The sequence below is a fragment of the Phaethon aethereus genome (genome assembly GCF_964289735.1).
Source record: "Phaethon aethereus genome assembly, chromosome: 10".
NCBI classification, from domain to species: domain Eukaryota; kingdom Metazoa; phylum Chordata; class Aves; order Phaethontiformes; family Phaethontidae; genus Phaethon; species Phaethon aethereus.
In genome coordinates this window covers 15357986-15418812 of record NC_138586.1, presented here as the reverse complement: position 1 = coordinate 15418812, position 60827 = coordinate 15357986, and the positions used below count along the sequence as shown (strand labels likewise).

General features: G+C 44.1%; 2 protein-coding genes across 4 annotated transcripts; one reads left to right on the top strand and one right to left on the bottom strand.

Annotated features, from left to right (window-relative positions):
- Positions 1–9089: 9089 nt before the first annotated feature.
- FRMD7 (FERM domain containing 7) lies at positions 9090–21093 on the top strand (the record flags this gene model as incomplete). Its single annotated transcript, XM_082003998.1, has 12 exons — positions 9090–9966; positions 14379–14483; positions 14865–14907; positions 16252–16330; positions 17070–17167; positions 17310–17424; positions 17626–17773; positions 18894–18989; positions 19235–19398; positions 19632–19700; positions 19787–19862; positions 20062–21093. Exons 1-12 carry the CDS (start codon positions 9910–9912, stop codon positions 21091–21093), a joined length of 2082 nt encoding a protein of 693 aa, XP_081860124.1. The 5' UTR covers positions 9090–9909.
- Positions 21094–27881: 6788 nt separating this feature from the next.
- On the bottom strand, positions 27882–60553 carry STK26 (serine/threonine kinase 26; the record flags this gene model as incomplete). 3 transcript variants are annotated; one of them, XM_082004103.1, is made up of 10 exons in its annotated part: positions 27882–28022; positions 28114–28176; positions 28662–28755; positions 29431–29579; positions 30188–30373; positions 32921–33078; positions 33172–33280; positions 34882–34938; positions 44583–44813; positions 60512–60553. In XM_082004103.1, the coding sequence occupies 10 exons, from the start codon at positions 60551–60553 to the stop codon at positions 27882–27884; spliced, it is 1230 nt and encodes a 409-aa protein (XP_081860229.1). The 3 variants fall into 3 exon arrangements, with proteins under 3 accessions (XP_081860229.1, XP_081860230.1, XP_081860231.1); XM_082004104.1 differs by lacking the exon at positions 30188–30373; XM_082004105.1 differs by lacking the exon at positions 44583–44813.
- Positions 60554–60827: the final 274 nt, after the last annotated feature.

Here is a 60827-nt window from a genome sequence, read left to right as displayed (position 1 = left end):
ACAAACTGAGTAGTTTCCATCTCCAGAGGAAAATGACAAAGAAGGAGGGCAGACTCCCCTTCTGCGAGATCTCAGATGAAATGTGTGCTTCCCTTAACCTCCTCACTGGAAGGCTGAGGGTGAAGCATGCAAGTGAGGGTGGTAGCTGACACATTAGGACTGGTCGGCTTTGGGATGCAACGAGTGAGTTGATCGCTGGCCGAGTCAAATTTCTCACGCGGTTTGGAAGAAGTTGTAATTGAGCAATAATAGTCCCGATTCCGTAGGGCACTCAGCGTTAATGGAGCAAGCTGCTTCCTGTTCCCCCTCGGAGCCTGGGAAGTAAATGCAAATGGATCCAGGGGCTCCCTATGACTTTACACCGCTGGTTTGTTTCAAAGTGACAGTCCAGCATAGTCTGGGTTGAGGGTTTTAGGGAAGCACTTAAGGTTTATGTTTAAGGCCGTTAACTTTCAAAAGTCTTGGTGCTGAGAGTGAGCTCAGCTGCTGCTGTACAAATGGTTGAGTAGTGTCCTTTGTAAGATAGGTGTGATGGCATCATCTTGCTTTGAACCTGGGCTAGCTGTTTTGGGGGGCTGTATAGATGGGTTTCATAGGCAGCTTTTTCTTTGGTTTAGCAGCTCCTGCTATGAAAGTACACAGGCTGTGCAGAAATCTCCCCAGTGTCCCACTTCCCCTGTGCAGGCAGAGGACAGGTATGTCCCCCAGTGTGTTTGGTGAGCAGGAGCTAACCGCAGCACGGACTAGATGACTTTTCCCCACCATGTTCCCGTGTAGCATGGGTGACACGTAAATGAATTGCTAACGAGGGCAGAGTTGAGCCACCAACTGCATGAACCCTGCAGTGGGGACAGCCCCAGGAGGAAGTAAACGAGATGATACCCTGTGTGGGTGGAGGGTGAACTGCCGGCCACACCTCGTGTCGAGCGGTATGCTGTTGTCTGCCCTAATAAGCTCGACGGTAATTACAGTTTGAAACTAGGTGGAAGTGTCTAGTCTTAATTAAAATGAGATATGGGTTCTAAAGCAGTGTATGTTGACCTGTTTATCTCTGCTGAAAAGTCAGCAGTCCTGGTAGCTTGGTTTGCTGGTAGGCGCTTCGGTTTGGTGAGTCACCACTTGCAGCTGGAGGAAGTGTGAGCACGGCTACCGTAGCTGGGGGCAAGCTCTGTCAAGAGATGAGGTGGCCCTGTGCTCTGCACTCTGTGAAAGTGAAATAATGTGGCTTTTAAGGAGCCACTTTAATCTCTGCCTGGTCGACACAGCTGCAAGGAGAAAAGATGATGGACTTTCAGCTGTAAATCAGCAACAGCATTGTTCAACTCAAAGGTCAAATCCTACCTGTAGTAGTTTGTTGGCTCTGCTGACGGCAGCATTGAGCTTATGCTAGCTTGGCTGGCAGCAATGATACAGTTTGGTTACAAGATTGTAGGGGATGAAATTTGTTGTTCTCCATGGAAACTGTATTTAGTATGGAATCAACTTACTTGCCTCTGGTGCTCTCTTTCAAAGCTGAGGTTCTCTTCAAGTCCCTCCAAAAAGTCTGGAGCAATAATTGCAATAACTGCAATTGCTGATGGGGAAGAGTCTCTCACGTTGCAGGAACCTTCAAAATATTCACTGATGGGCAGCCTTTGCTGCTTGTGTTTGGCTTGTGATGTGTCCGTGCTCCTTGGTGTTCTGCTGCTGCCGTCTGAGTGTGCTGTGACAGCTTTCTAACAGTGACTTACTTCCTCCAGATCATGTTTCCAGTGATGAGGCTTGCGTGGGATTTGAAACTCCAAGATGCTGCTGGTTACTGGGTGACCTCAGTTGTTCTTGCCTCAGGAGAAAAATGGTAATGGTCGCATTTCCTTCCCGGGGGCATAATGTGGAAGACTCTGTTAAGAATGTGGAAGACTCTGTTAAGGATGGGGAGGTGCTTGGACGTACCCATAATCAGATGCACCAGCATTGTAGAATAATTTTGACAATTGGACTTCTTGCATGTAAATAAGTAAGTGGGCTAGAACCTTAAAAAAAAAAAAAAAGTTAAAAATTGCTCAGATTTATGAAAAACATTAGTATCTTTCATACATTTGTGATACTGTAATGTAACTGGTTCAGACTTAGGCTTCTTATGCTTCTACTAAAGGTATAATTGATAAGTGACTGCAACTCAGTAAACCAGAGTCAGCTTTCTGGGAAATCTCTGGCTCTTCAAGTTAAGTTAATCTTTTTTTTCCTTCTTCCCTGCCTCTAGTATGGCTACTTCATCGACCTTTATGTCCTTAGAAGATCTGCCTTGACATTAGATTTAAATTATCTGGTCAGCCCAGAAAAGAGAAAATATATTTGCTGTTTGTGACATTCTTTAAAGGCTACTTGTCATTTTGGGAACTGGCAAGATAGGAAGGCAGCTTGGGATTCATCCTACCACTCTAATAGACCTTAGACCCTTTTTCTTAAACGCAAATTAATAATGATCGTGTAATCAGCAACAGCATGCCTGCTACGGGAAAACAAGAAGAAATAAACTGAATTTTCAGCAGAGCTGATTTGTGTTGGAAAAGAGAGAAGGCTTCTCACAGAGCACAGATGAAGTGCTGGAGCGAGCTGCAGTTATGTGAAGGTGGTGGAGAATTTTCAAAGATGACAAAGTTGGATAGCCGCTGCTGGAGGAAGGAGCAGTGTGGTGTGTATAGTTCCTGCCTCCATACGTTGGGTTGTCATGTGTGATTCCTCGAAGTCCCTTGCAGCCCCGTGTCTCTGTGACCGCAGTCACATTACTGATCCTGGCACTGGTTTCCTTTCGATGTTCCAGGAATTAGCACAGATTTGCCAAATGTCCTATATCTAATCTCACTAATGCAGATGTATTTTTTTAATAGGTTAGAAGAAAAATTTTAGCTTCAGGGCCTGTCTGGTGTCAGACTGTGGTTAGAAGGACTTTGGATGCCGGCTGTGTTCCTTTCCTTTTAGCTAAGCTGTTTCTCTATTAGTTGTCAGCACAATCTCTCAGGCCATCTGAATTGTTTCATGTTGGGGCCCAAATTAATAATTTAGAAAGGTTTCACGAATGTACCCCTGAAACCTTGGGCCAGTCATGATGTAGGAATGTTTCCTGTTCTTTGAAACATGTCTGTCTCATAGCTACCACCATCTGCCAGAAGGCCCTGGAAGAGGAACTGTGAGACAGGGGTTACCTTTGATCACTACAAAAGTACCAAGCTCCCAGCTTCAGATGGATGCTGCTCTATTGTCCTCCACTTTCTGCTACAAAGAACGGCTTTGACGCAACTTCAGCTCCGCTTTGACCTATACATCTGGAATTTCCCAGCCCTTGGTAGAACTGAAGTGTGATGATGGTCTTTTGAGGAGGAATAAAAGGAAAAGAAGGGAGTAGGGGAAGAGAGGCTACCTGGGAGGGAAACATGTTAACAAAACTCAAGGTCAAGATCCACATGGTGAGATGGGTCTGATCCATTGTCCTGGAGGCACCTGGAGAACATGTGCATTTCCTGCTTAGGTGTAATAAAGGCTTACTCAACCAGAGCTAGTTGTCTTGAGCCAAGAGGGAAACCACATCTGTCATGAAAATAAGCAATATAGTTCCTTAGTACTCCATCCTTTCCACTAGTATTCAGTCTTCTCACCCAGCATCGCAGACTCAATTTGGCAGCTTCCTTGGACTTGGCCTTTGGCCGTAGGATTCTTCCTGATGATGCAAAGGTTTTCACCATCCTGGCCTTTAATTCCCTTCTGAAGCTGCTGCTTCTAGTCTCCTCTCTCTGTTGCGGAGCTGCGTGAGCAGACAAGCCGACACTGCCCAGCTGTCAGTCAGACTTCTGCGGTGTGGTACACGGGGTCTGTGGCTTTTCCCTTGGGGCACAAGCTAGGAAAGATCTGCACGTGACTCATGGGGAGCCTTAGGGACGGGGTTGATTGGTTTGACTTCCTGACAGCGCTCACCAGGACAGAGCTGAGCATCTTGTCGCAGGACTGCTGGAGTACAGGTAAGCTCACACTACTTGGATCTTGTTGGCATGGGGATGTGCAAGTGGATCAGGAACAGTTCATGCTTGAGACAAATTAAGGACAGAGTATGCAAGTCCTTGTACTTGCATAGTATCTGCTTTGTACTACGGCAAGACGCAGTGAGATGCATCTCCCTAGCTAGAAATGACTGAATGCTAAGAGCTGCCCGAGTCTTTGGAGGCACCAGTGCTCCTTTGACTCGGTATAGTCATGAGGCTTTCTTTTTCTGTATCAATTTCTTGTGTCTTCGAAGTGATCTGTTTGAATTAAACATCACTGAGTGTTTTTTTTATAAAGCTGTGCCACAACGGAGCACAACTGGTGTATTAAAAAGGAGATAACGTGTTCTGGATAATACCAGAGGCAGGCTATTATTTAGTTTCTTGGATAGCTTGTGCTATCATTTGCATTTGCTTACAGCAAACTGCCTTCTTCAATGCCTGGTAAGAGTTTTTACATAGCATATAAAATTTGAAAAAGGAAGAAAAGTCAACGATATACATCGATGCACGGTAGAGTGTGTTATTGCTGTTGTTCATCCCTGCAAACGGAATTGTGACCTGTATTTGTCCTTGGGCACAACCACCACGAGAGGGAGCTTGGAAGCAAAGATCTGGCTCGCCCTGCAACAGCCTTCGGAGTGGGGTTGTGCTCTGTCCCGGGAAATCAAACGTGGTTCTGCACAGGTTGAAACCAGAAGAGAAATGGAAATAAATTCGTATTTATTTCAGAATTTCTGGTAGCATGGTGTGAGTGTATCTTAATAGGACTTCAAAGAAAGTTTTGCATTTACAGCTAATCTGTTGGGTGTCTAGAATTGCAATTGTATTTGGAGTCTTTTGTGCGTGATCGAGGTTATTTATGATTTCCTACTCTGTTATTACAGATAGGTAAAAAGAACCATTTACCTCAGCTGCTGAAGCTGAAGTAAAAGTATAATCACAAGAATAAGATTTGCTATGACTCTGCTTCCTTGGACATCAGAAACTTACTAAAAAAAAAAAAGGCAGGGAGAGTCGGGCGATGGACTTTTAATTTGGCTTAGTGTTTCAACTCAGCTAAACCTGCTTTTTTTTTTTTTATTATTGTAATTGGGCCCAGCAGCTGAAGGGGCACCACGCTTCTCACCAGGTCAGGGTGGCACTCTGCTCCCACACACGTGCCTCCAAGTCGTGCTGAGCTCGGGTCTGCTGGTTTTGCTGGGATGTCTGCCTGCAGGAGAGCTGCCTGCACAGCAACCGCATCCTCCCCGGACCCTCTTTATCTCATAATCCTCACCAGCTGAACTCCGACGCAAGTCATTTGCGTAGCTAGCGTGTAATTGTGTCATCATCACCTGCACTGCAACAACCCAGTGGGAGACTGGCAGCGAGTGCAATTCGTCTTTAAACTCATCTTAATTTCCAGTCTGACACTGGGGGTGTTCGCCTCCAGTCCTCCTGCCGGTGTTCGCGCACAGAAGCTGCTCCCCTCCTCTTGGTCTCATCCAGTTCTGCGGTCAAGTTACTAATGCTGGTGAACACCAGGGTGTCTGCGGAGCTGCTTTCAGTGGATAATATTTGTGATGCTGCCTTGCAATAAGTGCAGCTGCCGGTGGGAATGTTAGCGAGGTGAGGAGGCATCACGGTAGGATGTTCTTGGGTAAGACTGGGGCAAACTGGAGAGGAAAATGCTGCTGCATAACGTCACCTTCCGGTATCAAAAGAAAATGCTGGTCAGAGAAGTCTTATTCTGCAGTTGGAAGTTAATAAGCAAAACCCACCTAAACGCAAAATAAAAAAATGCAATAATTTCCATTTTCCCAGCAATTACTTATGAGTAATGAATTTCAGCACAGTGATGTCAGACTATTTAGCTGATGTTTGGCAAGCAAAGTTTGATGGAAATGCAAATGTATCATTGTTTATTATATTCAATAAATAGAATGGTTCTGGGGCAGAAGTTTTTAGCAGGGCAGGACTTGGCTAGTCAACTGTTGAGATATGCTCGAGGTGATACAATTCGCCTTGTGAAGTCAATGAAAAATTATTGTCATTGTGAAAGGTTTAAAGGCAGGACCAAGTGTGCCTGGACTGTCCCTGACAAGACTTCTCAGTCATCCCTGGCTTTTTCAGCCTGCCCCAGTATTTCTCCTGCCTCACAGGTTAAGGGTCTTTCCTAGGACCTAATTCAGACCTTCCCTGGAATTTCCAGCAATTTCTTTGTTTTTCCCATAGCTTGGGAGCACAGCCAATCCATCCTCCTGGAATGGTCCTGCATGCATCAGGAGACCATTTTTTTCCCCTCTTTCTTCTCTTTTTAAGCCAAACTCAGTTCTTTCAGGCCTTGTTTTTTGAAAATACCTTTGTAGGGGGATATTTTATAAAAAAATTTAAAGCAACGAGTACCTAAGTGGACCCCAGCTGAGAGTGAAGCAATTCCTTTTGGTGTGGCAGCGGGAACATTGTAGGTACCCTATTCTGGAAAGAAATTTCCCTGTTTTGCAGTATTGGTGCTGTGCCTTGGATTTATTAACCAGCTGGTGATACTCCCCTGGTGCTGCTCAGAGGGACTTGGGCTGTGCCGAGCCTGCTCCCAGGCCAGCAGCTGTGCTGCAGCTGGGTCGGTCATGGCTGGGTGAGAAGCGAGTGCAGATGCTCTCCCGGCAGCTCCAGCTGAGGAAGAGGAGGCATAATGTAAATGTATGAAATGCCACCACAGACCGAAGTCCACCTCGGTGAGTCCCTGTCTCCGACAGCTGCAATAGCCAGTGTTTCCAGTGTGGGAAACAGGATGAGTGCTTTTCCTTCTCAGCAGTGAGCTGGGTACGGGTTCTTGCCTTTTGGACTATGGTGTTTAAAATCTCCTGGCAGATGTCTAGTCCATAACTTTAGCTATCCGTATTTTTTTCCTGTCCTCTGAACTGAACTTGAAGATAAGCAGTGACAAAGTGCATGGTAAAGCAGCGTGCAGAGCCGTGGCTGCAGTGATGCTCCTCTCTCAGGGGTAACTCGGGGAGGGACCAGAGAGGTTTGGGGCATTTCCTCACCCACCCCCAGGGCCCAAAGTGGGCCTTTTTGGAGGAAGGCGGCTGAACTCGCTCACTGCCCAGTGCTGGTGGCTCACCGTTTTGGGAGGCTCTGCAGAGCGTAGCCGCAGTGACTCAGCTCTCCGTCAGACATCCTGCGGGCTGTCCCCGCTAACGGGGCCAACAGGGGGACAAAGAAGCAAACCCTTAACACCAGCGTTAAAATTCACCTTGGCAAAGGGGCAATGGGTTTTGGGAGGAAGGACGTCTCATTTCTCGCTCTGCTCTGTCCATCCTGGCAAACACCCGCGTGTTTGAGAGGCTGAAGAAGACCCTTATTCAAGGCAATACCATCCAGCCTAATACGTGGGCGAATGCACTCGGTAGACTGAATTTCTCCCTGGGAGATGATGGTAGTGGGGTCCAAGAGTATTAAAAACCAGGGTCCGAGCTGGCTAAGCAAGCAGTCCTGGAGCAGTACGCACTCTGACACGCCGCTGCTCAGACCCCGCTGTCCTCCGGTGCTGCTGATCGAGGTCTTCTCCCTGCCTGCTGGTATGGCTGCGCTTGCCCTTCACCTTTTCAATGCTTTCCCATGCCACTTTCACATTAACCCCTGCCCCTCTGTGTTAGGAGGACGTGTGCCCGGCTGGAGGTCAGCACTGACTCAGGCTGGGAGCCAGGATCGCTCCTCCCGGGGTGCTGGTGCTCCCCATGTGTCCTGCTCCACCTGGCCCCAAAGTCACCTCCAGAAGAAGGAAGGATGGGTGGGGGTAAAATAGGTCCCTCGTCCATTGAGGCAGTGGATCTCTTCTGCTCGCAGCAAAAATTCCCATGTCCCACGTCACATCTCTTCTGGCCATCCCTTATTCTCCTACCCCCAAAAAAGTCCTCATTTACCTTGTTTGCCTCTGCTGGCTCCACACGGGTTCCATGAATGTCTCTATAGGGTGGCTAGAAGCCCAGCTAAACCCAACACAGTCCCTTTCCTTCACGCCACAGTAGTGGAAAAAAATCCCTTTTCTTTCACCCAACAACCCAGCCGGCCAGTGCTCAGCATCTAATAGCATCCACGGATCCCAGGGTCAGTGCCTCTGGCATGCCAGGAAAGCCTATAGCAAGGTGGTTTGGCTTCTTCTGGGGTTTGGGGGCTCCTCCATTGCACCTCTGTGCACCCTTCCTGCTGGTTCAGTGCTCCTGCCATGCTCCCAGTGCTGCCGTGGTGAAGCCGTACCTGCGATGTGCGAGCCGCTCACGGGAGTGCCGCTCTTCTCCTTGATGCCCATCAATATTTGCACCAAGGGCAGCACTGGAAACCTGGTCCGCAGACGCAGTGCCGCACACTCGGTGCAGCCAGCCCCTCCCGGCCGCTGGCTGATGATGAGCTCGGCTGCTTTGGGGAGCAGATTCGCGTGGAAAAGCAGCTTTGCTTTAACTTTTAGGCTGCTTTTTTGTCCCAGTCAGTAGAAGACTAATACGTTTTTCTATAGCTAAAAAGCTCTACGCTTTTCCTCTCTGCAGCCCAGACAGCAAGCTAAGCCTGGGCCCTGACGGGCTCTGTCATAACTGAGAAGCGTAAGGGGGACCGCAGCCAATGGCCTGGAGTGACGTACAGCGGGTATTTCAATGGAAACCAGGAGGGAAGCAACAAGCAACATCTCCTCAGCACTTAACGCGGCTTGTTCAGTTTGCTGGGATCGCTCCGGGTCCCACAGGGTCGTGTGTAGTTGTGGCTTTTTCCAGCAGCAGCAGAACGATCCCCCAGGACAGCCCAGCGCCTGCCTGCCGGCACTGCTCAGTGCCTTCTCTTCTGTGAGCGGGGGCTCCTGCCCAAAGGCTGCCTCCATGCAAGTGCCCAGTGAGGGGGGCTCTGCCAGGCGAGGGCGGCCGGAGAGGTCGGGCGGCCCCTTCGTGTCCCCGCGGTAGCTGAGGCAGAGGAGCAGCGCGAGTGCAAGCCCCAGGCCCCCCCCGCCACGGGGAGGCTGCACCCGCAGCCCGGGCTGGGCCCCGCGGGGTTTCGAGGGAGGGCAGCAGGCTCTGGTGCTTGGAGGGTGAGCTAGTTCCTCGCCGGTCCTGTGTTGGCCGCCCTTCTGCGGTACGGCAGCACCGCCGTGCGCGCGCGCACGTGTGCGGGGACGTGGGCTTTTCAGGTGTGAAGCGGGAACCGGGTTGTCTCAAAGGCTTGTGAGACTTCACTAAGCTGCCAAACCAGAGTCCCGGCCGGGAGTCAGCAGCCGGGCCTCCCCTGCCTCCCCGGGAAGGACTCCCACCTGGTTTTGAGTGCAGTGGGAAACATTTCCCAGTCTCCGGCGAACTACGTCAGCCCGTCTGCCCAGCCCGCACGCACCTTCTCAGCGGGCAGGACCTTCTCTGCCCCCTCACGGGGCCAGCACCGCGGCCAGCCGGCTGGTCCCTCCGTGTGCCTTACCCGGAGCAGAGCAAAGGCACCGCTCGCCGCGCCGCGACTTTGGCAGGAGAGCTGCTCAGCCCTCCTTCCCCACGCCGCGGTACGAAGCGCGGGCTCGCTTTGCCCCCGCGTCGCTCACCGCCAGCGCGGAACGCTCTGCCTTTCTCTCAGCCCCGTTAGTGCCGCTCTGCAGAGCTGCTGCGCGGCCTTTCGCCCTATTGATATGCCCGTAATTCACAGGGGGGGTAAACCAGGGGAGGTATCAGGTTTGGTGGTTTGTTTTTTTTTTTTTTTTGACTTGTGTTTAGGCATTCAGTTCCTTTGCTCCAGTCTCCGCTCCACATCTGCGACTGCAGCCTTCTCCATCCAGCTGAGAGGGAAATGATGTGTGCACCAGCAGTCAGGGCTCCCTTCCCGGCTCACTGCTCACATCGCTAGGACTCCCGCGCCTGCCGCACGCTCAGCCACAGGCTCGAGGATGCTGCACCTGAAAGTCCAGTTTCTGGATGACTCCCAGAAGATCTTTGTAGTTGATGTAAGTGGGTGTCGTATTCTTATCGGGTTGTCTGTGCTGATGATTGAAGTCATTGTTGCTCTGAAGGATTGCATGGTCTCCGATAGCTTCTGGTTTTCAGCTTTAAATAAACCAAAATAAACCCTAAAAACAAAGCAAACAAAGCTCAAATCCAAAACAAGAGGTTATAGCGGTGATAGCTAAGTGTCTTTCAGCACCGACATACTCGCGCTATCACCTCTTATTGGCATTATTTATAAAGAAGGAGGAACAGCTTTTACTTATCTGGTGTCATCTTTTGGAAACTGGCTAATATGAAGTGATGTTCTTGACAAGTGCCGAGTTCTTTTCTTGTTTGTCTGGCAGCCAGTATAAGCATTCGACAAGGAAGAAAAATTTGGGAACAGAATAAAAATAGGATATTTAACCAAACTACCCCTGGTGAGAAACATCTGCATGCATCTCCTCCTGAGCATGCAGTTGAAAAAGAAAACTGTGTGGTTTTGAGAATAGCTGAGGAAAGAACTCACTGTATCCTATTTTCTGCATGACAGTGTCCCACAACACGCTGTCATTATTAACTCACATTTAACAAATGCTAGCTCTGAGTACTGACTGCTGAAATAAATAGGTTTTAAATGTTAAGTATCAGTATCTATGGTGTTTGTTAGATACATATATATATACACAGATAACTGAAACTAGATATATCTAGACTATGTGTTACAAACAAATCTTTTTACAAGTGTAATTGAGTGTTCACTGTTGGTTAGGATTTGATAATCACAGTGCCTAATTGAATTAGCTAATTCACATAGATCTGTTCTAGCACTCACCTGCATCTCCTACGGGAACAGAGTGCTTTATATAAAATTGTTTTTTTCCAAGTTCTATTACATTTGTTAGATAGTCATAGAATTCTGTGATTCCATAGTCCTGTCTCTGGTTTTGTAGCACAGCCTGAGAACTGCTCAGTCTTGGACGTACTGCTCGGTTTCTTTGCGATCGCAATTTTGCACAAAAGAGAATTGTAAAGCAATTCCATTACTTGGCACAGTATGGAAGTTGTTTGATTTAGTTTAATTAATGTATGCTAGACCTGAAGTCAGCTTAAAAATGAGACTAGTAATTTAAAAATTCTTTTGTTCCATATTGATTAGATCAGGGCACAGTGAGGGGCCATTTGGAAGATGTTGCTGGTGCAATATTGCTGCATTTTTTTTCCATCTCTGCTTTCTTATTTGCCCAAAACACTTCCAACACTATAGCTCTGCATGACATGTTATTGCAACAAATAGCTCCATTAGAGGAACTCCTGGTCGTTTCCTTTTTTAGCATGGAACGGTACTGGAAATCCCTTTTAGGCATTTCATGCATTTGATGCTCTGTGGGTACGACAAATGAGTAGTTGAATTAGTGACTTCTCCATTATAAAAGGACCGCTTTGGGCTAAGTTCTGAGCAGATATTTCAAGCAAGTCTTCCTAAGGCCTTCCTGACTTCGGCAAGCTCTTTTGACGGAGCGGTACTTCAGTATAATGGGAGGTAAAAGGACAAAAGAGGGGAAACACAACGGGCCTGACTCCCCCTCCGCCTCCACCCACGCCTTCACCGACAGCCGGGACCTGGCACCCTCGCCGCGGCTGCTGAGCTCCCGGGCTTTCCTTCGGCTAGGCGCTGGAGGTGGGTCCTGGGATGGCACCCGGCAAGCCAGGTCTGAGCCCCCAGGGCAGGGCAAGGCGGGGGTCTGGCACACCTCCGCATGCCCCTCCTCGCACCCTCCCCGCTGAACACCCCGGCGCTGAGCCGCGGCGCGGACGGGGCCTCTGCGCGACGCTGCCGGCCGCGCCAGCGAGCCCCGCGCCTTGCACTGGGAGGGCACCGGGATCCCCTGCCCCAGCGCGCCCGCGCAGGGACAGTCGCAGGGCAGCCGTCAACGGGTCTCTTGCACTGAGAGGAGATATGGCGGAGCTGCCTCCCTTCTTCCTTCCCCTCCTGGATACCTAGAGCTGTGACCCGGCACGTGCTTTTGCCCATGCTTTTTCCCTCTGGAAGGGGTTCAAGGAACGCAGGCCTGAGCCTGGGCAGCCTCGGGAGCAGCACAGAAAGGGTGAAGCACTCACTCTGCAGCCTGGGCAGCCGAAGCCTGGGCGTCTCTGCTAGTGCGATTCGCTACGGGGCAAGATTCCGTGGGAAGGGAAAAAAGAAAGAAAAAAAAAACCACAAGAAAGAAGAAAAAAAAAAACCAAACAAGAAAGAAAAGGCAAAGCGAACAAGCCCAGAAGAACTAACTGCTGGGGCTGAGTGAAGGACAAAGTCTCCCATGGTCTTGTGTCCCTTATGATGAGGAGGACGGGTATTTGCTGGCAGGTGTGGCGAGCTGGCTGCACGTGAGCTGGTCCAGCGAGGGCACGGGGAGTGCTGGGGCCGGTGGCTTTTGGTGCGTGGCATTGCATGCCAGCTGCGGCCATGCAGAAGACACTGACTGGGGGACATGTCCCGAGGTGGTGTCCAATGAGTGTTGCTCCCCCTTAAACCACAGACCCGGGTGCGGCAGCCTGTGCTACGGGGAACGCTGCGGAAATGTGGCTTTGCTGTTGGACCGCAGGTGCTGCCAGGGTGTCCTTGGGGGACAGGTATGTGTCCCCCCATGTGTCACACACGTTGCTGTCTGCCCCTGGATGTGCCTCTTGCTTGCTGACTCTGCCTGCAGTCCCAGCTGCTTCCAGCGTGGAGAGGAGCGGCGAGCGCAGCCTCTCCTTTGCACCGTCCTCAGCACAGGGGTTTCTGCCGGTGGGTGCTAACCTGGCCCCGCAATGTCATCAAAGGCACATTTAGGGTCAGACGTGGGGCCTCCAGCCCCACATGTCACACTCCTGCCTCTCACTGTGCTACTCGGGCACAGTCTCCTGCTCTTGCCTGATGCTGTCCCGAGCACAACCGTACCTCAGTGCTTACAGCAGCGCGGGTCGTGGCCTTGGTACCCAACAAACCCAGGATGGGGCACCTGCAAGCATCACTCTGCAAGAGGAAAGTCTCTACTTTTAAACCATCCCCTGCGTCACAGGGCTGCGTTTCCCCAGTGAGCAGGTTTTCCTGGGGACAGAGCCGCTCGTCTCCACTGCCCCGGGTGGTGCTGGGCTTGGAGGAGAGCGGGTGGCTCCCAGCAGACATGTGGTGGGTAATAACCCAGTAAGAAATGCTTGTCTTTCCTGGCTGCCTGACAAAGGCCAAGGTCTTTCATGCTAGAAAATTCTAGCTCGGAAATAAACATTTATAATTGTTTTAATTACCCTTGTGATCTAGTAATTTTGAGGAGAACCGGGAGTGCTGCAGAGCGAATGCTGTTATTACGCTATCACTTTTCAGCAGCCTTTCAGCACGGAGCCAGCAATTTCATCCCAGGAGAAGCCGTGAAAGGTGGTTATTAGTGTGCATCACCGCCAGCAGCCGGGGTCCCTCCCATCGCTGCCGGGAGCAGCCGCTGGCGTGGGGGGCTGCAGCCTGCCTTCACCTTTATCACCCGAAATCCCGTAATTTAGCAGCTGTCTAACCCGGCCTCTCTGTTCCAGCTAGCTTTTGCACCAACCCATGCTCATTTTTGGTCTTTTTTCACAAGTTGATAAAGGAGGAGCAGGACTTTAGTCAGGGTAGGTCATTGCCAGGTTCATTTCTGGTGCTTTCTGGAACATTTTCCAAAGTCAGGGGCCTCCCAGGTTGCTCCCAAGCCATGTCACACAGCACGGCAACACGTCAGGCAAAACACCCTCCAAGTGTTTCTGTTTACTGGGAATAACTACAGCCTGACCTCCCTTATCAGCACGTAGTGCCACTTAATTAATATTGCTAAAGTGCACAGATGACCCAGGGCCCAAGGCGCAGGATCTCCACAGAGTCCTGTTGCTGTTAATTACCATTAACCATAATAGCAGCTCGTCCCCAGCAGTCCGGTCGCCGGCTGCCGGGGCACACGGGCTCGCTGCGCAGGTTTGAGGTGCGCTCCCGTTCGCTCTTAATCGGGCACGTTTGCCACGGCCGTCCCTGGGTCAGGCCTGGGGATAGCTCAGTGGTTTGCCGGGGACTGGGCTGCCCGGACAGTGACGGTTGCAAAGGTGAGCCAAATGCAGCAGTTCTTTCCTTTTCTTTTCCTTTTTGGTTTATATTCCTTAATAAAGGAGAGAAGCGATGAGAAGGAATCCGATTTCCAAGAGCAGAGGTAAGGAGCACACAGTGTGCAGTCGTCCCATCCCACATGCTGAAGCCAACAGCATTTATCGAGTAAGGCTTTCCTGCAGCGTGATCAGGAAAAATCCCACAGCTCCTCTCGAGGTGAAGGCAGGGAGCTAAAACTTCTTCCCCATCTCACTGAAATCCCATCACCGCTGCTGCCGGCGTTGCCTAACCTGCTGCTTCTGTGGTGTGTTTGTTTGCTAGCAAAAATCCTGTGGAAAAGGGCTGTTCAACCTCACCTGCAGCCACCTCAACCTTGTGGAGAAGGAGTACTTCGGGCTGGAGTTTCGCAGCCAGGCTGGGAACCACGTGAGTGCGGCTCGCGGCGCGGGGCCCCGGTGCTGCACCATGCCGCATCCTCGCAGCAACCGCCCGCATGGCTGGGGGCTTGCTAGCACCTCCCTGAAACACCAGATGGAAAATTTCAACAGAAAGGTTTGCCGCGATGCCAAAACTCTTAAAAAAGGGAGTTACAAGGGGAGCCACAAGCTGGTTGGCAAAGCCCTGGTGATAGCCGTGGCCCGTGGGGTTTACCGGTAGCCATCTGAGCAGGGCTGCCCAGCGGGACCGCTTGCCCGCAGCATTCGAGCTGGCCAACATTTTTGTGTTGCATTCTAGCGTGATGCTGCTGCTTTTATTCCCCGTCTCTTGTGCTGTTTATTCACCCAGTTCTTCACTGCCTTATTTCAGGTCTGGTTGGAACCGCTAAAACCCATAACAAAGCAAGTCAAAAGTAAGTATTTCAAGAATAAAATTCTTCTCAATCACTGCCAGTGGCTGACTAGCGCAGGCACATTCGTGCAGTGTTATTGCCTGGGGACGGGGGCTCTGGTTTCCAGCATTTACCTGACCTCATTTTTATAGTGTGGGGCTGGGCAAAATTGTTTGCAAAGACACCACAGTCCTTGTAAAATCCTGGAGAAATACCACTGCCTTTGCCATCTGGTATCTGCACCATTTGAGGCTTGAGCTGTTAGTGACCCGGCACCTTGGCGGAGGAGCAGGGGTGGCTGCGTGCGTGCGCGCATTGCGCTGGCAGGGCGGCAGGCATCGCTCCCTGCACGCCCTCCTTTCCCTCGCACAGCTCTCGGCGCCCAGACGCCTGCGCGGCGCGAGCCCTGCGCCAAGCAGGGTCAGCCGTGTGCCTCGCAGGCTCTGCCGCTCCTCTCCAGCCCCCAGCCCCGCTGGGCTGCTGCAGGGTGATGCCGCGGAGCCTGACCGGAATTCAGGCTCGGCATCCCCTGCTGTGGCCACCAGCAGTGCTAACGCAGTGCCCCTTTCAGCCTATGCCTCTTTCCACCCCTGCCATGAACCAAACAAGGTTTTCCCCAAATACATGATGACTAGGAGGGTGGTCGAGAGCATGACTGCAGTATTTGCCACGGGGCGGCTGCAGTACAGTGTTTGCATTAATTTCCTTGTAAGGGGAAAGTCTGATAAAAAGCCTCCCCTTTCTTGGTGCGCCAGAAGTGGGATTATTTCATGCACCAATTTCTTTTTTCCTGTCCCTTCAGACCTGCCCTTGCAGGACACTGTCCCTCCAGGAGCTCCTGAGCTGTCCCATGGTGTCCCGAGACAATCGGTGCCTACAAACTTGCCTCCCTCCCTCCCTCCATGCTCTTTGCCTTGGGCTTGGCCGCTTGCTTTCATTCATCCCACGAAAAAGCTTTGCCCAGAAAGTCTCCTCTGAAGCTGTTGCATCCAAAGAGCTTGGAGGGCTGGGTTTCATGCACAGCCCCACTGATGGCAATTACACCTGGGCTCTGGCCATGCTGCAGACGAGCGCCCACGGCACCGCTCCACAGCAACCCCTCTCCTGGCTGGGGTCTTTGCAATTTAAAGAAATGCTGGGGCATTTTTTCCTTTAGTATCATTTAGGCGCCCAACTCCCTGTTCGCTTCCATTGGTAATGCTGTGGGTCCAGGCAGGCTGGAGTCCCTGATGCTCAGGGCTCCCAGCCCTGATTTGTAAGGGCCTTGAGTAATTTACTCTGTAAGGAGACAGTATGTGTGAAGAGAGTTGTAAATGTTCTCAATAGACACGTAAAAGAAAACTTATGAAGATGTTGTGTTTTAAGATCCTAAGGAGGTTCTTTTCAAATTTATGGTGAAATTTTTCCCAGTGGACCCTGGCCATCTGAGAGAAGAGCTGACCAGGTACAGTACTTGTTCTATTACTTTCTTACTGCACAGTCCTGTATTTCTGCAATTGCAAAACGTGTATTTAATTTCTTAGCTTCATCTACCCGAACCTGTTAGCAGTGGTTATTCTACATATTGAAAGAGGTCTGTAGTTTACAAAATAAAACCAAGAGAATATCTCTCTTTTCTTGATCCTTTGTTTTTAAACAAAATCCACTTGAAGGATCAGCTGTTTTAAGAGGCTGCAATTTGTTTAACTGCCAAACGCTTTAGCAGCTGGGCACCGAGTCTGACTTTGCTCAGCCTAGCTCCTGCCTCAAGCTGTGTTCTGAAGGAAGAACTTCAATTTTATTTTTAAAAATGACAGTGTTAAGTCTTACGTTTTAGAGAAATCATTGCAAACAGCAACTAAGAATAAAACTAAGACAGTGTTTCTGCAGAACATTAGCCCCAAAAGATGCAAGTGCCCTCCAAAGCATTAAGGAATGTTAACTCTGAAACCTACTAATGGGCATTTCAATGGCAGGGGCATACTGGTCATGGTGGTGCCCAGCTGCAGCCTTCTGCAGGGGCTGCACACTCCTCCCGTGGCTGCCCCGGACCTGCATCCCTTGGGTTGAAATGTGGGCGAACGCAGGGAGAGGCGTGGGGACGGCCAGCCCTACCGCAGCCAAGCCCTCAGGGCTCAGTCTGGCACCCGGCTCGCTGCCGAACCCAGCTCCTTGCCAGGGCATGCTCCTGTCCCCTTCCACAGGTACCTCTTCACCCTCCAGATCAAGAAGGACCTGGCACTGGGGCGGCTGCCCTGCAGCGACAAGAGCGCGGCACTGCTCGTCTCCCACCTGCTGCAGTGTAAGGGCAGGCGAGTGCCCGCAGGGACGCTGCCCCTTCCCCGGGCACGGGGTGCTCGGCAGAGCTTTGGCTGCGTAGCCGGGGGTTCCCCCTGCAGTGACCCCTCGCAGCCTAACCCACGCTCTCCCCATGTGCCCTGCAGCTGAGCTGGGCGACTTCCGCGAGGAGACGGACCAGCAGCACCTGGCAACCCACAGGTACCTGCCCAACCAGGAGTACCTGGACAACAAGATCATGCATTACCACAGGAGACACGGGTAAGGGCTGCTCCAAGCTGCGGCCGCCCACCCAAAGCACCCACCGGGTGCCTGCTGATGAGGCTGTTCCCATCAGCAGACAGGGCCAGCAGTGGGGTGGGGGTGATGCCAGCTTGTGCATGTCCAAAATGGCATTTTTTCAGCCTGTTTCAGCAGCTGTCTTCTCACTCTTGTCGCTTCCCGACGTGTTTGTGTCTCCAGCGGGAAGACGCCAGCCGAGTCTGACATTCAGCTGCTGGATGTGGCCAGGAAGCTGGAGATGTACGGGATTCGCCCGCATCCCGCCAGCGACGGCGAGGGGACGCAGATCAACCTGGCTGTGACACACATGGGGGTGCTGGTCCTGCGGGTGAGCTCGGAGTTCGGGGTGGGCTGCCAGCACCCCGGCGGGGTGGCCTTTCCCCAGGGACATCACTTCCAGTTGGGGGGACCTTCCTCCCCGCTGTGTGCTCCAAACCCTCCTCCTCAGGCACGGAGGTGATGCTCTGGGGCATCGCTGCGAGGCTCAGCCCCACCACCTCCATCAGCGCCGGCTGCGTGCCGCCGTGCCCGCCCCGGCTCTGTTGGCCCTTGTCACGGTGAGCGCAGCCATGTAAGCACCACAGGTTACACGGCTGCGTCACATGTGTTCACCGTATAATCTTCCAACGAAAATAGCTGCCTCACGTCTGTGCAATTACATAACGCTGTAATCACGGCGTAGCTGCAGAATAAATACAGACTGCCTCGCAGCCGGCGTGAAGCAGTGCTTGCCTCCCACACCGGCTAATTTCAACCTGGGAACATCTTGCCAGAGCAGGAAAAAAAAAAACCTAACTGTGGGTCTGCTGTTCATAATTAGCACTGCCAGACCCGGTTATTTATTCAGAGCCATAAACACCCCTCATGCATGATTAGAGCAGCTGTGAGCCCATTAAAATCTGGGCTCTCCCAGAAAGCTGAGAGGGTCTCGATGCCACAGCGTGGGGTAATGCAATTTTACCTGTTCCCGCCGTGACACCAGTTGTGTGGCTGCATCTAAATTGATGCATAATGATAATGAGGGGTAAGGCACGCTTGCAGCCTGCTTAATCTGGGTCTAAAGGCATGGCACCTGAGCTCTGCTATGCTTCCCAGCAAAGGAGAGGAGGGTCTTATTTCTTTTGGGGGGGTGGTTCTGCATTAACTCGTATGACATTCAAGTTGGGACAGATGGGACCCTCCACCTCTGTGAGGTTTGTCTTGGGATCCTGGAGTTTTACAAATAGCTTCTATAGCAGAGTTAAGCCCTGAACCTCAATTTCCACTTTTAGGACCAATGGATGGAAAGGAGGGTCAAACACCAAATCCCAGCACCCCTTCCCCAGACCCCAGCAGCACTGAGAGCCGGGGTCTTGTGCAGTGTCCTGTGAGCTCAGGTCTTGGCCCATCGTATTTCTGCAATCCTCACCTGCCCCATCCCACTGTAACCACTGTGTCTGTCCTTGCAGGGCAATACAAAGATCAACACGTTCAACTGGTCCAAAATTCGCAAACTGAGTTTCAAGAGGAAGCATTTTCTCATCAAGCTCCATGCACACATCTCTGTAAGTACCGCACTGCGGACAGCTGTGAGCAGAGGATCAGCCATGCAAAGTCCCTGATTTTGACTAAAATGTGTTTCTGCTGCTCATGGGTGATTCTCCTTCCCCACCTCGAGCATGGCATGTGTCACCCCATGTCCCCAGAGGCTGGAGGCGCTGGCAGCCCGGTGTGATCCTTTGGGGGGTCAGGAGGGCAGATGGCAGAGCCTGGCCCTGCACCCCTGACACTGGCTCGTTTGGCCACGCAGGCGCTGTGCAAGGACACGCTGGAGTTCACCATGGCTAGCCGGGACACCTGCAAGGCTTTCTGGAAGACGTGCGTGGAGTACCATGCCTTCTTCAGGCTGTCTGAAGAGCCCAAGTCAAAGCCCAAAGCCCTGCTGTGCAGCAAGGGCTCCAGTTTCCGCTACAGGTAAAGTCCTGCGGGAAAAGCGAACACATGAGGCCAGGAAGGGTGTGGGGATGGCTCAGAGCCTCCCTTTTACATTGGACCTGGCTGGATGCGAGGGGATGATGCCTGGCAGCCACTTTTCCCAGAGAGACCACTGCCTCCATCCTGCTGCGTGCCCTCGCTTCCCCTGGGCCACGGGGATGCCCAGGGCTGGGGCTGATGGTGCTGCTCACACCTCTCCCCCCTTGCTGCAGCGGGAGGACGCAGCGGCAGCTGCTGGAGCATGGGAGGAAGGCGAAGATGAAGAGCCTGCCCTTTGAGAGGTACCAGGGTCATGGAGGAGGGCAGTGTCCAGGCAGGGGGGGACACCCTACTGGTCACGCACCCACCCATGCTCTTGGCCTTGCAGGAAGCACTATGCATCCCGCTACGATGAGAGGCAGTGCCGCTCCTCCCCGGACCTCCTGACGGACGTCTCCAAGCAGGTATTTCCCCTCGGCATCAGTGAGAGGTAGCGCTGGGCCTGGGGGGGGTCTTGGCGTCGTGGCCCCAGCTGGTGGAGCTCAGCTGGAGGCCAGGCCAGACCCTCGGCTCTGCGGGCTCACCGCTGGCCCTGCTTGCCCCACTTTGCCCCCCTGCCCCCCCGGGGTTCTGGGCACCCATCCACCCTCTGCCCCTGCTCAGGTGGAGGAGCTGCGCCTGGCCTACGGCAGCCGGGGCTCCTACCATGCCAACGGGGTGCACGTCTCCGAGCCCACGCTGGACAGCCGGTGCCGCAGCTCTGCCATGGAGGTGACGTTCACTGCTGAGCTGGAGCGCTCCAAGCCCGAAGCGTCCCCCGCTTTCCTGTCCCACTCCAAAAGCTCATCCGCCTTCCCCCTGCTCTACGCCGAGCTGGAGCGGGAGCGAGCATGGGAGCCCGCCGACCTCTTCAGCGCCAGGAACCCCTTGACCTCCTTTCGGCCCCACCACCAGTTTGCCGGGAACAGTAAAAGCACCTCGGTGGGCAACATGCGGGAGGTGAGCGCCCGGCCGCTGGTGTACATGGATGTGCCGTGCCCCCCACCCATGGCCGCCCCGGCCCCGCAGGCTCTCTTCTACCTGGACAGGCCCCCTCAGCCCCCGTGCCACGCACCGGCACCCATCGAGGACACAGCCGGTGGATGCAGCCCCGCAGCTGCAAAACCCCTCAGGCGCAGCCCGAGCGGCACCCGGGCCGGGGAGCCCCATCGCGAGGCTGCGTGCATGGCAGCGGGCGCAAGTGTGGCCCCAGCAGGGGAGGACAGGTCGCTGGCTCGCTCCTTCGATTATGGCCTTCAAGAGCAGCCTCCCAAGCGATCTTGGAGCCAGTCGGACATGAAAACCATCCGATTCCCCTATGGCTCTGAGTTCAGGCCCCTGGGGCCGTGCCCCACGCTGAGCAGCCGGAAAGCGGGCGTCTTTCGGCACCTGCCAGCCCAGCAAGGGCTGGTGCCGGGGCTGCGGCTCTCCGCCGAGCGCTACGTGGGCAGCAGCACCGAGTCCAGCGACTCCGACTCCGACCTCCTGGCCGCCGACTACTGCTCCCTGTATGGCCGGGTGCTGCAGTCGCCCATGGCCCGGGTGCGGCTGTCCTCCGGCAGTCTCCAGCTGGATGAAGAGGATGAAGAGGTGTCCTTCACCACCAGTGCGGCTGAAGAGAGGACTTCCAGGGGGACCTCCAGGTATTTCACCTAGGTGCCTCACGCTGGCTGGCGGGAGCAGAGATGGCCGGCACTGACCCGGGACCGCAGAAGGTGACATGCTTGCAGGACTGCTTACTGCTTGCAAAACATTGTGATGGGCTTGTGTTGTGTGAGTGCTTTTAGATATAGAGGATGTAGTAATGGACAACTTCAGAAGTGCTCAAACCCTGCACCATGCTTGGAAGCTGGTGCATCTCTGCCACGACACGCTGGGGTCCCACTCCAGCCAGAGGGGCCAGAGCTCTCCTGCAAAGACCTTGCATCCTCCCAGCCAGGCGGCTGCTGGCCATGCTTGGAGCTCAGCTGCTGGAGGCTTCATCGAGGAGGGAGGGAGGAAAAGAAAAGAGACATTTTAAGGAAGAGTTTAAACATCTGTTTTCACAGCTGCAGGGAAGCACACCGATGGGAAGGGTGTTTGAAGCCCATTTGGAGAGGGGCAGGATGTTCAGGGGAGGCTGCTCTGGCAGCGGGGCCAATGCCCCAGCACCGAGCCCATCGCCTCCATCCTGCCCCTCCGATGCTGCGGGGAGGGCCCGGCCCTTGAGGACCAGGTTGCATGTGTGGGATGCTCCTTATGATGCTTGGAGCCGTGGAGGAAGCAAACTGCTCTGTCTTCTCCCTGGCCAGTTTAGAGCATTATGCTTTCCCAAGTAACATCCCAGCAGTGCTTGTAAATCATTTAGCAGCATCCCACAGTGAGCTCTGGGAAATGGGTTAATGAATGATATTGTATAGCTCCCCTTTTCTTGGGTCCATTTTCTGGCAGGACCTCCACAGCTCTGGCACCTCAGTGCCCTGCTTAAACACGGAGGGAGCAAGGCATGTAAAGGGTGGAACCTTTGCTCCCCCAAATCAGGCCTCAGTTAAACAGCATGGGGAGAAAGATCTCAGGAGGGGATCGGAAAGAAACAGGCAGCTGGTGCTCACCCTTGGCATTAGGAAGGCTGCTGTAACCATGGAGCTTTGAAACTTTCCCGTTTGCTGCCTGAGTGCAATGTTATTTTTACCAGGGCTGTTTCTATCTATAAAGGAGAAGGAGATGGGACTGCTCACCATCCATGGGGCAGCAGGAGGGGAATTCCAAATTTATCCATTGATCCCTGGAAAGGAAAAGGTATAAAGATACTTCTTGGAAGTATTCTTATTACAAAAACTTATTATTACCCTAAAACTACTCAAAAAATGGAGAATGGTGACACCTGTCTAAGATTTTAGGGGAGGATCTTGTTACTTTTCTTTAAGAACAATCCCATAAGACGCTGTAGGATGTGACTGTAAGGAGAGTGACAACGCAAATAAATCCACAGTTGAGAAACGACTGCAGCCGGCCAGAAAGGATTTCAGAAACAAGGAAGCTGGGGCAGAGGCAGAAGATAGGCTCAAAGGTAAAAAGAACTGGATTTATGGATACTGCTCACCCTGCGCGTCACTGTCCTTTGTTTTAGAAGCTGGACAATAAAAATTAGTTGTTCACACCTGAGTTTTGGGTTCCTCCTTCTGCCCTTTCAAATCTGGACCCCACCCCACCTTCCCCTGCGCCTCCCAGGCAGCCCCCAGTGCTCCGCAGAGCTGCCGGGCTGCTTGCCCCCTCCTGCCGCTGATCGCTGGCTCCCTCTGCGCCTTCGGTCTCAGCGACCGGGGAGACTCGCCGAGATCCCTGAATGCTGCTGAAAACAACTACATTCTTGGTTGGGTGCCCAAGAAATGTGTTAGATCAACAAGAGAGCACACTGTAAGGTTTGCTTTTGCTCCTGGTTACCCTGGGCTGAAGAAACTGTGAACTACAGGGACCCCACGTGCTCTGGCACACGTTCTCTTAAAAAAAAGGGATAAACTTTCTGTTTTTAGAGAGTGGTTTCTTCCCTTTCCCAAAGCTCTGCACCTTAGAAAGTTTCAAATACAGCCTGCGCACACAGCCCTCGGAGAACGTCCCTTGAAGGGCTATACCTTACGCACACAGGCAAATCCACCATCCCGGTCAGCTCCTGCAAGCAGGAGCGCAGACACAGCTGAAGGTTGGCCCAGGTCAGCTTTACCCTGAGCGTGTCCCAGAGCAGCCACACAGTCCCACCCAGAGGGATCAGCGTACAGCCATGCCGCCCCAACCTCCGGGAGCTGCCAGCTCTGGCATTTGGGACTATGCTGGGAAAACAGCATTGAGAGGGAGAATCAAGGACTTAGGAACTATTTTTGGATTTTTCCATGGACTAGAGAGCACTTGGGCACAGCATGTGCACTGTGCCTCAGCACATCCTACACAACGGTCAACAATAGCAGAAGAACAAAGCAGCTTGTGAGTAAGTGACAGAAATGAACATCTTCAAGCTAAATTCATTGCGTAAACTAGCTTTCTTGGGACTGACTAAAATAAAGGAACAATCCCAGTAAGCAGCGGCTCACATGTCAAGCAACAATTGAAATAACCCTTGAGTAATTCCTTCCCCATGGTCCCCACTCAGCCCTATTCACCCCAAAGAGGTAAGAGCATCTAAGTGATTGTGTTTCACTAGGGAAGAAAACAAGGATGGAGAGAGGACGCAGAATGATTTGGTCTGCTGACAGTGACAGCCAGCCAGCAGTACCTGCAAAGGGTAAGCTTTTATAGCCCTTACACAAGCAAGGATTAGTAAAGGGGGAGGAGGCAGAGCAGCATTACACTGTCAAAACATTAAGCTACTCAAGGTATTCTAACTCAAGTAACTGGGGTTCATACAAAATCTACCACTTACAGATTAAGCTAATCTTGAAATTCAGCTGCACAACGTTCAGCAACATTTTAGGCACACGTGTGTATGTTACGATATAAAAAGCAGCAAAATGTTCACAGTACACAAAGAACTTCAGTTTGGAGAAGCACCAAGACAGGTTTCAGTCTATTTACCTCATCGCTGTATTAAGTGCTAACTCAGTTATTGGAAAAATGTGAAAGTAAGGCAAGCCAACATACATACCACCAAAACTTCGCAAAGAGGAAAATAATTTTATTCCAGTGTTAAGTCATAGAACAGTGTGATAAAAATCAGACCTTTAACAATTGCTAAACTTTGTGCAAACACATTAAGAACCTATGCAACTTTCCTATTCAGCGATAGACGGTCGATTGAATGCCAGAACAGGTGTTTACGATACTACGTGCTTACCGTACAGAAGCATACTAGAGTCAGAGACCACGGGTTTTAAGAATGGTTACATTGAAAAAGGATATACATTTCTCTATTCTGCAGTTCAGACTACTTTGATAAGAATACTTCAATACCAATTCTTCTCATTCTACAGTGGAAAGCCTTGCAAACCAAACAAGCAAGATGGCTCCTGCATGAATATTTTGATGTATCTTTCCATTAGCTGTCAGCAACAGAATACCGCTGATTAAATTACACAGTTCATCAATAACTAACACGTGGTGGGGAAAAAGACAACTGTTCTCTGGAAACCAGTAATACAAACATCCATTCGGTGGAGTTCGATTATAGTCTTAGGATGCACAGAGACTGTAGGTGCAGAAGTGCCATATGCAGTACAATTAAAAACAACTTCTTGAATGGACTTGAACATGGCTCATCATGCGGATGAGTTTTTCCTCCACACTGTTGTATGAGGTAGGTATACATCCCACCCATTTCACAGGAAAAGAAGCACCATAGTTCAGCAACTTTAGTTACAGTCATATCACAAATAGGATAGGTTCCAATTTCCCAAATAATTCACTAACCCCACCTATTATAGAGTTGCATAGATCAAAGACCCTGTGTCAACAAAATTCGGAGGAATTCCCATCACCTCTCCCCTTGGTCTCCCACATGAAAAGAACACCTTAAGGGAAGTGACATGGAAGTAAAAACATGCTTTTAATTCTGAGAAATTTGCATGGAGCTCTTTAAAATGAGATTTGGGTCAAGACTGCTGAAGTGAAAGCCGAGGTAACTGTGGCACAGGCCTTTTTGTACCTTCACTCCACAATGCCGAGTTCACAATGAGGTCAGCGTTCTGACATCTCTACCACGTTGTGACGGGCTGTGCACGTTCGTCTGAGTGCACAGATCCTGAAGACTCCTCTTTAGGAACGGAATCAAACTGAACCCTGGGGCTGCTCCATCTGTCTACAGCTCTCCCCGTGGCGTAGCAGCTCGTAGGTGTCCTCCGGACAAGAACAGCATGGGGGGGAACCAAAACCTTTCCAAAGCAACCGTGCAACTCTGTGCAAGGAACACCTTTCTTGAACTACAATACAAGTTTGTGCAGAGGTGTGGATATACCTCTTACATCCACTAAAATCCAGAATAAAACGCACAACAGAACAAGCTCATGAAAGTTTACAGAACTTAAATATTTATTTTTTAAACCATTTAAAACCCCCCAAAACATTGAAATAAGCTTCATCTATAAACAGATTTACAAGACTAACAACTACAGAAGCTAGAGGAGCACTACAATTTGTTTCTGTGATGCAGTTATTTTGTAAAGCTTCAGATCAACTGTATTTACAACTTTTGCTGCTTTTACATTTATAAAAATATTTATTTAATCCATAACATTATTGTTTTCAAAAACTATTTCCAGACTTTTTTCTCAGATATAAATTCTAATCGAATTTCAGTTATATAGCAGATGAAAGTTTTAAACGGAAACATTTTTTTAAAATCAAAACAAGGAGTTAAAAGTAATTTTTTTTACAGTGTAGGCACCATTGAAAATAATTGTCCTTGGCATATCTAACCACCATCTCTCACAAGTGTCCTTTATATAAAAACGATGTAATGGCAACATTTGACTAAAAATGCAGTATTTACTTGCACACCATTACTTTTTCAATATTTGGCAGATAAATTTCAGATTCTTTAAAATGACTTTTGTGCAAAAACAAAATGTGCAGGTCTGAACCATAAAATAAAACACACCCAGCCTTTATCAAAAATAAATTTACACCAACAGTTCCACAGCTAAGTACTGAAAAAACAACCCCAGTTCAAAACTTCAGCATAATATACATACTGGGTTGAAAAAGGGAAAAAAAACAGAAGAGAAGATATTACCCATCTAGCAGTACCATAAATATATAACTGAAAGCAACTTTATAGTCTTACCTACTTTTTATGAAAAAAAAAAAAAAAAAAAAAAATCACTCCGTACTGCACAGTACTACCTTTTTGTGAAAGAATATCTATAACTCAGTTATTTGCATATTAACTGGTAAATACATATTTAAAATACACTTTCAGAAAATTATAAACAAATTATGTTGATGTACTGTATTTTAACGTATTTAAGAACAAAAATGTGTATAAATATCTTACAGGAGAAACAACACCACCACACTGAATGCTGGTGTTACACTTATACCTGCTTGTGAGGTATGTATCACGCGACGCTCGGCTTCTCTGGCTCCCTTCCACCCAGGCATGTGTACTCAGAGGAAAAAATTAAATTAAGTTAAATTGGACTTCAGGTTTTGTCCATTATTGCCAAAAGCCCCACCCCTCAACTGTATTGCTTTAAATTTTCCTACCATGATGATGTAAGATTGAATTACTACTTCAAAACCTGTTCTAAAAGGTAATACATGTACTGTACATCAGGATATACCTGTTGCTACATATCACCTGCAAACTATTGACATATTGCTCTCAAATATATTTAATCATAGAGCTGCCTAAAATACTGTACCAATTTAGAATTATAATAGATACTGTTGCAGGTTTATTTTTCAGGGCACAATAACTATATGCTGGTTGAAGCAGGTGCTACAGCAATACCCTTGCCACTACATTACATGTTTTGAATACGCTTGTGAAAAAGCTGTTTTCTCTGAAGCTTGTTAGTGATTTACAAAAGTTTAACTCATGAATACAAAAGACCTGTACATCCCCATGTACAGGAACAAAACAGCATCAAAACATACTGTACTTGCACTTTCTATTAACTAAAGTAATGGTTATTTCTAAAAGCAAAACTGCACCTCAACATTTATTAGATTAAACAGGTGAAACTACAATATTAAAAGTTGTTCTTTACAAAATAATTTCCTGAAAATATAAAACCATGTGCACTGCCACAAAATAGTTGAGTAGGTTCTTTCAAATTCTCAAATCACCATCAATATGTTGCAAAGATCCAAAAGGCACAAGGAGCTCATGAGCTAAGCACTGCCAAGCTTGAAGTAGTTTTGGTGGGTTTCACTGGGTCCATACGAAACAGCAGTCAATTACGTGAAGTTTCTTAGGATGAGTCATTAACAGAAAATCTACAGATAAAAAAGGCAAGTAAGAATTTTGTTAATTATATTGTTGTAGCTTGGCAAACAGCACATAACTATTTTTGCATCACTAAACTAGTACATGCCTTCATCTCAACAGTTCATAGGGGAAAACCACCAGAAATTACGTTCTCAAGAAAAAATGCCCTAAAAAGCTAAGTTACGAGATTCTCCTGCTTGCCTTACTGGCTATAAATATGTTTACGATGAAAACTGCAGGCTAAGTAAAAGGAAGCAAGGTATAACAACTACAATAAAATTACAACACTAGAAAACCAAACAGATATAGCAATTGTTACTGTTAGTTTTAGTCTCAAACAGAAGTGTTACATACAACTACCAAAGCTAAAAATTTAAAGCACTGGACATAGCAGATCTTTCACTTATCATTAAACTACTCAAGTTTACCCAACATATCAAGTTCAGTGTCAACTAATCTTTCCTGTGCATAAGTACTTAATTTAAATTTTTTCTTTTAAAATAAAACTTTTTTTTTTTAAGCAATCCATAAAAAAAAATACCATAACTTACTTCTGAAATTTCTCCATAAGTTTCTTCACCATCTTATCTGTGATCCCTGGACACGTTGCTTCTGCCATATTGATGCTTTTCTCAAGTTCCTCAATTGCTTTCTTTCTGCTAGCATTATTTGTGTCCTGCTGTTTGAGCTGAGTAGCAAACCAAAACAGGTAAAACTTAACAAAAGTTATCAGACACTTGGGTAACACTTTGAAAGAAGTTTTTTAAGTCAAGACTTACCTCAGCAAATACAGGGGTGATTATCATAGTTAAACAACTCAGGGTTTTAACAAGATCCTGATCCTGAAGGTTAACAAAAATGGATTACGTTAGCATATTCCTATACAACGTATACGCTGCATTTAACACAGCACATGTGATTTTGAAAGTTCAGTTAATTTCAACAAAGAGCTTGAAATACATTACGAAAAAAGTGAAGGCACATTATACATCAAGAAACATTATGTGATGTGTAAAGAGATGCCTGATGACACACCTGAAAATGTCATGTATCATCAGAAAAATAGTTGATTTTTTTGTCTGATATTATATGAGTCTTTAAAATTCACACCTCCATGAGCAGATACTCATCTATTAGTATGCAGTATCTTTTGCATTTAAGGATGACATGGGCATAGGAAATATCACTAAACAAGCATCATCTCTTGAACTACAAAAAGATAGTCAGTTCTTATGCAAGGGAATAATTACAAAGTTTTATCACTAGTTTCCTTAAATTGGCTTCAAAACCAGCACTTAGAAAGAAGAACTCTTCAGACTGTACATACCGTCCCATTCTGTAGCTTCTTTGCATCTGGCTTCTTTCGAACTGTGGTAAAGCTCCACTCAGGATGAGAGTTATTTTCTTTGTTACTGGTCTCCCTGAGGAAAAAGGATATGGTGTGCATAATACTAGCACAACATAATGCTAAGCAAGCACAAGTAATCCAAATACATAATAAATCTATATGGATTAGCTCCATATTCCTTAAAATAAGAAGAAAAAACATGTATTGAAACATTAATTAAACTTTAAAAAACCAACTTCAGAAGCTGGATAAATTGAAATATGATCAAAGCAAACAGAAGATGTTATCTACCCATAAAGTTTACCTTCTTCCATGGCATCCCATTTAAAACAGTTATCTGATATCCAGAAAAGCAAGAGACTTACAGCATGTATGTTGTTCCACAGACATTGTGCCAACTTCTCCATACACCTCAACCTTGCTCTGCAATATTTCTAATTGTGATTCATTGTTTTTGGTACAACCACTAGCCTCAGACTAGGAAATACACAGCACTTAAAGAGAACTGAAATTAAGTTCAGAGAGAGAAAGTTTAAAGAGATAATGAGCGCATAGCTTGACTTATGCATCAGTCTTTAGGTTCACGTAAGGGGTTTTCTTGAAAGAAGCCAATGAAAAACATATGGAACAAGGACAGATGTACAGAAGAGGAGTTAATTAGACAAAGAAACAGCCACAAACCTACTTTAGTAACATTACTTAAAAAAAAAAGGCAGCCCAAAAGAGACTAAACTGAAAATAAACTTACGAATCTGAACCATCCGAATCACTTTCATCACTACTATGTCCCTCTGCTTTCCATCTCTTAAACCTATCAATCAGTTCTGTCAGATATGAAGTCTTCTTGGCATTTTTCATAATGAATTTGTGCTTCAGAAGTTCTTTTGCAGTAGGGCGCTGTAAGAAACACTTAAATATTTAATGTTATGCTAACATTTCATTACTTTAAATGTTAATAGGGGGAGATTTAGTAAGACAACTGACTTCTAGAGCCAACTCATATAGTATCAGGAAATTAGTGAAACAGGATGTCAAGAAAAGCCAGTAATCCACATTTACAAGCACTCTAAAAATACAATCAAGTTGCACACAGACTATACTGCTTATCCTTCTATGCTAGAAGGTACACACCCAGGAAAATGACTAATCAAAATTCTCCAATGCAACATTTCCTTGTAAGCAGAATTCAGACAGACAGCAAAAGTTCTGCTGGAGAAAAAGATTTAAGATTCTCTCCTCTGTTAAAGCTTCTCTTCTGACATTATCCTAAGTTTGAGTGCATTTTAGGAAGCTGCCTCTGTCACCATTTCTTTCAGCATTCTCCTTTCAGCATTTTAAACAAAAGAGACTAGGATGGAGACACAAAACACACCACCATTAACAGTGGAAAGTCTCTAAAATTATTTCAGTCAATTATGATGCACTACAGCAGAAAAATGCTTTGCAAGCATGAGAGTGAAAAACAAAATCAAAACATCTGTATACACACACACACATCTACTCACAAATGTTGGGTCCTTATTGAGACATGCATCAATGAATTCTTTAAAAGGTTTACTGAATTCTCCTAATAAAGTTGGAGGATTGTTTTTTGGAATGAGAAACAGAACTCTCATCGGATGCATATCAGAGTTGGGAGGCTCCCCTTTGGCTAGTTCAATAGCAGTGATTCCCAATGACCAGATGTCAGCCTGAGAAAGGGAAAAGTTACTTTTAGTACAAAATTAAGGGCTATTGCAACTACGTATTTAATAACTGAAATTGTCACATATACTGCCTCTATATAGTAAAATTAATTTTGGTCTAAGTAGATAATGCACAAAGATTCCTTTCTAATACTTGAAGGCTATAATTCCCAGAGACCTGGCTGACTTAATCAGCTTTAATAACTTTGACAAACATCTACAACATCACTTTTGTTGCACACTTTGTCACTGATGTAACACTGTCAGCAAGTTAAATGTGCACCTAAATACACATGCTTTTGGAAAAAGTTTTAGAAATGTTAATCTTCCTTTGAGTTTTTTTCTATATAATGAACTAAAAACTGCCACAAATGTCCCATGTCTAATTCAGTTTTTGTTTAAGATAGCAAAACTGCATGCTGATGTTACTTTTGAACTGTAGATGCTCTGAGGTATCCAACTTTGCTTGACAGCTCACTCTAAAGGAACAAGGGCAGATCGTTAAATCTAATCCAGCAGGTGATCACTATCCTAACAGGCTGCTTGATGAATTTAGCTAGAAAATTATCAACAACTACTTAGACCTGAAACCGCAAGTTCACAGTGTAATTTTCAGAAGAATAATGAAATAGTACTTATTTTAGCTAAAGGTAAGCATTAGAAACAAATTCTGTCTTTGTATCAAAATATGTTATGAACTATAACATTCTTTTCTGATTTAGAGATTTTTCCCAAGTGACATACACAAGTGAGCTACAATAGCTATTAAGGTCTCTGAAGGTGTTTCTCATTAAAAAGTGGCTGGCAACGGATGACTACACTTGGCACAGAAGTCATAAACCAAAGTGGCCCATAGAGTAAACAAGGGTTACAATTTGCATCTCTCCAATTTCTTTTCCTATTCACAAGATCTAAAATATCTGTATTTAATACTGAAGAATTAAACTAGCTCATTGTTTATTACTGAAATATCATAACCAACAATTGTATATTGGAGCAAAATATTTTGAAAGAAGAGATGGGGCTTGTAAATCTCTGCCACTACAAAAACATATGAATTTCTATTTTATTTTCTGTCATTTTAAAGTAAGAAGAGAAAGGAAAAAAAAAGGTTAAAATTCAGTCCAGATGCCAAAATATTCATTAGTATTAGCCTAGAAATTGAAGTGTATCTTGTCCAAAACTCTTCATCTGTCCTACCAAAGGCTTGCACCTTCAGTGCTTTCCCACCAGACTTTTGGCATAGAAAGAAAAGGGGGAGGGCACTGCTCTCGCAACATATTGACGAGATACGGAAGGCAAAAGATAAGGTTGCTGGAAGAATGTAAATGAAGGGTGGTACAGCTGTATTTATACACAGGACAAGCAGAAATGCTGTCGACTGGACAACATGCATTTTTAAAGCGAGGTAGAGTGCTTTTCCAAAATGCCCTAGGGTGCACATTACAGCTGCACCACTGAAACCCTAAACATGAGAACTACAACTGCACGCACATGCTCCTTCCTATCAGGAAGGACCCTTGTGATATGTACACCAATTCCTTCAAGTCTGAATGATCCACGGAAAGTCTCCTAGAGTGTGAGTATCTTCAGGACATCTCATATTCAACAGTCTTTTCTTTATGCGCACAAGTACAGTTACATGTTTGCTATTTGAGAAAAAACAGTATGAAAGTATCACTTTGCATATACCAAGATTTTAAGATTTCTTGCTCCTGTTTAGGGTTGCATGTACAGAGTGTAGAATGTCCAATGCCAGCACTGAAGTACACTGCCATTTCACTAACCACGTGCTCTAGGTCATCTTGTGGGCATACACATGGGAGAAGAGGGAACTGTTCCCTCCTTATCGTCATTTCAAGCAGCAGTTCCCAACCCTCAGAAAAACATGGAAGAGGTTTGCTTTTCTACTGCAAGTTCACATAGGGAAACTCTCCTTTGCAATTAGTCACCATCAATAGTTCCCATGAAATAGAAATGTACAAGGTACCATAATGCTACCACAGCAACCCATCCTGTAGTTTAAGTTACTTTTTTACTTCTCAAGATCAGTCACCTGTGCTAAAATCTTCAGCATTATACAGGTCCTCAGAAATACCGTTAAAGAAATGACATCCAGAGTTGTTTATAAAAATCTGAGAAGAGAGTAAAATTTCAGCCATCATCTTGGCCTTAAATAAGCTGGTAAGTTCTGGTGGCATTCTAATTTGCAAGAGCTTTATTACTGTTTGAATTCAATGTGAAACACTGAATTCAAATTAAAAACAAGCCAACCAACCAACCCTGAAAGCATCCAGGGAGCTTCTCTAAAAGAATGTTAACATGAAAGCATCAATTAACTTGCAGAGTTTACATGCATCTTGCATGTGAGTACATGACATGCAACTACTGTAAAAAAACCAATTTAATGGCACATTTAATTTTATTATTTGAAACCGTTTTTTGCAATCTTTTTTTCCTCTCCATACTGATCGAGCTAAAAAACACAAAACCCAAATTAATTTCTGTTGGATCTGCAGATACAAAGCAAAGGTATTCTACTCTCATACTTACTTTTGAATCATATGCTGACTGCTGAATAACTTCAGGGGCCATCCAAAATGGAGTTCCAACAAAGGTATTCCTCTTAATTTGCGTGTCAGTCAGCTGCCCAGCAACTCCAAAATCAGCAAGCTTAACATCGCCTTGTTCTGATAATAAGACATTGGCAGCTGCCAAGGGGAAATAGCATAATATCTAAATTAGATTACTGCTCTTACAATTTTTAAAGGCTTTAACTAAGTAACATCTGAAACTTTACGCACCTTTTATATCCCTGTGAATTTTCTTCTCTGAGTGTAGGTAGTCAAGACCTTTCAAGATTTCCTTTAGCATGGTAGCAATCTGGAACTCATCAAATGGGCCAGCACGCAGCTTTAGAGAAAAGACACATTAAAATAAATTTAGTCTTGTATCTAATTTTTGCCTTGTTATTAAGTCTTACCTTGAAATATTTTTTTAAAGAACTAACAGAATTCATAAAATATTCAACGAATTATGACAACGTTCTATCAGAAATACGTGCCATTGAAAATACTCTTATTTTTCCAACATAGACAGTATGCGCTCCCCTCAGCAGGCAATGCACATGAAAAGTTAGCATTAACTTTCCACAAAGTTATAGCTTCCTATAGACAGCAAACACAGGAGATTGAATTTTGCATTTTAGATTAAGCGAACTAAGAAACTCTGTTATTTTAAAATAAATTAGTCTATTAGTTTTAAATTTAATGATGCATTTTTCTCTTGTTCCAGCATTTTTGATTCCATGCTTGCTTTTGCATCAAGAACATAATGCGCTACTATAAAGCTGCTAGTATGGAATAAGTATAAACTCTGCACATTAGAAAGCTATGTAAATAAAACAGAAGGAATTAAGGTTGGTGATTCCGCTGTAAAAAAAAAACAACCACCCAACAACACAGCACTGAAACAGAGAACGTCATGAAATTAGGGTATGGCAAATGAGGCAAAACTTAAAGGTTTTCTCCTTCAGGTTCAGTGGCTTCAGCTGTCACTAATAAAAGCTATTTCACTATTTCTGACATGCCACAGAAGACTATCAACTACTCAAGTTTTGAAGTGTCTCACATCCCCTTTCCCAAAAAGATTAAGTTCCAGAGCTACAAAACTACTACATGCTACACATAATTACTATGCTTTTGCATTCCTGTAGCTGAGTTGATGTGATGCAATTTCATAAAGAAGTTTCAACAGATTTATGAAGTTAAGCACATACTTCAACTCTTGCAGACAGGACCACTGTTAGCAAATATGTAATTAACAACATTCTGTAATACTGAAGACATTATATTTTCCCTTCAGAATCACATAAACTAAGACTGAGTTATATTATCTTACAGGAAAGGGTGGGTCTAAGCTTTTGAAAGTATGGGGAAACCACATCCACACACAGTGGACTGTGCTCTTGTACTCTCTAAGCTACATCCTTCATGAATGCTTACACTATCTTAAGTAAAAGGCACTTTCATGCTTAACTAAAAATACCTGAAAATGGAAAACCCAACATCTTTTAACCAGTTAAAATTAACTGACCTCTGTAGGTACACACTTCATTCATTCCTGAGACCCAATCCCAAAGGAAACTTTTTTTTTTTTTGTTCAAGTGTAATGAATATTCTACTGGGGGAAGGGGACAGACAGATGACCCAAAACCCACCACATATGGCAAGAACAGTGCTTCTCCTCATAACAAAAAAAAAATTGCCTTACATTTGACTGAGAACAAATGGATGTTTCCTAATGCTTAAAGAGAAACAGTAAAAACAAACAAACAAATCAACATAAATTCAATACAACAGAAATACCATTCAAATTCACACATTTTAGAGCATTACAATGTAGCAGTGATGTAATATCAGCTGCCTCCATGAACTAAATTTTATAAAAAGATATGAAAGCACAATGAAATAAGGTTCACTGGTACTTATAACGCAAAAAAATCATATACGTACAAGATCCAAAGCTGACCCTCCACCCAAGTATTCCATTATTATCCATAGTTTTGTGCCCTGTAAAGGAAGGCATGATTTGTTAGAAGTCCAAGGCTGACATAAAACAAATTTAAAAAAATTCACTAGACTACCAGCATACTGTTAGAGGAATGCAAATATAGAGTCACATTAGTCACCAATTTACTACTGCTTGTGGAATGATCACACAGCTCCCGTGCAAGATGTCTAAATATCAATTAAAGTTTGACTTCTTTACTTAAAAAAGCAACACTCACCACTAACTGGTATCTAAAATGATGCCACCTAAAGGAATGGAACTTAAGAGAAAAAAGTGATTTGGTGGTGGTTTAAGTTTAAACTAAGTGTTTTAATGTAAGATTGTAGTTTATCAAAAAAAAGACTGTCTTTGCATTACAATTATTAATTCCAGCCATTTGTGATACAGAAGCAGTACAATTTTAATAGGAAGCTTTCTTGTAACATCACCACACCTCTCATCTGAGGAAAATACTCAGAACTTAAAATTACTTTTGAAAGAGAGTAAACATGAACACACTTCAAAGACAACAGAAATTTAAAGCCTAATGGAGGCAGCTGCTAGGTGCCTCTTCCCCTACGTAGTAACTCTGCAAGCATGTATCTAACACGTCCACAAGCTCCAACTTAAGTTGTGAGATCCAGCAAAAAGTGAGAACTGATAGCCCTTGACTATGCTCGTACCTAAGGATTTACATCCTACCACAAAACATGCCTGCTACCATAGGGGCAGCTCCAATTTTGAAATACAAAGCAGCGCTACAACCACCAGCCAGGAGAAATCGTACTGCCAGACCTGGAACCCTACAAAGACGTTCAGGTTTACAAAGTTTTCAGATCAGAGGTTCAAAATCAGCCATTAAAAGGTCAAAGATAAGAGCAATATAGTTCAATAAAAAGTATGACTTAAGGCACCTATCTTAGGAATTACTTTTTAAAAGAAAAAATTTCTACTAATATTGCAATGTTCATGTACTCCTTCACTATATGCAATTTGAATCTCAACCCCTATGAATATGTGAGTTTCTGCACTTTCTTTGTGGAGAAGTCTCAACTACTAGAATACAAGAACTGACAATTTTTTCTAACATGCTGGCTTTGCCATTGGTATGTAGCTGCGAAAGGTGGCTGGTTCATATAAACAAAACTGGAAAGATTTGGTATCAGATCTACAGACCGTATGTTTCAAAACGGCGATGTTCTGCTATTTGCTTGCCAGAGTTGCCACACATTTCAGAAGAAACCCAAATATTAATCTATGAGCTAAAATTCTAAGAAATTCCGTGAATAAAAACCCATTTCTTCATTTGAAATAAAAACCAGTTATTAAAAATACTCAATTGAACCAGACCTGGTGAAGTACCACGCACGCTGTTTAAGTCACCAGCCAGTATTTACTAGTGCTAGTTGCTGGTAACGGAGCACAAGCTTACGGCAGAAGCACTCTTGAGCCTCTTGCATTCCACATCGTATACTTTCCCATCCTATTGCCTGACTAGTGACAGAAATCTAAAGAAAACTCAACAAGCAAACAAAGGTGCAGCTTCTGAAAGTGCCACATCCAATTATCTTAACAAAGTGTGCTCTATTAGGTTTATACTGAATTTAAAAAACACACCATTTATGAGAGTCTATTCCAATATTATGAGATCAGCAGGGAAGGGCTGGCTAATTTTAGCAGTTTTTATAAAGACCAACTTTGTCAGCTGAGAAGACCTGCAAGGAACTCCAGTTTAAGGCAAACATTGTGGTTACCAGACATGTTTGGAGGATTTGACTATTACTTGAAAACAGTATAGGGTGAAAATGAATAAGTACTGTGTTTCTGAAAGAATGTCTCAAAGAAATTGCTACTATCCACTGTAACCGGGTGTGGATATTTTCTAGCCAGGCATGAACAACCTTTTCCCTAGCTATTTTAGGTCAATCAAGTATAAATAGACAGTGTAAAACAAGCAGTGTCTTTAGATTGTCTCAAAGCTCTGGTGCACAAAGTGCTGTACAATTTTAATGGAAGTCTCTGGATGCTACTACAGGAATTCTCTATAATCAAATCTGAAAAATTGAGAATAACTTTAGGCTCTTGTAATTGTAAAAGAGAAGAGCAAGCCCTGGTGTTTGTAATAATTAAAAGCACAGCTACTTAAACCCTTCAGCTAGATGGCACAAAAAGGGAAAATAATGGAATTTCAGTCACCAAGAGAAGACCTATCTCCATGGGATCAGATGGAAAGTACAGCTCAAGTATTTTATCAAGCTTCACAAATATGCATAACCAAAACATGCCAGAACAAGCATAACTTTTAATACCTTTAATATCTTTCTTGCCTGAACTGATAAAGTGGTAATACATTTTAACAAGCCACTAGGCTTGCTGAAATCACTCATTTCAGCTATCTAATGTAACTCACACTGCTGCGTTGATACGCACTATCACTTTCAAGGGTACTCTCCACAACCAATGTTTTAGTTATTAAGGTGTGATGTTAATTGCAATCAAAGTGCAATATGGGATGATAGGACAAATTTAGACCCTGACCTACCACAACAATGAGTATCTACAGACAACTACATCAGGGTTTTAGTTATATTGCAGCTACTAGAGTTCTACTGATACAGATGTAAGCTTGTACAATTCTACACGCATTTGTGAAAGACACGATACAAAGGTAAAACATTTTACTACTGTATACAAATGTGTTTATTATGGTGCACTCTTTGACTATATATATGCTTGTACATCACCTGTTTAAAAACACTACAGATCTTGCCACATACTAAATGAAAATTTAAGACAAAAATTACTAATATCTAAGCTCTAAGATTAATTCAATGAGAAACTCCCATTCAAACTCCAAAATCCAAGATATACAGGTACCCCAAATTACAAAGATATGGGGGGTTTGCACCTTTTTGTGTCACAGTAACTGAAAATTGGCATCAGCTTTATCCCAAGAACCTCAAGGAGGTAGACCCTGCCATCTTGCACCAATGCTAAGGTTTTTAGAGAGTAAAGTATCTGATAACAGACAAATAAATTGCACTGCTAAGTAAAAATATTAAGGGACTGTCCATATTTTTAAGATCACATTTACAAGTAAGACATACAAGCTGTAGCTAATTCACAGCTAGGCTGCAGAACATAAGAGTATCTTACATGGCATCAGCTGAGCTGACTAAGTTACAAATTAGTAAGTCAAGTAATTGAAATAAAGACACACTTCCCTTCCCCCTTTCAGCAGCAGGAGTGTCTGGAAGAACGTGCATATAGCTGTTAAGTCTCAGGCTCCCCGAGACTGGGCCACTCCACACGGCTGGCTCTGCCTTCTGAAGTGCAAGGAAACTGTAAAGCTGTAGAATATGTAGAGCAGACCTGCCAAACTAAAGTCTCTCATCTGTAAATGTGTGCAATTAGAACACCCTCCCAATTAACATCTCTTAGTTCATATTTTAGTCATGAACAACTTTTAATTATCCAATATGTTATCTTACCAGTGGAGAAGCTGAAACTGGTTATAAATAGGTGACAAATCTGCTTATTCAAAACTTACTTAAAATTGGCTAAAAAAGCAAGAATAAGTTACAACAGAAAATGTTTTGTTACAGTTCAATTGAATGAACTGAGGCACACATGAAAACCCTGAAGCCAACACATGGTCTCAGCCACAGTTTCTTCAAAGTAAAAACTATCAAATTTAAAGATTTAAACCAGATCTAGATTACTCAACTAAGAAATATCAGTAAGTGTTGCAGGCAACCTGAATGCCTTTCCACTGAGGGTTTGCTTTGGTGTAGTCAGGAAAATACCAAGTTGCTTTGATTTAAACAGTGCAAAACTCAAAAACATTTCTAATGCCATTCCTTCAGAGAAAGCTACACGTATGGTTAACATATTTTAGGAAACTATTTCTGTTCCATAAGCATGATCTGAAAGACAGCAGATCGGCTCAGCTGTTTTGTTTTCCTGTAAATAAAGACGAAAAGGGAAAAAGAAAAATTCTCTTAAATTTTGAAATACCTTCAATTTACTGTACATTTATGCTTTTTTTAACCACTACCTTAAAAGGTATTTCTAGGAATATTTTCAGTTGTCTTTATATATAAAATTAAGTATTCTCCAACAAACCAATGGGACCACTTTGAATGTGATCTTCATACCAGTCATATCCATAGCAAACCACTATTAATCTCTGCAGCCTAGGATTTTGCTTTGTAAGAAATAAGATGTCTTGATTTTCATCATTGAGCCTCAGTGTTCTTTAACCTTTAATTTGGCACAATTTTGAAGTCATTTGGTACACAACTGTACTTATTTCACTGTTTCCAAGAGATGTCTACAGAGAAATTAAATTGTGAATGAAGTATTACACAGCTAAATACTTAGGCTGACAGCCATTCTCAGAGTAATAGCTACTAAAAAGTTAAAAGCTATAGTAGTAAGTTAAAAAAAAAACCAGAGATACAACTCTGAAAATACCTGTTATTACTAAAATGAAAAGGCAGCATAAAAGATTCTTTGCACATTTAACAAAGCTAATACATTCTATGCCCTGAGGAATCTGAAGCTGAAAGATCTAGTATTAGTAACCTAGGCTAAAGAAAATTTAAGAGCCAAGATACTACTTAAACAGTAGTTTTATTTATTTTGTTATTTATTAATCACAGAACTAAATGTACTCATTTATTTGTGGACACTTTTATTCATTAACTTGGGGAACAGCAAGCACTGGAATTACCTATCACGCTAGTCTGGGACAAAAACCAAACATTCTTGTGAATCTTTTTTTTAGGGTTTTTTTGTTTTATTTTTTAAAAGAGACGTTTCTTAAAGGAATGCGATAGTAACCAGAATTCCACAGACACCTCCCCAAGCTCTACACAGAGAAATTTTCCTTCCCCGAAGATATTAGAAGTGTGAAAAGTAAACAGGAGAACAGCATTAATCTTTCAGAATTTATCACTTTAGAATAGAAATGGAAAGAACTCAAACAGTAGTGAGGAAAGTCCTGCAGCATTAACATGATCCTGTATTTGCCAGGAATTTTTAAAAAGTAAAAAACCCTAACCAGAACTTGAAGTTTTATAGCACTGATAGGAAAGCTATACTTACATATGTAAGAAAAGGGGTAAAAATTGAAAGACTTGCATAACAAGGCCAAAGACAAACTGCTGTGACGCACAGGTACTTAGGCACATTTGCAATACCCTTTTTGCTTTCAGTACTGATGTTGCTGTAAATAATGAAGATTATTTTCTTTCCTTATTCAATTAATGACTTACAAAGCTCTTTCCACCCACCAGAAAAACCAAACCAACACAAACCCCCACCAAATCAAGGTTTATTTTCCCCATTTACAGCTGCTGAAATCACTGGTTAATTCTGAAATTTAACAAAACACTCTTCCAAGCAAAACCACTTCCAAGCAAAGACACTTTCAAAAATTTACCTTGCCCTGCTTGTACTTTGGGGCTTTTACAACACAAAGTTAAAATTATGGATACCCAGGGAGGATAATATTTAGGACTTGGCTTATCACAGAAAATAGACTGCAAGAAAGACTGATCACATCTGGATCTGCAGTACCATTTGTGCACTGCTTCAGGGGAACATTGCTACCTGAATTCAAAGTAGTCTTGAGAAGAACCAGCTTGTTCTTGGTTCTGTGCATGTTCCCACATACTATGATGCGGGAAAGTAAATTCTACTACATCAGAGCTCTATCACTTAATAACAAACAAAACAAAAATCCCACTGATTGCGCCCAGTAAAGAAAAGGAAAGATGGGACATCAGTGACAACCTGTATGTTCGTTTCAGTGTGAAGAACCCACAGAACACTGAGTAACTAAGTAAACAGCAAAGCCACCACAACTTTCTTATCTTGGTCAAAATGAGAATTTAGTATCTGGAGTACAGAAAATTAAATCACCCCACTTAGCATTAAAATATTATAAATTGAATACTTTGGGCAATTTAAAGAGGAAAAAAGACAAGTCTACAAAGAACATTAATAAATAAATTCTGCAAATAATTTTATAGTATCACTGAAAGCTACAACACAAGTGTGACACAGGAACGTTTCTCAGACATATGTCTTTAGAAAAATGTCAAAAACGCCACTATACCTTAAGGAACCAGAAATTGCCTGGGGATGGAGGGGAAAAAAGAAAAATCAAACAAAAAAAACCCCCAGCCCCCCAAAAAACAACCACCCCACCCCAAACCCAACCAAACAAACCCAAGCCAACCAAACAAAAAGAAAACCAACAAAAAAACCAAATGCAAGCAAGCAAAAAACCCCAGACATTTAAGATAGCTCTAACCAGGGTTACACTTTAGCTTTTATTAAATGGGGTATTTTTTGGTTTTGTTCTGTTTTTAAATCATCTAAAACCACGTATGGACTGCAGATCATTTAAACAGTATTTAAGGTGATTATACCTGGAGACCTTTGCAAGTTGAAGAGACTCAACATTCTGTATTTCTGTAGGTTTTCTTTTTTGTTTGTTTGTTTTTTAAATTATGCCTTAGATAACATTTCACACAGTGGTTACATAACTGCTGATGTCATTTTTACTTTGTCTCTGGCCTACTATGCTGCATAATTACCAACATACCTCTACATGGTGCAGGGTTTCTTTCCATTCAGAGAAAGGTTTTTTGTTTCTATAGCTATGAAGGTTCCCCACAACCATCCCCAGAAAGGCCACAAAATTATGCTAGGGATTGTGGAGGGAGGAGAGAACACCAAGGTCCAAAACCAACAGCAACGGCAAGAGGAATCCTCTATCAACTCCGTTCATTCTCCAGCCATTATGTACAAACTTCAACCTCAAAGAGCAAGCAGCAAAAGGAGCAAAACAAAGTGAAAAGGTCCGTTCAAAGAAAAGTAAAAACCTACTAAAAACAAGTTCAAGTTGGCATGATAACTCTTTCTCAATTTTAGAATTCCTAGCTGTATTCAAAACAACTGGGTGCTAGCCAATCTTTGTTCCAACTGGAGCATTGGAATAGAAGGATAAAGGCTCTTTGGGAAGGACAGGCAGGGGGTGTCACCCTCTATGTCAGTGACCAGCTGGAGTGCATGGAGCTCCACCTGGGGATGGTCGAGGAGCCAGAGAGCTTATGGGTCAGGATTAAAGGGAGGGCAAGGACAAGGTGACATTATAGTAGGGGTCTGCTACAGGCCACCTGACCAGGAAGACTGAGTGGATGAAGCCCTCAACAGACAGAGAGGACCAAGCCCTGGTCCTCATGGGGGACTTGAACCACCCCAGTATCTGTTGGAGGGACAACACAGCAGGTCTTAAGCAATCCAGGAGGTTCCTGAAATGCATTTATGATAACTTCCTTCTCCAAGTGATAGAGGAGCCAACAAGGAGAGGTGCTGTGCTGGACCTTGTTCTCACCAACAAGGAGAGGCTGGTGGGGAATGTGAAGCTCAAGGGAAGCCTTGGCTACAGTGACCATGAAATGGTGGAGTTCAAGATCCTTAGAGCAGCGAGAAGGGCGCACAGCAAGCTAACTACCGTGGACTTCAGGAGGGCAGGCTTTGGCCTCTTCAGGGATCCAGTTGGTAGAGTACCATGGGATAAAGCCCTGGAGGGAAGAGGGGCCCAAGAAAGCCAGTTAATATTCAAGAATCACCACCTCTAAGCTCAGGAGCGATGCATCCCAACAAGGAGGAAGTCGGGCAAAAACAACAGGAGGCCTGCATGGATGAGCATGGAGCTCCTGGACAAGCTCAAGCACAAAAAGGAAGACTACAAGAGTGGAAGCAAGGCCAGGTAGCCTGGGAGGAATACAGAGAAATTGTCTGAGCAGCCAGCAATCAGGTTAGGAAAGCTAAAGCCCAGGCAGAATTAAATCTGGCCAGGGATGTCAAGGGCAACAAGAAAAAGCTTTTATAGGTACGTTGGTGATAAAAGGAAGACTAGGGAAAACACAGACTCTCTCTGGAAGGAAACAAGAGACCTGGTTACGCAGGATATGGAGAAGGCTGAGGTACTCAATGACTTTTTTGCCTCAGCCTTCACCAGCAAGTGCTCAAGCCACACCGCCCAAGTCGCAGAAGGCAAAGGCAGGGAGTGGGCAAATGAAGAACTGCCCACTGTAGAAGATCAGGTTCAAGACCATCTAAGGAACCTGAAGGTGCACAAGTCCATGGGACCTGATGAGATGCATCCATGGGTCCTGAGGAAACTGGGTGAAGTTCCCACTGACTGGAAAAGGAGAAATATAGCACCCATTTTTAAAAAGGGAAAAAAGGAAGTACCTGGGGAACTACCAGCCAGCCAGTCAGTCTCACCTCTGTGCCCAGCCAGATTGTGGAGCAGATCCTCCTGGAAACTATGCTAAGGCACATGGAAAATAAGGAGGGGATTAGTGACAGCCAACATGGCTTCACTAAGGGCAAATTTTGCCCTTAGCCTGACAAATTTAGTGGCCTTCTACGACGGGGTTACAGCGTTAGTGGATAAGGGGAAAGCAACTGACATCATCTACCTGGACTTATGCAGGACATTGTCAAATGCTTTGCACAACATCCTCATCTCTAAATTGGAGAGACGTGTATTCGACAAATGGATCACTCAGTGGGTAAGTAATTGGCTGGATGATCACACTCAAAGAGTTGTGGTCAACGGCTTGATGTCCAAGTGGAAACCAGTGACAAACAGTGTTCCTCAGTATTGCAACCAGCGCTGTTCAGCATCTTTGTCGATGACAATGGACAGCAGGGTTGAATGCACCCTCAGCAAGTTTGCCAAAAACAGCAAGCTGTGTGGTGCGGTCAACATGCTGGAGGGAAGGGATGCCATCCAGAAGGACCTTGACAGTCTTGAGAGATGGGCCCATGCAAACCTGATGAAGTTCAACAAGGCTAAGTGCAAGGTCCTGCACATGGGTCGGGGCAATCCTAAGCACAAACACAGGCTGGCAGGAGAATGGATTCAGCACAGCCCTGAGGAGGACTTGGGGACGTTAGTTTACAAGAAGCTCAACGTGACCTGGCAATGGGCACCTGCAGCCCAGAAGGCCAACCATATCCTGAGCTGCATCAAAAGAAGCGTAACCAGCAGGTCAAGGGAGGTGATTCTCCCCCTTGCACTCCACTCTTGTAAGACACCGCCTGGAGTACTATATTCAGCTCTAGGGCCCCAAACATAAGAAGGACATGAACCTGTTGAAGCAAGGCCATAGGAAGGCCACAAAGATGATCAAAGGGCTGGAGCACCTCTCATATGAAGACAGGCTGAGAAAGTTGGGGCTGTTCAGCCTGGAGAAGAAAAGGCTCTGAGGAGACCTTACTACAGCCTTCCAGTACTTGAAGGGGAACTAGCAGAAAGCCAGAGAGGAACTTTTTACAAGGGCATGTAGTGATAGGACAAGGCGTAGTGGCTTTAAACTGGAAGAGGGCAGATTTAGATTAGATACAAGGAAGAAATTTTTCACAATGAGAGTGGTGAGGCACAGGAACAGATTGACGAGAGAAGCTGTGGATGCCCCATCCCTGGAAGTGTTCAAGGCCAGGTTGGATGGGGCTTTGAGCAACCCAGTCTAATGGAAGGTGTCCCTGCCCATGGCAGGGGGGCTGGAATGACATGATTTTTAAGGTCGCTTCCAACACAAACCATTCTATGATTTCTATGAATGCTATACATTACCTTTAAATATGATCCGTAGTATTTTGTTACATAAGGACTATCACACTGACTTAAAACAGTTATCTCTTGCTGTATATCTTCTATTTCATCTTCTGCTTCCTCAAGGTCTATGATTTTTATAGCAACCACTTGCTGTGTCCGATTATCAATTCCTTTAAAGACTTCACCAAAGGAGCCTTTCCCAATGCGTTCCAGTTTTGTGAATAGTTCTTCTGGGTCTGCTCTATGGTTCTAGAAAAAAGAAGAGGAAAAAAAGAAAGATACATGAGTTACTTTACTTCCAAGTTATTAGCCCTCACTACTTCTCAAGAAGCACATCATCCAGATTTATCATTACTAGAAGGTTCACATCAGATGAATTTATTTCCTGCGCACTAACTTGTAATTCCGCTATTAGTTACAGAACATACATTATGCAATTATGTCAAAGGTAAATGAGCCTCACCAGGAAGGGAATCAGGTACAAACCTCATTTTACTTCCCCATATAACAACCCTTTAAAAGGAAAGAATAGAGCTGTTCTTAATATTAATCCTATCTGTGCAGTAATTCAGAAGATTGGGGAATGCAAATACTGGCACAGAAGCACTAACATCATCACCCAGGAAGAAAAGGCTGGGCTTTCTACCTGGCCAACAGCCTTGGGCAGACAAAGCATCCTATCTAGTAATACAGAGTGGAGCTAGTTGTGAGAGGACTGCACTACCTGGTATTCACCGGCAGATTCCGAGATCTGGTAAGATCAGGTGTCTCCAGGGCAGCTAAAAGTGCTGACAGAAAGTAGAGCAAAAGGGACTGAGAGATGTTCGAAGAAGGAATAAGAAGACTGGAGCAGAGTACTGAAATTGGGGTACTGATCAGAACTGGCTGGTATCACCCAAGCATGCCTTAAAAAGGGGAGCAGAACACCGGGCAGCATAGCACTGCTGAGGACACCTGGCTTAGGGTCTCTGTTGATTCACTATTAAGTTCAGCAGACAGATTATTATACAAAGATTTTAAATTTCTCAGCTCCATTCAAGTAGTCACAAAGAAAACAAAAAGGAAGAAAATTCTCATTTTCCCTTCAAGAAAAAGCACCTACATGGCTGCTTAGAGAACCTTGTGTATACAAAAAACACAGCAGTGACTTCTGAAGGATACTGATGACTTGCTCCACAGCTTAAGAACACAAATCTTTAGCCCACAGTAAGAAAGTTTTTTTAGGAGGCAAGACAGACATATTAACAGAACAGCCTACACTTTGCAGAACAGAATTAAATAATATTACTCGTGTCAGAACTGGGCAACTCATTGCACAAATCAATCTTTGAACAAGAAACATCTGCCCAAAAAAGGCTTCTGATTCAATAGCAACATTTGAAAATATGAAAGATATTCTTTGCTTTAGATCTTTCTTGCACTCCAGAACTCAGAACTGGCAAAAAGAAGTGACAGTTTTGGCAAGAGCAGACATTCAACCCAAGGCACAGAAATACTCAAGTATCAACATGAAACTCCAGAAAACATCTTTACACTAGCGGTCTTGCAAATGGATGCAAAAATATTTACTGGGAGGAAAAAATACACTACTACTTTAACCTAGTGCAAAATGGACAATTTCATTTCCTTATTGGGCCCGTATTGTCACTTCTTTCCTTCTACCAGAACCAGAATTTATTCTACAATATGGTGAGCTGAATCAGGAAACAGATTTAGCTAAGAGTTAAACATATGATATGTCAGGTTTATTTTCAGCAGAATCGGTTCACTGCTCGTATATACCAAGCTGTCACTTGTGCTATCACAAGAGGAGGGAACATGACATGCTAATCTGTGTAGACAGATTTTTAGATTTTGCAAATATGCAAGACACACTGCTGGTCCTGAGCAGCACATTAAAGCAAGAAGAATGAGGAATTTCCCCTTTGTCTACAATGAGCTCATTGCTACTCTGCTCCATTAAAAAAAACACAACCACCAAAATCCCCCACTTTCAGAGAAATAATTAAGCAAAAAATTTTGTACTTTCTTCTGTTAATAGATCCCATGAAAGACTTAGAAGATGAACAAATACATAATCAAAGTAATGAAAAAAGATAGGACGAGTACTATTCTGATCTAAAATCTGGGACAACTAATATTATTATACACGGAATGAAAATGACTGAAGGCCTCAGGTGCTCATAAAGCTTTTAGCTAGACAACAGAAACCCAGTAAATCTTCAAAATGCCCAAAGATAGCCATATTGCCATATGCTACTGCATCAGCTCCTGCCATCTTTTCATGGTTAAGAGTAAAAAAAAAAAAAATTGTATTTCTTTAAAAATAAAACAATCTTCTATTTTCAGATGCATTTCAAAAAACTATTGCAGGGACAGGTGTGGCAAAAGCAGCAGCGACTGCCACCCGGACTATCCCTGCTGCTAGTTAAGCTGCCAAAATGTCATTTCGCTAGCAACCTAACGTGTTCCTGAACTACAACATTAGTTGCAATAAGGAATAAGTAACTGATAGATATCCATTTACAATAAACAAAGACACAGACTCCCAAGAAACAAGAGTTAAGAGAGAGGACTGGCAAAACTTTTCATTAACCCTAAAATACTCATCTTCAGAAAAACTAGCTTCATTTTGAGACATACTTGGAGCCTGGGATTCCAGGAATCAGTCATGCTAACTAATAGTTACTGTTGATTTGAGATGAAACCTGTTAAAACACTTCCAGACAGATAAAAGAAAAGCAATTTAATCACAGACAGTCAGCTAATCCAGCTATTCACAAATGTTTGATGAACTCAAAGGGCAATGCTTGCATTTTGCTTGGGGAAAAACTTTACGCAGAAAATTCCTCTGGGCTCTTCAGTGGAAGTGCACATTGCTCACTCCTATACACCCACCTAACCGTCATCAACGAAACAAGCCAGGCCTCCAAACTCTCTCCCCCAAGCTACTTCAGGTGAATCAGAGCTTTAAAGGCTTTTTTAACTTCCAAAAACTCCCAACACCATTATGTGGGAGTGCTAGAGTACAGGGGGAACCATCAGCAGGACCGGACTTCCCGACGCTGCAGAACTCCTGGGAGGGAGAGGTGGAACAGAGGGGCATCAGAGGAGAACAAACTGTGCAGGACTACTAGAGGAAAGAGTCACATCTTTCTATTCTGAGAAAATCCTCTCGCAGCAAGCAAAGTCAGCTTTACAGCTTCTGTTATTCACCACGCCTGACAAGGGACTATAGGACACTCCAGGATAAAGGGCAAATACTTCTGACCAGCTATAGCTAATATTGAGATAATGTCCTTGGAAAGGCTTCAAACTTAGAACACTACATAACTTATGTCTTTAGAACAAAGACTGCTTTTTGAAACAGCTTTCCTTTTACCTTTCTTAATTTCTTTATCTTTTAGACTATTGTTCTACAGGAATGTTTTTCTACAATAAAAAAAAAAAAACAAACTTTAAAAGACTACTTTTTTTAAACAAGAGTAAGTTTATATAATGCAGTAATGCCTATCCTCCTTCTCCTGGTATAGAAAAGGATGGTAATACATTTTAAATAAAAGTGTGTATGTGTATATACACACTGCCAATATATACCAATAAAATTTTTTAAGCACAGCTGCCAGCTAAGCTTCTAATATGGTAAAAATTAAGATTTCTAACACTCCTGAGCAAAACAGCCAAATGTTATTCCCTGTTCTTTCACTGAATGGGAAAAAGGCTTAGGAATTTTGAAAGTTACCTGCATGAGTAATTGTTGGGTTTTTTTAAAAATAAATACTGGTTTCTATGGGGAGTCATGTCTGTTGGGCAGCAGACAGTAACAATACAACAGACAGTATATGCGCTCCATCATCAACTCTTCAAAGAGAACGCCTATGAGTGGACAAATCAGGAGAATCTGTTGCTTCTCCCCTCCCTAAGCCCATTTCTGCAGACAAAAGCAGCTACACATATGACAAGCACAGGCACATTCACATGCCAACTTCAATCTCGCCAGCATGAGTAACAGTACCAGCACAAGCGTGACAACACAAGCCCTTTGCATAGCTTAGGAAGTCCACCATTCCACCAGCCCAGCACAATTATACAGCCTGCGCTAGTGCTCAGTAAAATATCTCCTCCTGTCTTATACAACCATGTGCCGTTACTGCATATGTTTATACACATATGTACGCACGCATACAGAGTCACAGGATCATAGCATAATTCAGCTTGGAAGGGACCTCAGGAGGTCATCTAGTCCAACCACCTGCTCAGAAGCCCCAAATAAAAAACACTAACGCATAACTTTTGCCAGTATACCTTCAGTAGCTGCATGGAGTATTCTGACAATACAGCTTATATAAGCATTTTCTTTTTGTTCTGATAAACACAGCTATGCAGGAATGTCCTGGCTGCATTCTGCTACAAGACAGACTGGCTGACTCACCTTCCCACCTGTGACCCTTTCACGTACCTGTTCTCCAAATTGCACGTTCTTCCTTTGAAAACAAAGTTAAGGCACACAGCATATCTACCTTCAAAGGTTATACAGGTATCTAATGACACACACAAAATTAGAAGAAACAATATCTATGTTAGACTGCCTCAGGATCTGTCAATGCAGGACTGTTTACAGAAACAGGTCTTCTAAGAAGGTTCATTAATGAATTTTGTTAAAGAATACAGAGTACAACTGGATGAAAAACCAAAGCTTCAAAGAATCTTGGACAGTGACTGAGCTAATGCCTTGTATCTAACAAAATCAAAACCAGGATTGTCTAGGTCTCCCAAAGCAAAAAGTTTAGCATAGTCTTGTGAGATTTCTTCTGAGCAGTCTGTCAATGCGAGATTGAAATGTTCTCACAGAAACAGAAATGCCGTTATACTATCTGGATTTTCAAGCATCTCCCAGGCTTTACTTGGAACAGAAGTTCCCTTAAAATTGTAGCAGTACTACAGAATAGCTCACCTGCACTGGGAGACATTACTCAAATATGCATTAGATAAAGCAGCAATAATAGGCTCAAAAGATTTTATAAAAGGTTGGTAAGAGAAGACTACAATGGCTGTCTACTCGCATGTTTTTCAAGTATATGCCACTATGGCACCCTAACACATACTAGTATCTTTGGAAGACATCAGAATTATCAGTGTGTTTAAAAGATCACCATTTCAAGCAATTGCTCACTAAGGTAAAAACCTGATCTTCACAGCCAGGGAGAAGTCAAAGGTATGGAAAAGAACTATCTTACAGAGAAATCGAGGAAAACAAGGAGGTTATGTTATGGCAAAATATTTAAAAACAAACCAAAAACGACCCACCATCAAAAAACAGCCCAGTAATTAATTTTTTGTGCAGCCACACAGTTACATTAGCATTAAAATGCCATTTCAGAAATGTATGCCAACTTCGTTGCTGAAGCCAGCATGCACTGCACCATTTCTCTTAAGTCCCACTGTCTGCACTGTCTGAATTATGGCTAACAATAAAATTAAATAGCAATTATAAGGCCTAGCTTATTATCTGTAAAATCTCCAAGACACCTTTTATTGTCTTAAGAATGAATACCTGAAATACTATGAGTAAAAAAGACACTTGAAAGTCAATAAAAGAGAGAGATTAAAAGTTAAGACATTTAATCTATTCTCTGCATTTACCTGACTTACAAAATACTGTATCTGGGTTGAGCACATTGAAATCACAGGTAATCAGTCCATTCACAGACATTTATCTATTCTCAGAAAATAAAGTACTTCCAAGTTTTTCTTCTGTTCAGACCCCCCAAAAAATTGAAATTCAGATGGAATAAGATTGGTAAACCTGATAGGCTATGGAACTTCTTAGAGTAATGTCTTAATCAACAGATACATTTATCTTAATTGAACTTCCTTCCGTACACTATCTGCATGTAGTTTCAGATATTATATATGTACATGAATTATACACCATACATATTCTATTCTACAATAATATTTATTCACATGCATTGTATATATTTCCATATTTTACCTGCATAAGGAATATTTGACTTCTTTACAACAAATCACCACAGATAGTGATAGATTTAGACTCCTGGAGCTCCTCTCCACCTCCCCCTGCTAATTTTATTTTAAAATCCTATTACAATTAAAGTTACTCACACAAACAGTGCCATAGGCATGTATGTGTGTATATATATATAAAAATTTTAACAGTTTGAAGTTAATGAAGGCACAGGTGCAGATCCATTATTACTTATAAAGAATTGGAAACAAAATGAACCTGCAGACATTCAAAACAAGGGTGGAACCTGTAGCCATCTTTTTTCTCCATCTTGCACGCACACTCTTGCTTCTCAGAGACTTTCACATGTAACTAAACTCTGATGCTACCCTGCAGTCCTATTCAAGACTCAAACATCAGGATAGTAGATACTTCATTATATTTACTGAAACTGTATGATACACAGTGAAGAAAGTTATTTTAGCAACAAAACAATTTGATTTTGTGAAGTATCAAAAACTTTTACATTATCAAGCTTTTCTACATGATCAGCAGCAAAAATTAGATCTGAGCTTTGCTGTCCTTAAATGGGACCTGACCTCTGTTACACCGTTTATGAAACATCTCCCTTATCTGACAAGGCCAAGACTCATTGTCATTTTTAATGAGAACCTGGAGAACTTCAATACAAAACACAAGCAAAAATAAGCAAGCAAAAAAAACCCATGTGGCTTTGTTTTCATCAAGACAGCCATTAGGTGAGCTGCTTGAAAATTCATGACTATCAAAACTTTAAAACCAGCATTCAAACCCACCCATTCTCAGATTTTTAAGGAAAGAAACACCTTCATCTTCAAACCACCTCTGACCTGTGGCAGATGCAAGCTGTCAATTGTATGTTGGGCTGAAAATGGAAACCAAGTGAACTCACTTCCTCTATTCTTAGCTATGCTTTCACTTTGGCGACACAACATGAAGCATCTTAGGAAACAGCATAAATAAGCAAAAAGAAAGAATAACAACACACGTCCCAAAGACTAGCTCTTTGACACAAGCAATTAAAAAAAGTTACACCAATTATTTATGAAAAGTATTCTGCATTGAGGAAAGGAAACACAAGTAAGCTTCTCTGTAACTGAATATCCTTACATTTCCAATCGAGTCCCACTTAGCTTCCACTCTACGTATCAACACCTTTTAACCACCTAATATCTTGTAAAAAAAAAAAACAACCTCAAACCACTGCATACAGCTGCATATCCTTCAGTCTGCTCTCATCTCTGAGGAGCATGGCCTATCAAGAGTCAGAGGAATTAAGGAGAGAGGGAGGCACAAATTATGTGGCTAGGTCTTTACTATGATTTGAAAAAGACGTTAAGTGACTGAGCACCCTACACCTAGGAAGGATGGACATCCTTAGATGGAGACAGAAGTCAGTCCAGGAAATCAACAGGTTCTGCTATCCCAAAGCATTCAAGCTCCATTCTGCATTTATTAGAGTTCAACAAGCTGATCTTTCAAAACCAACATAATTTCCTTTGTTGAACAGTGCAGGACAAGTGACTGCTGAATGGGTAATTAACCCACCTCAACGAACTAACTGCCGGTACATCTGCATTAGAAGTCAGAAGATACAGGACTCCTGCAATTTCTTATTGATGAAGAACATTTCTAATCTCTCCATTTTTATGAACTGCTTTGAAAAACCTAACCTGCAGAGAGATTACAAAAGCCACGTCTAAAAGGAATATGGAGAAATAACCATTTATGGGCCACAGCCTGCTTTCAGGAGCATGGCTTTCCTTTCAGCAGGCAGCCTGATTATCAGTACACAAACAATTTTTCATTTTTGCCACACCCATTTAAAGGAACAACTACATCAAAACTCTGCCAGCAATAAACCGTATCATTACAGCATTTGGACCATTCTCCTAATATTTAGGCGTTCGGTATCTACAGCCAAGTGGCAGCTGCTAGATAAATTTTACAGGCCTCCTCACTGCTCCATCTTAGAAGCCATTTTAGCACTTTTTCTGTGCAAGTTAGAACTTGATACACAGATTTTCTTCCTGTAAATAAGATTAAACTTGTACTATAATCCAGATAGAAAAAAATAACAAAATCCAGCTTTTTAACTTGCCAGTTCATAAACTAGAAAGCAGCAACAAGACCTCAAGTTTAACACACACAAGTATTTTTGTTGTCTCTCTACTGAAGTAGTCATTACTTATTTTCAGGCTAAACAAAATTAAAGCAAGGCAGAAAACCACTGGTTGAAAAAGGATGGCTTCAAAACACAATGTGGGTTAAAGAGCAGGCCACAAGTTTATTTACCACAGATAGCTCTCCAGGCATAATCACTGCCTGCAATGAACCCCAAGTGGGAACCCATTCCTTTAGCTTTGGTAAGCACCGTTTTGAAAAAGGAAGGCAAACACACCAGTCTACTAGAATACTAGATTTCTGTCCTCTCCCCAAGGCTAGACGACCACAAGCTTGAGAGCTATACTTTCCTCTTGAATACTGGCCCTCAATCACATTAATCATACTGGACCTGAAGCTACAAGAAGCACACAATGAAAAACCAGAAATACAACTCCAAAATGAGCTACAAAGGAAGCAAGAAACCTACCCTGCCAGAACCAACCTGCCCGTTTCAGGAAACTCCTTTTTCAATTACTTTGCAGCTCATTCATAGCATGGCAAAGCATCTCATTACATAAAAAGCAAAGAGAAGGGGGAGGGGAGGAAGAGAAACACCCTGAAAAAAAATTCAAATTCTTCTTGCCAACTAGGCTGGAATAAAGCTCTGCAGGAATGTAAAAATGTTCGTGCTATGACCGGTTGCCAGATGACACCTTCCTAGGTGAGAGATCAACAGCAAGCTCATCTTGCTCCACTCAAAATTCACTATATGCTTTTAATTGATTTACATCAATAGAAAGTAAATCTTTTCCATTCAGTGTTTTACATTTAGACACTTTACACCACTCACGGTCATTTCAAGCTGTACAGTGTTTTTATTACTCTGCATTCAGCTCCCAACACAGCAGCCTGCATTGAAATACAACTTGACATCTATCAAAGCATAGACACTCTCTGATACACCCAGTCAACATTATTCAAATATTCAGAACATGTAACAGTACCCAGTTGAAAGGAAAGCCTGCAAAAGATTCGGGAGCAGGAAGGAAACAGAAAAAAACCCACCACATTCTTCAAGACTGAACAGATGGTTCTTGAATACTGGTTCATGAGCACAGTGCAGCCACCCTGGGCTCTTAGGCTCCCCCTTCCACAGACAGCTTAAGTGTGAAACCTGCAGGTAACCAACATTTCTCATTCCTTGTTCTCCTTCATCAGTGCATACAGAATTCATGCAGATCCAGGAGAGATCACACCACAAAGCTTTTCCAGATACATTGCCTCAATCAAGACCATTCAAATACAGATTTTGGCAAGATAAGCTTGACTTCACACTTCTAAGAGTCAACTACGCAGTTCTTCAAAGCTTTCTTCATAAAGAAAGATCTAAGCTGAAGCCATGCTCTTTCCCAAGTTACTGACCTAATCAATATAGCCTATCTCTGCAAAACCACACGCAACAAGATATGAGGCAGAATGAGACTGGCGAGCTACTGTTACCTTGTCAGTCCCTTTATTAATAGTTTCTCTGATTGAGTTCTTTTTGCCAGATTTATTTGGCTAGCAATCCCTCTGGCAGAATGGATTCCAGTGAATATCACTAGATGGGCACCCTTCCCATGAGATTTAAGTGTCTCCTTCAGAGCCAAGGAGCGTGCTCAGTGATCCTCATCTAATCAGCAGAACAGACTTGTTCTAGAAGAACTGCTAGAAGTTTAAATTTAAAGAACAAATGACAGTTCTTTAAATAGAGTAAAAACTGGTGAGGCAGTATTAGGAAGGAATTTGATTTGCAATTATTATAAGTTAGAACGAAATAGCAGGATTTGGAACAGTGGCTCCTGACATGATAGATACCTCACCAACTCTATTTCTGCAAAGACAACATACATGTAGCCACTAATTACAGCATGCCAGAACATTATTTGTTACAGAAGAATTTCAAAACCAACTTTGTACTGTTCATCCCCAACCCCATCCCCCCTAAAACCCATCCCTGAACTCTTCAAGTGTCTGTCAATTATTAAACTCAGTCCCTAAGAATAAATGAAAGACAAAACAATAGTCTCTTACCACTTTTCAGAGTTGATGACTCTTTCTTAAAGCTGAAGGTAATCACCAAAGAGCAAACAAGTGGTACTTTTACTAACAGGTTTAAAATTCATCCTTTCACTTTTGGAGACAACTGAAAACAATGAAAACTGAGGATAATACGCTTGCCTACCTTTACTAAGATGTTTCACATGATAAATATTACTGCAAAGGCACATTCAGTCATACATACCCTTCATGGTGTGGCACAAAGTTACAATACATAAAGAAAGAATCTTCCCCTCAAAATAAGCATCTAAAGAATTTTGTTTCTTTTTTAACAACAAATTGCAATATAATACTGAGCTACTACTTGGTATATATCCTCCTTTCTGAGGAAAAGGAGAAAAGAAAAAGAAAACTTTCATCAGGACTTGTAAAGCATGACAATAAGACACGGGAGTTCAAAAACAGCCAGTGTGAATCTTTTCAATGTAAAATTCAACAGAAAAAACCCACTACAGAATAAAGTAACAATTATATATTTTTACAAGTTAAAAGTCTGGTTTCAGATGTAATGTTTTTGCCTTTTGGGGAAAATTATCCTCTGCCCAAAACTGAAGAGTATATGATGGTACAGAGTGATTAAGGTGAGACAAGCTGAGTTTGTTTTACATGCTCCCTGCAGCTTCAGCAGATTTGCCTCTGAACTCCAGGTCAGTGCGCTTAAACCATGCATAAAACTGACAAATCTGCACAAAAAATAATAGTAAAAGACTACTGTGGATTTTTTTCTTTTAAGCCTAATAAACACATATGCAGAATTCCAGCTGATTATACCTACACAGCTCCCATGCGTCAAACACTTTCCAAAGCTTCCTGTATCCTCCTCCTCCGATAACAGTAAGACAGTACAAGTATGACTGAGCCCTACTTTTGTCACCAGAATAACTTACTACAGTGCACAAGATGGAAGTACCAAATCAGCTAATAAAGCCTGAGCTGAGTTAGCAGCCTACTGTTAGGTATGATACAGCTTGTACATCAAGCATGACCGGGAAAGGAGCAACTGCAGTGCTGAATTCCACAAATATTTTAACGCCTATCTGTTTCAAGTACAGAGAGGCATGTTCTCCACAGGTCTCAAAATACTATCTTCCTGCAGTCTGCCTGCACTGTGGCTCAAAGTACAAATCAAGGAACTGAAATTGGACAAGGCATTCATCGCCAAAACATGGGAGTCCATCCTAGCTTAATCATAAGAAATCCCTGTTTTCTAGGCACTGTGGAAGCCTCCTGGTGTCCTGCAAGTGCTAGACTCTCCGGTTTCCTTTAGAGTAAGTCCTGTCTCTAAATAATGAAAGTTTAAAGCCTTTTTGAATTTGCTGTAGAAGCATCTGGATACAGCTCAGTTCCTAGGAGAGGAATAAATTAACAGATACTTTAATGGATCTTTCTTCAAAGGTTTAAGCTCCTCTAATGTCCACCCTCTAAATATTTGGACAGTAACAGACTGCTTGCTCTTAACAGAAGTCATATTCTTGCAACTGCAATGCATAAGGTTTACTAGAAATCTGACACTTCCAGACTAGCTTTGGGCACCACAAAAACATCCCATTTCTACAGGTTCACTAATTTAAGAGAAAATATATTTTTTCTTGGTCTATGAAAAAGAGCACTTCCAACATTGAATGCTACCTTTCCTTTAATCTTTCTATACCTGTCCAATAACTAGACTCCAGCTGATCTGCCTCTGAGCATCCTGCAGGGAGAGACTCTCCAGCTGCCAGGCTCAAGGTTGTTCAGTGAGCAGCACCTTACAGCCAGCCTGTTAACTGGCAGCACGGAGAGCAAAGCTCACCTTTACATCCCAGTTTGTATTTAATCAATCAATCCTTCAATTGTGAATCAGAGTACACCGCCTGGCAGGTCACGTGCTTCTGGCTGCTCTGCTTTTAGAGGAAGTTAGGCTTTTTATTGCAAGATAGCCTGAATGCCAATAAAAGTAGATGGAGATCAGGCCTAAACAACTTTTCTGGCTGCGCTCAAGACTCCTGCCATCCAGGATCAGGAGATACCAACAAAGCCTTGAGAAAGGAAACAAAAAGTGTTTAGATGAGGAGGATAGCAGAGACGCAGAGAAATAAAGCCCCAAATCAGGCACAAAGACACACATGCTGACAAGAAGAATTGCAAATGAGAAGAATCAGCATTTTCATGAGTATTTCACAGACTTAAGATTTTGCACAACAAATTAGAATAGGAAAGGGAAAGTTTATACACAAAAACCCTACCAGCTAAAAAAGGGCATTTATTACTTGAGTGATGTTCCATTGCTGAAGTTTACAGACTAGTTTGAAAATTTAGGATGCTGACAGGCAGAAAAATTTCCTCACTGTCCACCTTAGAAAGGTTAGTTATTACTCATTTGTAAGTTAACAGTTTCCAGCCTCTTTGATTTGTAAAGAGGTTTTGGAATACTGTATGAGATGCTGACAGTAACATAAGTTCATCAGAAATGCATCAGTCTGAAATGACTTACATATTTATGACTTTCTGATCACTTTGAAACAAATACCACCCCCTAAACTATGCTTCCTGCCTGCTGGGCAAGAAAAAAGCAGTAGGGGAGGACTACTAATTAAGGGTCCAACACCTTCACTCCAGCTCTGTTTTCAGTACAGGCCCTGGATTTGGAAAGACACTGGTAGACTCTAACACCTCTCTTAGAAGCCACATCCAGAAATGCTCCCTATGAGTTCAACTGGAATCCTTAAAGCTAGCACCAGTGGACAAGTTTCTCACTGCAAGATCTCAAAGCATTCCAGAGTACGAACTAGTTTGAATACTTCTATCCCATTAGAAAAATAAACAAATTTACAGTGACATTACTGAATAAAAACTCCAGCCTGACATTCTAAGTTATTGCAAACTGTGCTTCATGTAACCAGGACACCTTAATTGTGCTCACATAGCTCCATCAACCTTTCATTTTTCCTTCTAGTCTTGGATTCTGTAAAAGTGCCATAATTTGGCATATCATGCTCAACTTCAGAGCACTCATTTTATACATTCACTGAGTACTTTGATTTTATTGAATGGGCTTAGAATTTTGGCAGCCGAGTAAGTTAACATTATACAATTGGATCAAGTGGAGCCTTTCCAAAGGAGTGAGGAAAATGAATGTGTTTAGGAAGTTGTTTGCACAGGCAAGAATTGTTAGGTATAAAATCTGGTTTTGTTAGGGACACAACACAGGTTAAACAGAACGCAACCGCTACATAAACAAACGGTTCTGTAACTACTCATAAGGGCAACAGATAATACTACCTCTGGGTCTTCCATTGTTGCCAGGGTACTGAAAGTCAGACTCCAAGTTCACCAAAATAACTCTGTGACTTTCCGTAATTTTCCATCTTTGGATTTTTTTTTTTTTTTTTTTTTTTAAAAGGGCACCTGACTCTTCATAAGATCAAAGAACTTAGACAAAAACGGTTCTGTTATATTTTGGTGATAAACCATCAAAGTCGTCTTTTTGGAGTATGGGAATTACATAATACATTATTTCTGGATTTTTGTTGATACTTTTTTTTTATATAATGAAATAGGAGGAGAAGTATAAGGTTACAGTAAAACAGAGAACTTCAACCTGTAACACATTCTCTGGCAAATTCAGTTTCCAACTGTTACATTCAATAAAATGTTTCCCTCAAGACAGCCTACAAAACAAGGGGTTTGACATTACAGGCACTTTCCCACAGTGATAGTTTTAACATAACTATTAGATCTTCTCCCATCACAGAAGAACGTTTTTATTCTTTCTTTGATCGATCACCAAGCATTTACTTTAACACTGAGCAGAAGCAGGGACGCTTTTACCACCACTTCAATAATTCTGACTGAATAGTTCAGATAGGTTAAAAAACCAAAAGCAGCAACTCCTATACCTCAGACTACCACACTCTTCTAGAACAGGTGTTTTGGGGTTTTTTAATTAAAAAAACTATATTATGACTCTTCTAAAAGAAGAACGAGCGCAGTAGTTTTGCACCAAATTCTATTTCTTTGTATTCTAAGACTTTCAGGACTTGTGCAATAGCCTTCATAAAAAAAGTCACCAAGGGAAAAATGTATTTTAATTCTACGCAGCTGTACGTATCTAACAGTTTCAAAAAATACTTTAAACATACAGATATATATTAAGGGCTCTGGGTTAAACTAAAAACAATACTAGTGGAACTAAGTATGCTATTACACAAAGTTTATTGGTATAATGATGGAAAACAGGACCTTAAATAGTTTCAAGGTCCTTTTGTGATGACAGGGCAGCTATGGAAAATAGGACAGCAATACACTAAGCTGATATAAAAATAAAAAACTGGCAAACTTGAATTTTGAAGCAGTCTCCTAAGTATAAACACACTAAAAAAACCAGAGGATATAAGAAAAGAAACTCAGGCTAAAAGCCTCTAAATATTTTCTCACAAAATTTCTTTAGGATGTACCAATACAATAGGAACCCTGACATATTAATGGAACAAGGAGGCTGAGATAATGTGGTTTATGTCCTCTTATATCAATAGAAAGTCAATGGATGACCAAAACTTAACTGATTTCAGAAAGCCTGCAAGTGATTAGAAATCAGAAAGGTAAACCAAACCTTGGTATTGTAACTGGCCTAAATTAATATACAAATACTCTTTATACATCAATTCTACACCTTCTAGAAGTGATGAACTTACCCAAAAGAAATTAACTTTCTGTTCTGAAACCTCCTGAACTCTTTACTGTACATGTCTCACATACACAGAGATGTACCACACAGGCTTCTATGTTATTTGAACTGAAAAACCTCCAGTATTATACAGGCATGACTATCCCAGAAGTTAAGAGAAAGCTGAAAACACTGACTGGGCTGCCAGTGTCTGACAAGCAAAAAACACCACTGAAATTAGTTTGGTCCTTGGCTCCTTTATGCTTGATAAAGATCTCTGACCAAACTTGTATTAGACTGTCCAGTGGAGTAAGAATGAAGAGTCAGAGGTATTCCACCTCTCCTATGAAAACCAGTAACATATGAGCTTGTTTGCTTTATAAGCAGATACCACAAACATAGAGAAACACCAGGTCACACTCCCAGCCGAAGAGAGGTTCAAGTTTCTGACAGATGACGGCTCCCCACAGCAAGCTGGCCGCTGTGCTGTATCACCACCGGACCTCGCCTTTACCACCTTTCCATTAATCGCAAGGTCCTCGGAGAAGCTGCGCTACAGGCCCAGCGCCAAGTGCATGTTGGTGGGGAAGTCCTGCAGGAGGTACGCTTGCCAGCGAGCCTGATATGTCATTTACAGCACACCCACACACCCTGCGATTAACTTCATTTCGCCTTTAATCAGTTTTAGAAGCTCTTACGTGCTCCTGGATGCACCGAGGCCATCCCTGAACAAAGAGAGAAGGGAGGGGAAAAGCCCTTCGCCTCCGAGGGGCTGGCTGCAGGTACGCGGCCCCCTGGGGCAGGCTGAGGGAGCAGGGCCCCTCCAGGGCCTCCCGTTACCTCACAGCACCCACTCCCTCGCTCAGCAAGGGCCCCGGCCCGCGCTCCTCCTTAGGCCGAGCGAGGCCTTTCCGCGGCTCCTCCGCGGCCAGGCCGCGCCGCCCGCCCCGCTTCGCCCACCCGCAGTCCCCCAGACCCGTCGCCCCAGCGGCGGCCTCGCCCGGTGGGGCCGCAAGCGCCGCTTCCGGAGCCGCGGCCGAGCCCGGGCCCGTCGCCTCCATTTTGGGGCCGGCGCAGCGCGGAGCTCACCTGCATGCCGGGCACTTGCACCGCCACGGGCGAGTGGGCCATGGCGGGCTGCGGCGGCCGGGCGCCGCCCGCTGTTCCCCTCTCTCGGCCTCCCTGCTCCTGGGCGGCGGCAGCGGCGGGGCCTGGAAGGACAAAGCGGCGGGGAGGCGGCTTTAGCGCGGGCCGCGCTCCCTCCTTCCCTCCCCGCGACCCGCCCTGCCCGGCAGCCCCCGCCCGCCGCCGGCTCACCTCGCGGCCGCGGGGCTGAGGCCGAGCTGCGCGACGCGAGCGGGAAGGGGGTCCCTAGCGCCGCTCTCCCATGCCCGCCGGGCTGCTG